This window comes from Anabrus simplex, chromosome 4, assembly GCF_040414725.1.
Source record: "Anabrus simplex isolate iqAnaSimp1 chromosome 4, ASM4041472v1, whole genome shotgun sequence".
Classification (NCBI taxonomy): Eukaryota; Metazoa; Arthropoda; class Insecta; order Orthoptera; family Tettigoniidae; genus Anabrus; species Anabrus simplex.
The window spans coordinates 184,511,823-184,583,911 of NC_090268.1; positions in this window are offsets into that span (position 1 = coordinate 184,511,823).

The window sequence follows — 72,089 nt, forward strand, 5'->3', positions numbered from 1 at the left end:
AGTTTAATACGATGGGTCGTATGTGCTGTGTGCCTGGATGTAAATCCAATTATAAGGGTAGTGAACAAGTTTCAGTGTTCAGATTTCCGAAAGACCCAGTATTAAGGAAAAAATGGGTTAGGTGCATTCACAGGGAAAACTTCGAACCAAATGATAATAGTGTTGTGTGTGTTAATCATTTTGATCCTAAATGTATTGTTAGGGAAGACCTTATACCCATAGAAGGTGGTGATCCAGTTCGAGTGCCACGCAAAGTTCCAAAGTTAACTAATGATGCCTATCCTAGTATTTTCCCCAATCAGCCGACATACCTGACTACAAAAGTAAGCCAGTCCCGGAAAGATCCGGAAATTCGTAAGCAAGAGGTACGATTGAGAGATGAAAACAATTTTCAACAGTGGTGCAAAAATGATGTAATTGATAATTTCCAGTGTTTTACAACTGAGGTGCGTAAGCGAAACCTAACCCCATTTCTTGTAAGTGAAAATAAGGATTATGTTCTCTTTTATAAATTACAAGAGGATGATGTGCCATCAATTCCGGTAAGTTTTAAAGTGACGAGTTCTTTAGATGTTCAAGTGTACCATAGGAACATCACTATACCTAATCAACAGTTCAGATGGATTTTGGAGAGTGAAGGACAGGAAGGCTTGAAATGCAACAGATGGAGCAAGTTTGATTCATTGGTAAGTCACCTTGGACATTTTTCAGATTCTAGTGTTAAAGTTAGTGAAAGACTAATTGCGTTAATAAATTTTGTAAAAGATGCTCTCAGAGTGGACAGTGACACCAACAAACTGAAGGTTAATAAAATAAAATTTGCACTAGAGCAATTGGAATTATGTGAAACAAATCAGGTGCGTTATTCCGCAGAATTGTTAGTATGGGCTGCAACTATTTCATTTTCATTCCCTGGTGCATATCATTTCCTCAGATTTACAAATGTGATGACTTTGCCTCACCCTGTGTACTTGAAATTTTTGACTAAAATAGGTCCAAACTGTCCAGGCATTGGGCCTTCACAGAAAGCATTCTTGCAAGAAAAAGTAAAACTTCTTAAGGAACATGAAAAAGTAGTAACAGTGATGTTGGATGAGATTTATGTAAATTCTAAGTTCTCGTATAAGGCTGGTAGGATTTATGGAGTGGCTGAAAACTGTTCGCAAGTAGACCGAGCAAGTACCATGCAGGTTTTCATGTACTCTTCCTTATCTTCTGATGTAAAGGATGTGATAGGTCTTTTCCCTGTGAAGAACATGAATGCTGACACCCTTTTAAATCTAACTAATGAAGTTAATAAAGTGATGCATGAAGTAGGACTTGATGTTGTTTGCTTAATATGTGACAATCATAGGACCAACAGGAAAATGTTTGAACTTTCATGTGGTGGTTTCCTAAAACCGTATATACCTAACCCGTTCGATTCATCAAAGAGCATATTTCTTTTGTTTGATAATGTACATTTACTGAAGTGTATTAGGAACAATTGGTTAAATAGACCTGATGAGACCTTTAACATCCCTAATGTTCAGGAAATATTTGATGCGATTGCTGGCATGTCGAATATTACTGACGGTGCAGTTAACTGTGAATACACCACTGTTGCAGCCAAGTTTTCCGATTTAAAGGACTTATTTCATTCTGAAAAAAGTATGTTACTGAAGTTGGCACCAAATTTATGCAGGAAAGCCCTATATCCATCTTCCATAGAGAGGCAGAATGTTACACTAGCAGTTAATATTTTCAATCTAAAGAATATCGCTGCACTGGAAATGCTAAAAAATCAAGGGGTGGAGATTTCAATTGGGACTGTACAGTTTTTGAAAGTCATTTGTAAGCGGTGGAATATTTGCAATGTGCAGCACCCAATGAAAGGGACATATACTCGAATTGATGATGCCCATCCTATCAGTGGCCCCGATGATCCGAAGATTTCATTTCTAGAGAGTTTTAAACTTTTTCTTGATATCTGGCACATATCAGTCACCGATGGCAAACTGACCCAGGAAACGTATATTGCCTTGACCCATACGCTTGCAGCAATGGTTGGGTTGTGTAGGTACCTCTTCAGTAAATATGATTTTTCATACGTACTTACTGCCAAATTGCAAAATGATGGATTGGAAGGAAGGTTTAGTGCCTACAGACGGTTAAGTGGATGTACCTACAATGTATCAGTAGAGCAGATTTTAGAATCTGAGAGGAAACTTAAAGTACTGGGTATACTGAAACTTAAGTCTGCACAGCTTGGAGAGTTTTCTTTAAAAGATTTCTCATTGGCCATTAATAAAGGTGCAAAGGTAGAAAACAACATTGAAAACTTAGAAACTTTGGAAACAGCCCTAGGAGATTTGGACAGTATTGTAATTACTCCAGAGACACGCAACATTTTGGTTTGTATTGCAAGCTACACTACTTTTAAAGTTACTGAAAGATTAGGTAGTAAATGTTCTGATTGTTTGCAAGCGTTGCAGTCAGAAGAAGAAATGAGTGAACTTTGTGATGAAGATTTATATTCCTACTTTACTCTGGTAAACCGTGGTGGACTGAAGTGCCCCTCACCCGTTCTTGTATTTCTGTGTACTCAGATGTTCAGACTGTTCCAGGTTCTGATTAGTGAAGTTTATGAACTGGACTTTTTAAAATTAGACAGTCAGCAGTATGGTTTGTTAACCTTAGGCATGCAGCTGAGTGAGTGCATAATTAGTAACTGGGATGATGTCTGCAAATGTGGTACCCCATTAAAATATCTTATTAAGAAGTGCATCAAAATTATCTCTAACATTTTTATAAACAATTATATTCAAGTCTTAGAAGAAAACAGTGCTTCTAAAGACATTGCCAGGAAACTAGCAAGCCAAAAATCGAAAAGGAAAGTTGATGACCCTAATGAACTGAAACTGCAGATACGCAAACAGATGAAACTAAGCAGCAAGTAGTTGCATGCTCCAGTAATAAGGTAAATATTAAGTTATCTCTATTTTTCTGTGTTTATTATTATTATTATTATTGAAATTTTGTATGAGAAATGCATTTTTTTTTACATAATGGGCTGTGAGTACTTGTGATGTTGCATGGTATTTAATGTAAGGTTAATAATGCTATTTGTTGACCTATTTATCTTATTTGAAGTCCGAAGTTTCATATGTGAAAATATTTTGTGATGTGTGTGTTTCAACCTGACGTTTATAAAGTAATTCTCCCACTGAAATTACAATTGGATTTACAATAGAATTACGCGATAACGCTACTTTTGGTGTATAATTATTCATATTTTGAGTTAGTTACTTGCATTTCACGACGTTCGACTTGTGATGTTTCCTTTAGGTAGCTAGGAATGAACACGCCTAACCTACTCCTCAGCCTCTCACGTCGCCCACCGATGTCCGCCATGTTTTTTCTGTGTTACGGTCTGATGTAATTGTAGTTGGTCTTGGCATGATAAATGTCGATAGGGGCTAGGGCCACTTTCTGCCACTGGTGCTCTGCTGTTTATCAGTCGTCATATGTTAATGAAGATGGCTGATGTTATAGTGCGTAGTGATTCTAAAGACTGTGCGGGACCAAAAACAATGAAAAGAAAACCCTAAAGTGTAAGTAAAAGAGTGGTGGAGGAGAAAAGAGGAGTGTCTGGTTTATCTTACAAGACAAGAACAGGAAAAGTAATATCACCCAAGCAAGAGCCAAGCATGCAGTGCGTTAAAATGTAATGCTTCACAGTAATATTGCATAATATTCATTGAATATTATATTCGTTTCCTGGCTTTTTTGTAGTGTTATTAGCGACAATAATATACAAATATAACTTTGTTGCATTATAACTAACACGTTTGCAATATTTTGGTTTTAGGTTACCTGCAAATGCGGGTATGATTGTCACTCCTTGTCAGCAGAACATAAGACGATTTTATTTACTACGTTCTACCAGGAAGATGAGCAGACACAACGCACTTTTATAATGGGGCTCATGGTTGCTATTCCAGTTCAAAGTCGGCGAAACGTAAAATATGCAGATCCACAGCGAAGTCACCACCAGTTTACATTGATTTTTACGGTTCCTGATGGTGTGGGTGGACATAAACAGATACGGAAGAAGACCTTTATAGATGTTTTTGGTATTTCGAAGGAAAAAATACAGTTCATGGCGCAGAAGAAAAGGGCGGTGATACTGTTTTCGAAGACAAAAGAGGAGGAGCATTTAACAGAAAATACACAGATGAAGATTGGCAGATGGTTCGGAACCACATTAAAATGTTGCCTAGAGATGTGAGTCTCTACAGTCGAAAGCGCACAACGAAGGAGTACTTAAGCCCTGATCTTAATATGAACAGGCTATTTACTGCTTTTAAAGTAATATATCCGGATACTAATGTGACATATACATTTTACAGAACAGTTTTCCTTACGGATTTTCCGCACGCATCCTTCCGAAAGCCACGATCAGATACATGCGAACATGTGACCGATTAGTTCTAGAAGCTAAGACAAATCACCAGAATGCTTACAAAGCTAAGCAAGAACTTGAGTTGCACCATCGCAAAGCCGAAAAAGCCGCATCACTGTTAAGAAGTGTTGCAATTTTTGCAACGTTACCAGATAGTGATACGTGCGCTGTATCCATAGATCTCCAACAGGTAATGTTTGTACCATTCTTTACACATTCAGATATGTTCTATCTAAGACAACTCTCATGTTACAATTTCGGAGTACATATGCATGAGACTGGTGACGCAACGATGTGTATGAGGAATGAGAGCGACTACATGGCATTACAATGAAGACAAAGCTGTGTGTATGGAGTGACAACTGCTCCGCACAAAATAATGCTATTCATGTTTCTTGTGGTGTGTGAATGTATTGACCATAAATATCTCATATCTGGACATAGCTTTCTGGCATTCGATCGAGATTTCGCAACGATCGAAAAGAGAAAGAAGACAGTGAAGTATTTTATTCCCGATGATCTGATGAAGTTAGTGACATCGTCACGTCATGCAAAGCCATTCAGAGTTTACACAGCAGCAGATAACTTGCTCACCACCAACAAACTGAATATATCAACTGCATCTTGGATCAGAACAACTGCCCCAGGAGAAGTCAAAATACGAGGAATCCTGAATGAGCTTGAAGAGTGGACGGCATTTAATGTCCTGAAGAAGGAAAAATCTGTTTCAGATTTCCGACTAATTGAAATAAAGCAAGCTGAGAACTCCCAGTGTATTTCAAAGGAGAAGAAGAAAGACCTTTTCAGCATGATTCAATATTTACCTGAAGAACATAGGAAATTTTACCAGGACATTTGTAATTAAAAGTGTGTAAAATATCACAAGAAGGTTGTGCCCATTCACGGCCAACTCGAAATTCCGGCCTGCTACACATGACAGTTCCATAGTGATGACGTCAGATTTTTAGTGCCGCGATGTCGAGGTACGTGTCTTGTTTACATGGTGGTTTCGCAGCACGTTGTTATTTCAACGTTATTAGAGGTGTTCGTTCGTGTTCAAAAGTGATAACTGTATGAAAACGCATCAGTAAAGGATGTATTTTCAGCAGTAGTATGTGTTAAATACTATACCATTCTAATTTGAGCAGCCTGATGTTAGGAAGTATTGCTAGGTTATGTGATAGGTTAGGTGAACCCACTGAGCTATTATGAATTGTCTAAAGTAGGTACGGTACAATAAAGTTTATTATTTTATGATTATTATAATAATGTGTTAGTGTAGTGTATGCTCTTCTCTGCAAAATGGGACGAACGTGTAGTGTGCCTGGATGTACATCCAATTACCGTTCGAATAAAGAGGTGGCTATCTCAACATTTGCGTTTCCTAGCGATAAGGAAAAGCGAGCTAAATGGATTTATGCTATACACCGAGCTAATTTTGAACCCAGTAAATATGCCTGTGTCCGTATTAAACATGTTTCCGACAATCACATCATTCGAGATGATACTGCAAAACGACCAGATAGTTCCGTTTTAAGTGTACCTAGGGTAAAGCCAAAATTAACTGACGATGCTGTGCCAACTATATTTCCTGGGCAGCCTTCATATATGTCTCAACCAACACCTGCCAAACGAAAATCGCCAGAAGAAAGGAGAGAGGATATTTTGAAGAATGACGAAGGAAACTTCAAGACATGGTGTGAAGGAGACAAGATACCAAATTATGAGGACTTGTTGGGTAAGTTAACAACCCTAAATGTAAATGTGTTTTCTACCAAAATTGATGTTGATAAAGTTTTGTTTTACAAGCTTCAAACCAGAGACATTCCGACTGTCGAGGTATCTATTACAATTTTCAAAGACGTAAGTGTGCAAGTTTGCTTAAATGATTGCAGGATTCCTTCTAAAAAATGTAGCTGGATTTTTGGAGATAGTCTGCTGAGTACCACATGTTCAGCACTTGAGTGTTTACTGAGTCATTTGAATGTTTTGGTAACTCTTCTACATCAGGGGATACAGTTAACAAGTTAAATAATATGTGCTTAATTCTAGATGACTGTATTAGTGAGTTATTGAGTTTAGACGGCGATGACACGTTGCCACTTGCTCAAAAACTCCAGTTTTTAAGAGAACAACTTGTATTCAGTGTGTCTAAAGAAAGGAAGTATTCATCAGAGACTTTTTCTGTGGGCATCTTCAATATTTTTTCATTTCCTGGTGCATATATTCAATTGAGAAATTCAGGTGTTTTGACTTTTACCTCATCCTTTTTACTTAAGAAGATTAGGTGCTGATATCAAGAGTGAAGCAGGGTTGAAGGACTCTCAAGTAAATTATCTTAAAGAAAAAGAAAAATGTTTAAAACCACATGAAAAAATTGTTAATGTTCTTTTATGATGAAATTCACATAATGCAGAGAGTGACATACAGGGGGGGGGGGGGGGTCGTTTAGAAGGTTTTTCAAAAAAAACAATGACATTGCTACTAAAATTCAAGCATTCATGTTAACTTCTTTATTTTCTGCAAATGAGGACGTTATTGCATTATATCCTGTAAAAACTTTACAGGCAGAAGAATTAAGGAAATTAACACTACAGGTAGTGAAAGTGTTACATGAATGTGGATTTGTTGTTTTGTCACTGATGTGTTATAATATCAGAATGAACCGTAACACATTTAAGCTGCTTTGTGATGGTACTATTACACTATGTATTGACAATCCTTTTAATCCAACAGAAAAAAATATTTTTGTTATTTGATACAGTGCACCTATTGAAGAGTGTTAGAAATAATTGGCTAAACCAGGGTAAAGAAGAACAGAGCTTCATTTTTCCATACATTGAAGACACAAGGATAGTTCTAAGTGCTAATTTGAAGGATTTGAAAGTTCTTCATTTTTCAGAAGAAAGAACTTTAGTGAAGTTAGCACCAACTTTGTCAAAGAAGGTCTTGTATCCCTCAAATATTGAACGCCAGAATGTCTCACTGGCTGTCCGTATTTTTGATGAGAAGAACATTGTGGCTTTACAGACATTTTTTAAGGATCATTGCATTGTGGGTACAGCAGAATTCATAAAGACTGTCCTCACATGGTGGAAAATTGTCAATGTAGGAACCCCAAAAGCAAGAAAACAACTTAGAGATCCATTACGGGAGCCAATTCGAAGTGGTGAAGATGAAAGTGTGTTATTTCTTAAGTAGTTTGTAGAATTTCTGGAGTTATGGCAAAGTTTCAGTGTACAGACATCTTCTAAGCATACAGGGAAATTAAACCAGGACACATTTTTCGCATTAAGGCATACAACAGAAACTCTCATTAGATTGACTGAATATGTATTTAGAACATTTCAAGACTGCAAATATTTGCTGTTAAGGAAATTTCAGACTGACCCACTTGAAGCCAGATTTGGTCGATACAGGCAAATGTGTGGTTCCTGTTACCATGTCTCTGTTTCTCAAGTGCTTGATTCAGGAAAAAAAAAAACAGAAAAAAAAACTTAACATTATAAGTGTTTTAAAGTTGAAGTCCTCATCATATGGAGAATTCTCATTGAAATACTTTTACTTAAAAGGAGATCTAAATGAATCCGTGAAGGAAGTTTCATACAATGAAGATCTAAATTTGGCTATCACTAAATCAAGGGTCTTAGAAATTGATTTCAATACTGCATCACTATTGTTTTACATAGCAGGGTACATTTCACACTGTTTATTGAGAAATATCAAAGGATGTGCTGATTGTAAAACACTTATTACTTTGGACAAAGAATTGTCAACAGTAGGACTGAATGATGAAACAAATTCATACTTGCTAAACCTGTGCAGAGGGGGGTTGAAACAGCCTACAGATTTTGTTTTTCAGATTGCTGTGGAGGGCTACACTTTATTTCAGACCTTGATATGTGATTTTGAAGATGCCTTTTTGAACACTGGAAATCACAGGGATGTTTTTACAAACCTTTTGAAAATGAAAATTGAAGAAATTGGCAATTACTCTGAAAAGTGTGTGTGTGGTATTGAGTTCATTAGTATTGTGTCCAAGATCCGCCACATTTTGGGAAACATTTCTAGTAACAATTACTCAAAAATAATTAACAACACTGTGCGCACAAACAAGCGTAAAATAATGACATTTTAGAGACAACACTTCGCCTAGTGAACATCAAATGATTTATTATGAAGGTCTACATGTTAATTCAGGCCTTGATATCTGATTCAAAGCTGTATTTTTAAACAGTGGAAATCATAGGGATGTTTCTTTCAATGTTTTGATAATGGAAGTTGTAAAACCTGGTAATTTCTGTGACAAGTGTGGGTGTGTTAATGAGTGTTGTGTCCAAGATCTGTCATATCATGGCAAATACTTTTCCTAACTATCATTCATAAATAATTAATAACACTGTGACCATCATACTACTTTTCAAATTGTGGAAAGCTACACATTAACTCAGATCTTGATATCTCATTCAGTAATAATTGTAGGGATGTTTCCTTCAATGTTTTGATAACGGAGGTTGAAAAACCTTGCAATTTCTGTGACAAGTGTGGGTGTGATGATGATGATGATGATGCTTGTTGTTTAAAGGGGCCTAACATCGAAGGTCATCGGCCCCTAATGGAACGAGATGGACGAAATGGCATATGATAGTTAAAATTTAAAACGGAGCCACTGATTAGAGTTTTAAAAAATGCGATGAAAAATGAGTATGAAATTAAAACAATCAGTGGATCTAATTCGCAATGCCTTATTTGGGAATAAAATAAGAAAAATTACAGGAGATAATGGAATAAGGCATTGCCTGCTAGTACAGATATATATACATACTTTACATTAGACGTGAAAAGAACACATTAAAATACGCAACACAAACTAAAATGAAGTCAATAGGATGAGAGCGTAATTGACACAAAGATACAAGCACAAAGGACATCATTACATACGATAAAACAGACCACTATCCCTCATAAAGCGGATGACGAGGTCTGCTGACTGCACGTCATCACGCAGGATAAGGGAGATGGTATCCGGGAAAAGTGTGGGTGTGAGCTGCAGAATTAATGAGTGTTGTGTCCAAGATCTATCATATCATGGCAAATATTTTTCCTAACTGGCATTCATAAATAATTAATAACACTGTGTGCTAAAGTGTTGATGATGATGCTTGTTGTTTAAAAGGGCCTAACATCGAAGGTCATCGGCCCCTAATGGAACGAGATAAACGACATGAGAGATGATGTTAAAATTTTAAAAACATATCCACTGACTAGAATTAAAAAAAAAATGATGGAGAAAAATGAGGGTGAGATTAAAACAATCAGTGGATCTAATACGCAATGCCTTATTTTCTAATAAAATAAGAGAATATACAGCAAAACAAAAGAATAAGGCATTGCCTGGTAGTACATAATTTACGAGAGACGTGCAAATAACACATTAAAATACGCAACACAAACTAAAATTAAGTCAGTGGGATAAACGCGAAAGTGACACAAAACACACGAGGACAAAGGACAGCATCACACACGATAAAACAGTCCACTATCCCTCATAAAGCGGACGACGAGGTCTGCTGACTGCTCGTCATCACGCAAGATAAGGGAGATAGTACTCGGAAGGTTGAGACTACGGCGCAGATCGACCAGGTCCACACACTCCGTAAGGATGTGCACCACGGTAAGATGGTCGCCGCAGGTACACACCGGAGTGGGTTCTCCTTTCAAAAGATGCGAGTGAGTCAAGATACCGTGGCCGATCCGAAGACGACATAATACCACGGCTTCCCTCCGCGAAGCCCGAAGGGAAGTCCTCCATACCTTCGTTGTTCCTTTTATCGCTCTCAGCTTATTGGGAAGTGGAATGGCCTGCCACTCCATCTCCCAATGGGTCATAACAAGATGTCGCAGCTGGGAGCGAATATCACTTACTGGAACCTTAAAAGGCAACGGGGGCAGTGTAACTGCCTCCTTGGCAGCCTGATCTACTAACTCGTTTCCCTCTATGCCCATGTGGCTTGGGAGCCACAGAAACGTGATTCTGGTGCCAGCATCCCAACACCCGGCCAGCAGGTCCTGGATTAACTGCACCAGAGGGTGCCGAGGGAAACAGGTATCTAAAGACTGGAGCGAACTCAAGGAGTCAGTACACAGAAGAAAGTGTCGGCGCTCATTGTACAGTGCGTACCGAAGAGCCTCACAGATAGCATAGAGCTCTGTCGTGTACACCCTACAGGTTGCCGGAAGAGCAAAAAGGAACCTACCATTGTCAACAACGAACGCACAGCCCACCTTCGTATCTGTCCTTGAACCATCCGTGTAGACGACGACTGAACCTGGATAGCGGCCAACAACGGACAGGAAGAGCCTACGATACATCGAAGGGTCCGTGTTTTCCTTTGGGCCAGTGTGCAGATCCAGGATAATTTCAGGTCGTCGTACGACCCACGGAGGTACCCCACATGGTTGTCTGACAAGGCAAGGAACCGAAGGTACGTCAAACAATTCGGAAATGCTATCCAAGCGTATCCCAACTGGCCGCGTCGCTCGAGGACGAGCAGCGTACAGCAAACGGTTGCTGTTGTTGAACACGCAAGGATAGCTTGGAGGAAGGGGCATCTGTCGCAAATTTGCAGCATATGTAACTAGAAGTTGCTGGCGCCTCAGGTTTAAAGGCGGCAGACCAGACTCAGCGAGCAGGCTAGCGATGGGGCTTGTACGAAAAGCTCCCGTCGCCAACCTAACCCCGCTGTGGTGGATACTGTTCAGCTTCGCAAGAACGCTTGGTCTTGCGGAGCCATATGCTGCACTGCCGTAGTCTAACCGGAATAAAATGTGTGCCCGATAGAATCGCAGGAGCACCGTGCGGTCAGCCCCCCAAGAAGTGCTGCTAAGAAACGTAAGGATATTAAGCTTCCTAGTGCATTGCACTTTTAACTGCCGCACGTGTGGCTCCCACGATAATTTACTGTCAAAAAGGAGCCCAAGAAATCGGTAAGTGTCAACAACTGGAAGAACGACGTTGTCTAAATAAAGCTCAGGATGGGGGTGAAGAGTACGTTGACGACAAAAGTGGACAAGAGAGGTCTTTGCGGCAGAAGACCGAAAGCCATGTTCTAAGGTCCACTGCTCCACCCTCCTAATAGCGTGCTGTAATTGTCGCTCTGCGACTACCATATTACGCGAGCTATAGTGCAGAGCAAAATCGTCCACATATAGCGACGGTATACCTGCTGGACCAGCAGCAGCAACAATACCGTTGATGGCAATCGCGAACAGAGTGACACTAAGGACCGATCCCTGTGGGACTCCATTTTCTTGTACGTGGTATTGCGAATATGTCCTCCCTACTCGGACACGGAATAGACGGAGGGACAAGAAATTCGAAATAAACGCCGGCAACTTACTTCGGAATCTCCATTGTTGCAGGGCTGAAAGGATACCATATCGCCACGTGGTGTCATAAGCCTTCTCTAAGTCAAAGAAAACAGCTACCAAGTGCCGTTTGCGGAGAAACCCATCCTGGATAGAGCTCTCCAGGCGTACCAAGTGGTCAGTAGTGGATCGAGCGGCTCGAAATCCACATTGGTACTCGGACAAGAGTCCTTGTTTCTCCAGACACCACACAAGCCGGCGATTAACCATCCTCTCAAACAGCTTACACAGGCAGTTTGTAAGGCAAATCGGTCGGTAACTTCCTGCATACTTAGGATCTTTGTCAGGCTTGAGGACAGGAATAACTATGCCCTCTCGCCACTGAGACGGAAAATCACCCTCCATCCAGATTCGGTTGAACACACGAAGGAGATAGAGTAGACTATCATCACTAAGGTGTTTCAACATCTGGTTATGGATGTTGTCCGGTCCAGGAGACGTGTCCTTGCAAAGCGCTAGGGCGCTGCGGAGTTCCCACTCCGTAAAGGGCACGTTGTAGTCCTCTGAAGCTTGAGAGGCAAAACTAAGGTGAGAACGTTCCGCCTCCCGCTTCAGAGCGAGGAAATCAGGATGGTAATTCCCGGAGCCAGATACATCCGCGAAATGACTAGCGACGTGGTCAGCAATCAGGAGGGGTTCAGTGACGATATTGCCTGCAATGGAAATTCCCGGTACAGAAGATGATCCTTGGATACCCGAAATACGTCGAAGCTTAGTCCACACCTGAGATGATGGAGTATGTGACGTCATAGACGACACATATCTCTCCCATGAAGCCTTCTTACTTTGGCGAATAAGAACTCGCGCCTTAGCGCGGAGTTTCTTAAATGTTACCAAGTTGGCCGCAGTGGGCTGTCTACGGTAATGTTTGTGAGCGCGACGGCGTTCTTTGATAGCTGCTGCGATGTCTTCGTTCCACCAAGGAACGAGCTTTCGGCGAGGAGTCCCCGAGTAGAACGGAATGGACTCCTCAGCAGCAGCAAGAATAACCTGGGTGATGTAAGTTATTTCCTCGCCTACGGTCCGCCTGATTTTGTCGTTAAAGACAGCTAGTGATGTGTACTTTGGCCAATCAGCATGTTTAAAAATCCATCGAGGGGGAGCCTCGACGGATTTGTGGTTCAGCAAAGTAAGAATTATGGGAAAATGGTCACTGTCACAAAGATCGTCATGTGTGTTCCACCGAAACAGCGGAACCAACGTTCGGCTGCACAGACTTACGTCTATGCGAGAATAAGTGCCGTAACGGATACTGAAGTGTGTTGGTTCCCCTGTGTTCAAAATACATAAATCCAGCTCTGTTACTAATGTTTCCAGCTCTCTTCCCCGGGGGCAAGGTGACTCAGAGCCCCAGATGGGGTGATGGGCGTTGAAATCGCCCAACAAGAGGAAGGGAGGTGGAAGCTGATCTAGAAGATCAGTGACATCATTGATGTTAAGAGCCTCACCTGGTGGAAAATAAACATTACACACTGTAGTTATGACAGGCAGCGGTACGCGAACAGCTACTGCCTCCAGCGGGGTTCGTAGTGGAACCTCCTCGCTGTAGGTATCAGAACGGACAAAAATGCCAACGCCACCGGAAGCCCGGTGAGCATAATGTCGTTCTGTCGAGTATAGTCGAAAATTTCTCAGTACCGTATGATGACCAGGTCGGAAATTTGTTTTCTGGATACAGACTATACTCGCCGAATACTCGCTAATGAGCTGGCGCAACTCGGCAAGATGCCTATCATAACCGTTACAATTCCATTGTAACAGTGCCATAATGTAAGTGTGGACTATTGTGGTTTAGGTTAGGAGCAGCGTAATGCCACCTAACCTAACCTACACTCACCTCCCCATCCGAGGATGGAGATTCATGCTCCACGTGCATCTCCCCGTCACTAGACGAGGTGAAGCATGCCTTCAATTTCTTCGACGTTGTTTTGGGTTGGGGTTTCCTCTTACGAGTGGAGCGCGCAGGTCTTCTAGGAGGAAGACCCGCTGGCGTGGAATCAGGCCCTCCGAGTGGAGGGCGTGAAGCCCCATTCGTAGGAGAAGTGGAAGAACGCCTGCTAAGGTCGCTCTTCTTCCCCACAGTCGATTCTTGTTGAGACGGGCTGGGAGGTGGTTTCCCAGCCCTGGTCGACGATGCCGCCTCCGCCGGCTTGGGCTCGGCTGTCGCCGACCGCGTGAGGGAAGGAGACGTTGTCTTCTTCCCCTGTTGTGCCGGCGTAGGTTTCCTAGCCGGCACAGGTATGTTAATGGTCGAAGGCCGGGACGGACCCACCTTCGAGCTGGTTCTCTTTGGCTTGGGCGCAGCGATCTTCTGGGCAGGTGTTCCAGTTGAAAATGAGGTACCTGGCAGGGACTGTGCTATCAAGCTGAAGTCAAGTGTCTTGGCCGGTGCATTCAGAGAATTAAACTTACGGCGCGCTTCCTGGTAGGAAAGACCATCCAGGGTCTTGATCTCCTGGATCTTCTTCTCGCTCAGATAGGTCGGACAATTCCGATCCCGAGGAGAATGAAGACCAGAGCAGTTAGTGCACTTGAACGGAGGTGTACACTCCTCCGCGCCGTGAGCTACTTTCCCACATGTACCACACACTGACGGATTCGAACAACGAGATACCATGTGTCCGAATCTCTGGCATTGATAGCATCGCATAGGAGGCGGGATGTACGGCCTCACATCGCAACGATAGGTTGTTACCTTGACTTTCTCGGGCAACACTGACAATTTGAAGGAGACTATGAACGCACCCGTGGCAACGTCTTCACCGTTGACTTTGCGTGTGATACGCCGGACGTGGGTCACGCCACGGTGCTTCATGTCTTCCATCAATTCATCGTCAGTGTTCAGGACGAGATCACGGTGGAAAATAACTCCACGAACCAGATTCAATGTTTTGTGCTCTTCCACTTTGACGGGGATGTCGCCAAAATGGTATACACTTAAGCAATTGATCGGCCTGGAGCGCAGTGCTCGTCTTCAGTAGCAAACCACCATTGCGCATTTTCTTCAGGTCCGCAAGTTCGCCATATACACCTTCGATGTATCTATTGAATAGAATGGATTTAACCAGCTTGAAGTCCTGCCCATCGGTTCTGGTAGCAACCAGGAACCTAGGGAAGCTGGATCCCAAATTCAATCGCTGCGCCTGTTCCCAAGGGGTTGCCCCCCTTAGAGAATCCAAAGTTAAAGACTTGGGTAGCGAACTACCCGAGGTTGCTGGCGGAAGTTGTTTCGACGCCATCCCGAAAGTATCCTCCCCGAATGCCACCCACTCCGATCAGGGGTCTCTGTAGCCGAACCAAGCAGCCAAGGCAATACCCACCTGGTCATAGCAGGTATTGCCCGGGGTCCGATGTTGAACGATGCCTAATACGGGATGACTGAGGCAATGAGCACTAGGACTCCCTTCCTCCAGTCACCCGCAATAGCATGTACCCCATAGCGTATACAGAGCACTAAATATAGAAAAAATAAATAAAAATAATTAATAATAATATGTCCTTCTGGCATTCGGCTGTGCGGGGACCTGCGTTGTCAGGCGGATACCACTGCCCGGGTACATGACACTCCCACCCGCCGCGTCCTGGGTGGTTGCTGGCACGGGCATTTGAGCGTAGTCGCACACATAGGAGCTACATCGCCGAGCAGCACGCACATCAAAATTTTGAGTGGTCTACATCTGACCCTCAGAAAAATAATAAAAAATAAAGAGGGGACCACGGCCACATAACCCTTTAAGTCGCCTTCTACGACAGGCAGGGATTACCTATGGATGTATTCAACCTCTCCCATCCACAGGAGGTCCAACACATTATACCAAACCGCAATCCATGTCCGCGCCAAGGTCGCCCCTTTTTGTCGCCTCTTACGACAGGCAGGGGATACCGCGGGTGTATTCTACATGTGCGTCCCCCACCCGGAGGGGGTAAAGGAGAACCATGATATTTCTCAAGCTGCGGTACTAATCAAAGGTAGCGTAAACTCACGGTATTCCAAACATTAAGGTACTACTCACAAGTATTGTACGTCGTAAAGGTGACGCAGACCTATGGTGTTTCTCACACAATGGCGCCACTCATAGCCAACGCAAACCGATGAGGGGGTAGCGTGTTTGGTCCGCGAGAGGTATTTCATTTCCCTCAAGTCCGCCGGCAAGCCGGTTAGGACCCCCCTATCCGCCACCTGGGACGCGCCACGTGGGAGTATCACCTCTCCCCCTGCTACGCCATCGTAGTAGGTTCGTGGGTGCTAAAGTGTAATATAATGGCATTTTAGAGACAACAACAGTTTGCCGAGTGACCATCATACTACTTTTCAAATTGTTGAAAGCTATACGTTAACTCAGACATTGATATCTCATTGCGTAATAATTGTAGGGATGTTTCTTTCAATGTTTTGATAATGGAAGTTGAAAAACCTGTTACAAGTGTGGGTGTGTGCTGCTGAGTTAATGAGAGTTGTGACCGAGATCTGTCATATTTTGGAAAATACGTTTTGCGACTTGTTCATGTGCTCAGATAAGCATAAAAGAATGACATTGTTTTGGGAGAAAACCATTCGCCTAGTCACCATCATCGTACAGTCCAGGTGAGTAGCCTTCCGTCCAACATTTTACAATATGTGATATACTACCTTGAGTGCATATATTTGTGTATTCGTATGTATTCTTTTGATAGTGTTTCTTCGATGTTATGTATTTATAGGCTTATTATTGCATTTCCTTTGTCACATGATGATAAAAAGTATCGTATCAGCAATGTAGGAATTACACGCGACGATGGAGAGTGAGCACTATACGCGTGACGTCACAACTCTTGGTAACAGGCCTCTATATATCAAGATGACTGTGGCCCATTGCATTTTCGGACATATTACAAAATGGCGTCCAGAAAAGGTATAGGCGACACAGGCCCAGATTGTATACAAGAGAATCTTGAGATACGAAAACACATTAGGAGGCCATGACTAACTTCGGTCGTCTACTTTTAAAAGGCGGTGGAAAACAGAGCAATGTCAGGTGAACTGTTTAAAAAAAACAAGATTTTTTTTCTATTATTAATGTTACCGTGTTTTTGCGGTAGTTATGCGTGAAAGAAGGTGCGGGTGTGAACGGGTCTCAAGCTACGAAATTATAGTGCATGTAAAATTAACAAGGTTATATTTTCTTTTCCAAATAACGAAATAACAATCATGGCAGGTACAGAGTAGCAAGGCAATAAAAATACAATTACAATTTGGGCTTCGAGCCCCAGCCTCACACTTCTTGAGCAATTAGCCCAGTTTTACCCCAAAACACAAGTTTCAACAGAGAGGCAGAGAACCCCATTCATGCCTAGGAGCACTTGCTCCAAAGTACACAGAAAGGCCTCCTTGAGGCGCGCAGAAAACAAAATTTTCGGGTTTATAACAACTTGCTCTCAAAATTCAGGCCTGTCAAATGCCACACCTAATTCCACCTTCAAGCTGTCCTCCAAGGACATATACACACGGGTAAAATACCCAACCTACTGAGGTCTATTAAATGAGAAGAAGGTTAATTACATGACCTCTAAAATAACAATTAGAGAGGAGGCGATCTACACTCCTAATGCATTTGTTTTTAAAACCTAATCTGGCTCTAGGCCACTAATACAAGGGCTAATCCCATACTACAGAGGTGACTTAAGAAGGACACAATTTACATTACGTTAAAGAAGAATAGGTAGAGAAAAAAAATAAGTTCACCTCAAAACAATATGAGTGGGAGCTCGAGAGGTTTAAGCACTCTCTATCCCAATATGTAGTTTAAAAGATAGAATAGATACAAGTTTCTTTACATTTTAAGGAAGGTTACATAATGGAAAAACTTCGGACCCGCCCCGAGAGTTAAACTGCTGAGCTAGCAAGAAAAGAAGTAATTAGTCGGCCATTACCTGGTTGTTGGCTGTCGCCGAAGAAAGAGGCGCTTCCCGCCCCCTGCTATGTACTTTACACACTGAAAGATGGAACAGAAGTGGCCCGGAGACCCTAAAATCAGCAGTTTATATCCTCTCGCGGAAAGTTCGAGGCGTTAGGGGAATGAGAACACCCTCCCACAAAAACTTTATTGGGTAGGATACAGCAACATATTCAAGTTGGGGGAAGATACATCGGATTGGTCAGAAATTAATTAAAGAAATTCGGGATTGGCTAAATACAAAACAAGGGGAAAGAGAGGGGTATACAGCCAACTTAAACAATAACAGAAAGAAATTTAACAAGAAACAAACTTTTGAAAAATAAATTTCTCCAAAAAAAAAAAAACAGTTCTTTCACTCCGCACTAGGGTGCACTATTGTTGATCTTCAGTAGTGTCCTCTAGAAGAGAAAGTTCACACTTCTTTCTACAAGCAAAACAAAAATACGTCGAAAATGACACAGTTCAAAAACTCCAAATTTTCCACGTAGTGACATCTTCTGAGAAATTTGAAAATTAATACCGTCAATAAAGTTCAGACTTCCTCCAACAGAGGAGTTTCAATTGGCGCACATTTTAAATTAGCGGCGTGGAGGTGTACCGCCCGGTACAGACCTCCCTCCCAAAAGTTCCTCCAGGGGTGACACATGAAATTTGTTTGAAAACAAGGTCCAAGTTTTGATGTTGATATGGAGATTAATTGCAGAAGTATTTATAAGATTTTCTTAATATGGTTTGATTCGGTTTCAAAATTTTTGTTGTAACTTGGTGAAGTAAAGTTTTTATGTTTTATAGAAGTTGAATTCAGAAGATAAACTTTTAATATTTAAAAGTGAAGAAAATTTTGCAAGGTCCACGAAATATTGCTGTTGAATTCCCAAGTGCAGTAATTGCTGACAGTAAAGTTCCATGTAGGTGATGTTGATGAAGTTGGATGGCCAGACCGGCCGTTGCAGCTTGCGTCCAGAAGAGGCCGCTCGGACCCCTCAAGTACCCTGAGTTACCGCTCGCCCGCACTATGAGGGGAGCAGTGGTTTTGAAGCACGCCGCGCCCGCGATGAACAGATACAGGCTGCGGGCCAGTAGCAGGTCGTGCGCCGCACATCAGCCTTGGCCGGGAGGAGAGCTCCGGCTCGCCGTGCACATGTGGTCCTCGCTGGGGAAGAGGGGGCCCTTCCTCTGACCCAGTCGCAGCACGGCGCCGCGCGGCTGCGGGGGCACTGAAACATTAAAGCTAGGCGGCAGAATTGTTGGACCATCATCATTTTTTTGAGGGCACAGGCTTTGTGGAGTGGTTGAGGGGCCAGCGGCGTGCAAATATCCATGGCATTAATAAAGCCACTGTGTAGACTGGAGCAGGAGACGGGAGCGTGGTAATGGCCGTGGCAAGGATAGGATGGCAGTTTAACCGTGCGGGAGGGGTTTACAAAAAAAACTTACATATGAAACAAAATATTATAGAAGGGGCAGAATGCCTTAAAAGTGAAAACTCAAAAAAAATATAACCTTAATATTCCCTTCACGATTATATGAAGCAAGTTAACCCAGAAATTACACCGGTTTCACCTGTGACAGGTGAACCCCAAATATCCTCTCGGTAGCTGGATTACTTAATAATAACGTAACCGGCGTCAGGAAATCGAGAATGACACACGGCCCATGAAATCTGGGGGCAAGCTTGCCCGCGGGAACAAAATTCTTGACCATCACCTGGTCACCTACCTTCAAATGGGTGGGTCTCCGTCCACGATCATATCTTTCCCTAACCTTTTCATGAGAAACTTTAAGATTGGCTTTAGCCTTCTTCCAAAGATTTTTAATGTTGTCCGGATCTATTGTCTCAGGTAGAATGTCACTCAGAGACCAGAGGTTAGAGAGCGGGGTGTTGGGAACAAACATGAACATCAAAGAAGCTGGAGTAAATTTATGTGATTCATGAACCGCCGAATTCAAAGCAAAAGCTAACCAATGCAGGGACGTGTCCCACCTGGAATGATCTTCATGGTGATAGGCAATAAGCGCGGACCTGAGATTACGGTTAACTCGTTCAGCCAGAGATGGTTGAGGGTAATAAGCAGAAGTTGTCACATGAGAGATGGACAGGTCAAAGCAGAACTTACGAAATAAATTAGATGTAAAAGCCTTAGCATTATCAGATACAATATATTGGCACGGACCAAAAGAAGCAAAAATAGAATTTAGGCAAGTAATGGTGGACTGAGCGGTAGCCAGCTTAGTCGGAAATAACCAGGAAAATCTAGTAAAGCTATCTACGCATACAAAGATGAACTTGTTGGCATTTCCCTTTGACTGGGGGAAGGGTCCTACATAATCAATATAGAGGCGTTCCATGGGGCGCGACGCTTGATGCGAAGACAAAAGGCCTACCTTGGTGGACATGGTGGGTTTACTGAGCAAACAAGATTTACAAGCTTTTACTAGTTCACGGATTTCACCGTCCATACCTCTCCAGATGAACATTTCACGAATCTTCTCACGAGTTTTAAAGATTCCCAGATGCCCTCCTAATGGGGTCTCATGATAGTATTTGAAGATCATAGGCACAAGAACAGCTGGAACGACAACTTTCATCATCTTATCATGCCTCGAAGGGCAACATAGGACACCATTCCTCAGAACATAAGGGACAACATGTTCCCCAGAAGAAAGGGTTTCCATTATCGGAGCCAGCGTCGGATCTTCACGTTGGTATTTCTCGATATCCCTAAAGAGCATGGGAGCATCAGTTAAGATGGCATTAACACCAGATAGTATGGACTCGGGAGGTGATGAACTGTCGGCCGGTTCGTGGGTCTCGACGTCGTTGGAAAACATACGGCTGAGTCCATCAGCGACAACATTTTCGGTACCTCTGATATGCCTGACATCGAATTGGAAGGCAGAAATACGGATGGCCCAACGGGCTATACGACCAGTACGACGCGGCCTACCTAAGACCCAGCTTAAGGCTTGATTATCTGTCTCCAGGTCGAATTTGACATGTTCCAGATAGAGACGGAACTTTTCTAAGGCAAATAAGACTGCCAAACCTTCGAGCTCATAGATGGAATACTTGGCTTCTTGAGCCGACAGAGTCCTAGATGCATAGGCGATGGGTCGCCTCCCTAGTTCAGTCTCTTGAAGAAGGACTGCCGCTACTGCTGATGACGACGCGTCGGTTTGGACGATGAATTTCTTCGAGAAATCAGGCATAGCAAGTACAGGGGCATTACAGAGAGCTAATTTAAGATCTTCAAAAGCGGCTTGTTGAGAAGGTCCCCACTCGAATTTGATGCCTTTCCTACGAAGAAGGTTCAAGGGCGCCGCTCTATTAGCGAAGTTAGGAATACACTTCCTGAAGAAATTGACCATACCAATGAATCTGGCGATACCTTTAATGTCCTTGGGAGGTTTAAAATCACGGATGGCCTGTGTTCTAGAATGATCGACTGCTACACCATCAGGTGACACAATATGCCCTAGGAACGACATAGAGGGCTTAGCAAAGGCAACCTTGGACAAGTTGACAGTTAACCCAGCCTTACGAAGGCGATCGAGAACTTCTCGCAGATGATCTAGATGTTCTTCAAAGGTCTCCGAAAATACGACATCATCTAAGTAGTGATACAAGTACTCAAATTTGATGTCGGAGAAGACACTATCTAGCAGCCTAGTGAGCACAGCTGCTCCCGTGGGGAGCCCGAAAGGCACGCGGTTGTATTCGTATAAGTTCCAGTCCGTGGCAAACGCTGTAAGATGTTTAGACTCTTCGGCAAGGGGAATTTGATTATAGGCCTGATTCAAGTCCAAGATAGTAAAGAACATGGCCTTACGGAACCATGAAAAACAAGAATGAAGGTCGGGAAGGGGCACAGATTGTAACACCACCTTCCGATTGAGAGCCCTATAATCAATGACAGGCCTGAAGCCTCCTTGGGGTTTCGGGACTAGAAAAATAGGTGACGAATACGCCGACTTAGAGGGCCTAATAATACCATCCTTCAACATCTGATCAATGATTTCTTTCAATGCCTTCATTTTAGGTGGAGATAGCCTATATGGTGGAAAACGGACAGGAATCGAATCCGTGACCTCAATTTTGTATTCAATAAGGTCAGTAACACCAAGAGTGTCAGAGAACACCTCTGGAAATGACTGACATAATTTACGAATACTATCAGCCTGCTCCTCAGGTAGATGTCTAAGGTCTAACAACATCTCATCCTGGGTAGGCGAAATAGATGAACATGATACAGAATTGCACTTTAGCAAGGGAATTTTACAATTGGACGCAAATTTGAACGTGCACGACTTACTCTGAAGATCGAGCACAAGACCAGTGCGAGAAATGAAGTCCGCTCCCAGTATGATGGGGCAAGACAAGTGCTTAGCCACCAACAGTTTGGTTTTCCACGTGAATTTAAAAATACGAATTTTGACCTGTACAGAACCTAAAATTTCTAATGGAGATGGACTAGCCGAAACATATTGAACAGTAGATGAGCCATAGTCAGGTAATTTACAAACAGACTTCAATTTTGAATACCATTGGTCCGAAATAATTGAACAAACACTGCCTGAATATAATAGAGATGTTATAGGCTCGTTATTTAACTCAATCTTAAGAAAAGGAACAGGTGCGGGGGTATCCGCCGCAATCCTAAGACATTCTTTGGGGCATTCGAAAGATGGATTTGCAAATTGAACGTTCCCTGAATTCACGACCTTTTTGCCAGGGGCTGAGCCTTGAGAAGCAGATTGAGTCGACTCAGCCGAAGCCGCTAGTCACATTTTATTATTGGCATTGGTGGAATTTGCACCAGAAGTTGAGCAGGAGGGGGTGCTATTTGAGTTTGGGCAATTCTTGGCGATATGTGAGAAAGCCCCACATTTAAAACAGCCTTGTGATGAACCAGCTCCATTATTTGCCCTACTAGACTTGATCAGTGGACACTTATTGCGAAGATGGTCAGGCGACCCGCAAGCATAACATTTACGAGGTGTGACTGATCGGCGAGGTGGAGGCCGAGTATTACTAAAAGAAGGCGGGGGTTCTTTCGCGACACGCAAGGAATCGGCGTATCTCACTCCTTCCGCTGAGACGGCCAACGCTTCAAGTTCGGAGAAAGTTTGCGGGCACGCCGCGAAACACAAATATGACCTATAGGGTGGTGAAATTCCTTCTACAATAGCCTGTACAATTTGATCTTCAGGAAAATGAAGGGCAAACACCCTAGTATAGAATTTAATATCTTGGATAAAGTCTGCCAAGTTTTCATCCAAACGCTGTACACGATAATAGTACTTCTGAATAAGGGAGGACCTGGCCCTAGCCGGGATGAAGTTAGCTAGCAAGTGGGCGTGGAAATCCTCAATAGATGATTGCTCGGCAATGGCTCTTACTATTTTATCAGAGAGAATACCAATTGCATAGGGATAGATAATTTGCAAAATTTGACATGGAGAAAGAGAAAACACAAGGGCATGATCCTGAAATTCAACTAAAAATCTTAAAAAGGAAATTACTTCACTAGTGGTATTAACGGAAAACTTAGAGATACCTCTGAGCAACATTGCCAATGGATGAGGCAAACTGCTGAACCCGGGTGACATAGTAGGTAAAGGTTTCAATGGCAAGGAAGTTAATTCCGAACGTATATTATTCAACGATGCACGGCGTCCAGACTCGTTGTCCAATGGGGCAGAGATAGTTTGAGCAGCAACGGTTATCCTATTAACTTCTCCCTTAGGAGGCTCTTCCTCGGAACCTGCATTCATCGTGGTGGGTTGATCAATTTTGGGAGGAATTTCCCCAGTTAACAATTGAGTGACCTTGCTAGATAACTCAGAAATATTTTCAAGTAGCGTACTAGCTTCCTTCTTCTGAACGTCATTCAACTTCAGAGACAACAGATCGTTAACTCTATTTGAAAAATGAAACAGCCTGGCTTGCACACGCTTAATTTGATTAGGAGAAGGATCATTTTCATCAAAAAAACTAACTACAGAGGCTAGCCCAGTAATATTCTCGACGATCGTGGAAAGAGAGTCGTCAATTTCTTTCTCTCCCAAGGTGGGGATGGAAATGGGCAATTCAAGGGACTCTCTAAGCTTGTTGGTGTCTATCGCAACCGTGCCTCCAGATTGCACATTTCTGATAGTTAACTCATAGTTAAGATGGAGAACATCGCGAGGGCCGGGCATGATGACAGAACAATTTTGAAAAACTCAAAAATTTCCAGCAACTGAGAAAATGGTTGGAGTTCGGTTCAAAATACTGTTTAGCCGTCAAAAGGGGCTAAAATGAGACCCATTCAACCACGCTCTGCTACCACTTGTTTTTGCGGTAGTTATGCGTGAAAGAAGGTGCGGGTGTGAACGGGTCTCAAGCTACGAAATTATAGTGCATGTAAAATTAACAAGGTTATATTTTCTTTTCCAAATAACGAAATAACAATCATGGCAGGTACAGAGTAGCAAGGCAATAAAAATACAATTACAATTTGGGCTTCGAGCCCCAGCCTCACACTTCTTGAGCAATTAGCCCAGTTTTACCCCAAAACACAAGTTTCAACAGAGAGGCAGAAAACCCCATTCATGCCTAGGAGCACTTGCTCCAAAGTACACAGAAAGGCCTCCTTGAGGCGCGCAGAAAACAAAATTTTCGGGTTTATAGCAACTTGCTCTCAAAATTCAGGCCTGTCAAAGGCCACACCTAATTCCACCTTCAAGCTGTCCTCCAAGAACATATACACACGGGTAAAATACCCAACCTACTGAGGTCTATTAAATGAGAAGAAGGTTAATTACATGACCTCTAAAATAACAATTAGAGAGGAGGCGATCTACACTCCTAATGCATTTGTTTTTAAAACCTAATCTGGCTCTAGGCCACTAATACAAGGGCTAATCCCATACTACAGAGGTGACTTAAGAAGGACACAATTTACATTACGTTAAAGAAGAATAGGTAGAGAAAAAAAATAAGTTCACCTCAAAACAATATGAGTGGGAGCTCGAGAGGGTTAAGCACTCTCTATCCCAATATGTAGTTTAAAAGATAGAATAGATACAAGTTTCTTTACATTTTAAGGAAGGTTACATAATGGAAAAACTTCGGACCCGCCCCGAGAGTTAAACTGCTGAGCTAGCAAGAAAAGAAGTAATTAGTCGGCCATTACCTGGTTGTTGGCTGTCGCCGAAGAAAGAGGCGCTTCCCGCCCCCTGCTATGTACTTTACACACTGAAAGATGGAACAGAAGTGGCCCGGAGACCCTAAAATCAGCAGTTTATATCCTCTCGCGGAAAGTTCGAGGCGTTAGGGGAATGAGAACACCCTCCCACAAAAACTTTATTGGGTAGGATACAGCAACATATTCAAGTTGGGGGAAGATACATCGGATTGGTCAGAAATTAATTAAAGAAATTCGGGATTGGCTAAATACAAAACAAGGGGAAAGAGAGGGGTATACAGCCAACTTAAACAATAACAGAAAGAAATTTAACAAGAAACAAACTTTTGAAAAAGAAATTTCTCCAAAAAAAAAAAACAGTTCTTTCACTCCGCACTAGGGTGCACTATTGTTGATCTTCAGTAGTGTCCTCTAGAAGAGAAAGTTCACACTTCTTTCTACAAGCAAAACAAAAATACGTCGAAAATGACACAGTTCAAAAACTCTAAATTTTCCACGTAGTGACATCTTCTGAGAAATTTGAAAATTAATACCGTCAATAAAGTTCAGACTTCCTCCAGCAGAGGAGTTTCAATTGGCGCACATTTTAAATTAGCGGCGTGGAGGTGTACCGCCCGGTACAATTAACATACACACTTGAAAAACTGAACCCGAGACGATAGGAAGCAACTAGCTATTACTGCGTCGGAAGAGAGGAATTTTCAAGACTACAGCGGAATTTCTGAAGAACTACTGTTCCAAAATAAGAAAAGACGGCAAGATACTTGTTATAGCACAGTTAAAAAATATAAGGACGGCGTAATATACGAGTACTAATTTAAATACGTTCGCTGATAGAGCCGAAACGCAACCGGAACTCATTAACTACAAGTGTTGAAGGAAGAGAAAGATACTAAAGAAATATTCCTTCAGAAAAAGAATTAAGGAACAAATTGAATTTTCAGAAGATAAATAATTTGAAAAAGTATATTCCTTTAAGACAAGACCGAAGACTCTATGCAAATATAGATAATTGATTGGCTATAGTGCAAAGAAAAATAAATAGAATATTTAAAAGGGAGAATATTATTCTAAGAAATTATCAAAATGAACGCTTACTTGTCGAACGTGTTTGATAATATCGACAGCTGTACCATGAAGAAAATGTCTTGCTAAACTCGAGATGGACCAACCTGGAGGGAGATATGATTCAGCCAGATGACCATACCTAATGTGAGAGGAGGACTCCAACCGAACTTCAGACCGCGGCCAGTGGTGACCAGCCATGTGACGCAGAAAGAGAGCTACTGGCGGCTTACCCGATGAATGACGAGCTAAGTTTTTACTATAAATATTTTAATTCTTAATTTAGCTAGGCATATGCATATAGTATAAGGCCCCTTTTTGAATAAAGGTTGTCTTCTAAGTCAATAAGTGGAGGCGGATGCCGAATACAGCTGACGATATGAACCCAAGCACATCAGCCAATGTTGCAAACGCAACTTCAGGTCAAATTGACCAACAGCAGCAAGAGCAGCAATCAATACAGATGAGAGGAGGCTACGGAGCTTCGAATCGATCTCGAGGAAGAGGAAGGGGACGCGGCCAATTCCGCGGTGGCTATGGAGCGAGCAAAGATACTCGTTCATTTGTAAATGTAGACGTGCCAAAAGCAAAGAGTCTAGGCGCAGGCCCCCCTGTTCCACAGCATTTGTCGAAAACTTCCACAGAGGAAAGGAATGACCCAATATGGTCAGATGGAATAATAGTAGATTCAAGTGATGAATTACGTCCTCGAGCACAAGAACTTAAAATCTATTCAGGGTGCGAAGGGCTACCAATCCTAGTGAATGAAGTACACACAATGCTGAAGACGCAAAGCGCTGGATACAGCAAGAAAGTGTGTCTCGAAGCTCTTGATTACTAATGCGCTGTTCTTACATATGCTAGACTTCTGAAGATCCATGAAGAAAATGGTTACGAGGTATCTTTTAGCGAGACACAGTTTATTAACGCCGTCGAGAAAGCTAATTTTGAGATTCCCGAACCATTAGCAATTTACTTGGCTGGCTTTGGAAATACAACTCTTCCAAGTGGAAGAGAGTTCATGTTTAAGATGCTCAACAGAGATATAGTATAAGGTATTATAAGTGTGAAATACTTAAAAGTGCAGGTGATACAGTGAAGTGATGTGTGTTACGTATAATTTGTTGATACTATATGAAGTTAGTATATAATGAGATCGATATCTCGTGGGAATTGGCTATGCGTAAAATAAGTCGATTATCATAGTAATTAAAATTACGAGAAGGCAGGGAAACTACCGAACGGCTGGATATAAGGATTTGCGAATGTTAGATATTATTTATGGATCTCGTGAAACCATTCAAGATAATGCCTACGTCATAAATAGAACATATGAGAAGAAGTGTAATATATTGGGACCTTTCCCACCATCCCCCACAGCTCATGGTACCATGTGGCAACAAAGAGGTGATCCTGTCGGGTCATGAACACACGGGACCATGCTCCACGGAAAGCGATGGTCAAGGGGCCTTTTCGGCCTGTGACGATTCCCTCTCATTGGGATTGCATAATTAATCCACTCACATGAGAAGTCAACGTCCATTCGGCACAGCAAGGTCACTGCCACTCTCCCGTTCCTAAGATCTGAACCCCGGCCACTCAGGCTCGCAGATCGTTCGCTGCGATAAAAAAAAAACCTTATAACTATCTTAAAAGCATACAGTGAACGGAAGAGGTTGTGGATGCTATCCTTCGACATTGATAGGCACAATTTTTTTCCAATTTACTAAGGCGCTCGTTGAAATCTATGCAAACAATATGACAACCTTGGTAAACTAATATAAATTTGACAAACTAAATACAATTATTTAGCAATGGTAAAATCCGTGCTACCACCCATCACCTACCTTCATCCACATTCCACAAGAATATCTATGTGGATGACAACAATTCCTGATAATATTTCAGATGAAGGAAAATCTTCCATCCGAACCAATAATCTGATGGATACCTAATTTGACATAATACAAAATACATCCCAGAGGGATGACCATACTCGTAGACATATACATTGCAACCCCTGGCTTTTGTATTCTATCACCCGTTGAACCTTAAAACTGTTGAGTGTTACACACACACAAAAAATACCCTTTACCTATTTACAGTTACGAGCTATTTTCCTCCAAATGCCAGTATCCCCTGGGACCGAATCCCACATCACAAGTTAAATCATATTTACACAAGTACCGTTACATCTCAGAGTGGTCGCCTATCTTACACTCAACCACCACCAAAATATCTATGAAAATTAAGAAAATTATATATGAAACTTATTCAAATACTCCAACAAAAACCCTAAAACCCATCACTTAAAACATGAGATAAAAAGAAACAAGGTTTACGCGTCTCCACGAATTAGAAGAGAGAGAAAAAAAACGAACACAGGCTTGACAACGAACTCGTCACTTACAACAACTATCAGTGAAATTTCACGAAGTCTAAATTCGCGCAGAACAGTACCTAACACAAAACAAGATTACACCCTGAAAAGGAACATATATTACACACAATCACAAAATATCAATGGCTGTATTTCATCTCGTAGAGTCCGCTACTTGTGCGAGCAGCCGTTCCGTCTTTGTGCAATCGAGGTTCGAACTGGAGACTATGTTCGTCTCCATCAAGGATCCTGCAATCAATCCCTAATTTACCCTAATCATGTGAACACTGTCATACAAAAGAAACATCTACAATGCTTCGTGGTTCATGGCTTACGGCATAAGTGGTAATTACAGAACTCGACTGTCTTTATTTCTCAAAGGAAAAGCATACGGTTAGCACGACCAACTTCTTCGCTTGTGCATGGACCTACCCTCACAAGTTTCTCCCCTCCTCGGTTGTAAATCACGGCTGTCATTCTCTCCTCTGTCTGGAAGCTGAAGACACCATCCAACCTGCTTATTCTAGGTCATTGTGTCCTTAAAATTGCATTCATTTGCAACTGGCGCAATCTCATTCATGGCTCAAGCCAGCTCACACACTTTCAATATCTGAGAATTATTTCTTAAATTCAACCGTTAACTCACATCAAATACTCTCATATCTCTAGAGGTCTGGGGTTCAATTCGTATCTTCTCTCCCTCGTACTATTTACCACACGTCCGCCAACCACGGCAATGTTCCGTACTCTCTGCCTACTGAGGCGAGATTGTGTACCTGTCACATTAACTTGTACTTGAAATATAGCGGTATAAAATCACCGATCAAATTACATAACATAAAATAATAATAATAATAATAATAATAGTACCGGGCGGTACACCTCTTCGCGACGCAAGTTCAAATCTTGCGCCAATTGAAACTTCTCTACTGGAGAAACCCGGAACTTTAACCACTGAACTAACTCTACTAGTTATCAGAAGAGGTCACTGAGTGTTTTTGATTTGCTTTTGTTTTTCATTGATCAAGAAGTGTGAACATTCTCTAACAGATGTCTCTACCAAAAAAAAAAAAAAAAAACCTATGGTAATACACTCTGGCGCAATGGAATGAACTCTCTTGAAGACATTTTGTATTCTTAAGTTTTGTCTTCACTAAATTTTGTTCTTTTAATTTTGGGGTTGGCAATATTAATCCTTCTGACCGCCAGTTTTGAACTTATCCAATCCCGAATTTCTTTAATTAATTTTTGACCAATAGTGTCTTTCTTCTTCTTCTTCTTCGATGTTGATGTATAACTTTCAGCGACCCAATAAAATTGAGGGGGTGTGTCTACTCATTCTTGAAAGGTCTCCAATTCTCCACGAGGGTATAAAAACTGCTGATTTTCTTGTCTCGGGGCCACTAGTATAACATCTAACTCAGTGTGTGTGGATATGTAGCAGGGGGCGGGAAGCGCCTCTTTCTTCAAGCAGCAGTTCTTCAACAAGGCAATGGCCGTTTAACACCTTCATGTCTTGCTAGCTCAGCAGTTTAACTCTCGGGGAGGGATCGAAACCTTTAGTATGTAACCTACCTTTTAAAATGTAATTTCCTTTTCTGTCTATGTAAAATCTACAAATCTCTTTTACTGTAAAGCGGGGATAGAGAGTGCCTTACGCTCTCGAACTCCCCTTCATTTTGATATTGAGGTGACTACGTTTTTATAATCGTTTCTTCTCTTCCTTAATATATTAAAGTTTTTTCATACGGGTCACCTCCTTAGCTTAGAATTAGCCCCTGTGTTTCGGCCTCGCGCCACATAGGTTTTAAAACAAAAAAAACTTTAGTGTAGGAGTGCAAGTAATCGCCTCCGTTCAAGTTTGTATTTTGGGCCATTTATTTAACTCGTTTTGTTTTCCTTTCTGAGAAGGCCCAGTAGATTGGGTACGAAGTACCCCTGTACCATTATATGTGTGCCTTGCGGGCAGTTAGGAGTGAAGTTTGTTGTGGCCTTTGATAGGCTTGTAAAATTGAGAGCGGGTCTGCTCTTTCCTGAATTTGATTTCTGTGTGCCTCTTGGAGGCTTAACATTGTAATTTGGAGCAAGTGCTCCTTGGCATGATGGGGTTTTCTGCCCCTTTGTTCGATTTTGTACCTTGGTAAAGTTGGGCTAATAGCTCAAGGATTGTTTGTGGGGCTCGAAGCCCAGACCTTGTAATAATCCCCTAACACTTGTAAATTCTTTGTATCTGATTTTGGCTTGTTGTTGACTTGTTAAGTTTTCAAATTCTATGTCACCATTGTTAAGTTTTGAAAAATATAACCTTCGTTGAAATTTTAATTCATTTTTCGAACCTTGTAGTTGAGACCTATTCGAGCCCGCACCTTCTTTCACCTTTAACTACCACGGATGTCTCCGTAACAACAACATCAACAATAATAATAATAATAATAATAATAATAATAAATGAAAATCAGAACTTATTAAACTAAACTAACAAACATCTATTTCATTAGCCTGACTAATGTGTAGGTGGGCGGATATCTCGAACCTCTGCACATACTTTCGCACATCTTCAGTTACAGCCAAAACTTAAACACTAACATGCAAACTAGCTACAGCGTTCTACATTTTACGAATTTAGTGCTGCCACTATTCCCCATTTATTTCTATACAGGCTCTGAGTGATGAACCTCCACCTGCTATTCACTTATCTTATGCAGTCACGCAGATGAGATATACAACATTAACCTGCACAATTTCTACTCATTTTCCCCCTCAATTCCTTCGCAGCACTCATAAAACTCAAATCTTATGGCATGCACAAACAGGCACTAAAGGGGTACATCTATCCTGGTTCACTCCCTTCCCGTATCTACTTAAATAAATCAAACTAAACAATGGGTCATCCGACCACTCCGAGATAATTAACCTATCAATTACATCATCATTAACCCTATCTTTATATTAACTCAATTTACAAGGGGAAATACTAACATTGGAAGAAAGACAGCTCAATACTCAACAGTTTTGGTGCATCTCGGCCCGCCCGACCTTCCGGGGACCTGCCATCGGTGCTCACTCCATGTCGTTGGTTCGAACAGTCCTGAGTTCTAGAAGTCCCATGGCATTGCTGGAGTAATCCATCTTCCTGGTAAACAGATCACTGAAATTATATTTGCACAATCTTGCATACTGTTGTATGTCCGTCGCGCCCTTCTCGATCCGCCAGCCAGCTACACGCGTGCCAGTGTGTTATTCTTCGAGCCTCGACGCGCAGCCCTCAGTGCGCGTGCCTGGAACGTTGTGTGTGCTATAAAAAGGAGCTCCTAGCCTGTCCAGGCCCACTGACCCCGGTGTCCAGATCCAGAATACACCCTACGTCGAGCACGGAGGCTACTCCTCTTGAAAATGTGCCTCGGCCAGGTGGACTGAATTTCTGGCAGTAAGAGGTCTCACCTCGGGTCACCGCTCCTCTTGCTTGTTCCACTGTCCATGTCCAGTCTTACCATTATATGCCACTATCATTCCCTAGCTAATGCAACCTCCCATTATCAACTTAGTTTCGCTAAGTAGGAACTCTTCAGTCATTGAACTTACGTTAATGAACTCAGACACTTCAGCAAGGCAGGACTCTCTGAGATATTTACGTCAGTGCTTCTGATAGTTTTCGACTATCAAGAACTTTTCATGTCACAAGGACTATCTTTCCGAGATAGTAGTGAATGTGAATACTCCAACGTGTATATAGTGTACAAAAGACAGACTCATTCTCCAAATTCATAGTTCATTTTGCTTCGAGATAACTTTCAGTTTTGTTAGTGTAAATATTGTAATTTTACATGTGAAGCAAATAAAGAAGTTGTGTTTTTGTAAACCCAACCTTGTTTACAACACATACTTGTTGATCACACGACACCATCAAACTTCCCCTCTATCGTTCTATGACCGACGCAAGTTGCGTGATGCTAATTATGATAAAAACCTCAGCTAGTCTGTTTCATTTAAATTAGGTGAGTTGAACATTCACGATCTCCTCATTCCCAAGTCTATCGCCTCCTACTTCCGTGATATAAATCAACCGTCCTTTCCTAATCTTCTGTCTAGATCGTTCAGATCCTGCACTTATCACTCCCCGTTACTTAGTGTGATAATTTGAACCTGAAAATCCTGTTCTCAATTTTACATGGATTTATTTTTATAGTACTTCGTCACACGACTTCTGCTTTTCTTTTGAAACAGAGTTTCCCAAATCCCAGAATTATACTCCTCGAAAAATGATCTCCCTCACTGCTACAGAAATCAACCTCGCGATGAGCGTTCTCCGTCCGGAGTTTGATCCCCACGGCGTACTCAACTTTACACAGTTACAACCTACGTCATAATTCCATGTATTTAGAGTTTACCTCGCGGTCGGATGTCGCACAAATATCTTTGTCGTACAGTTACATTTCCTACCATCACTGCACACTAGAAAAACAGTTTTAGAACTTCACTCCCGCTTTTTGTGTCACTTATTTACTCAAAGAAGAGGTAGTTACCGCTCGCGAACCGACCGTGATTCCACCTCTGAAGCTCGTCCTCGACTACTCCCCAACCCTGGAAGTGCAAGAACTTATAGGCTAACAAGGAGTGGGGGTGTTTTCGCGGAGAGAGTCCCCTCTCTAATTTGACATCTTCTGAACCAACAGGTCTGTGAAAATCATCTATGCGCCAGATTGTGTGACTCAATAGTTACAAAAACATAATGCTATGCGGAACGCAAAACGGTCAGTAGTTTCGTGGCAATTAATTCATATCGCTCGGAGGGGAAATGGGAACCCCCTAACACACTTGGCTCCAAGCTCGGCGTGGGTACGCCGAGCCTGTTACATAAGCTTCTTTAAGCGCATTTACATGGGTAATATTCTTCTACTTTCGTTATTCATTTGACAATTCATCAAATATTCTTCCCATTGCTCTGACGTAAGATTTCTAGTTAAACAATCCTTGTTTGAGCCGAAAATACCTTTAAAATCACCCCCTCGCTTTGGCATCGCTCTGCATTGGCAATTGTTTTAAAGATGGAGTCAGCAAAACTATATTCTTCTTCTGCTTATTCCGTGACGTGCTCGCGGTTCGGGGGTTTTCCTGAGCTCTCTACTGCGTGCTATAGGCGCCTGGATGTCGGGAAGGATTGGGCAATATGGTGCAACTGGCAACATCCACACAAAGGGAACTCTAAGCATACTCCTCACCCAGTTATAAAAATTTCAATAAATGTTCATCGTGACGATATGGTCACAATATATATGAGTTATTCCTTGTCAAATAATGTTACTAGATGCATGATTGAAATATTTAAGGTTAAGCATCGTAATAAGAGAGTATTTATGCAAAGAAGAAAAGTACGTCTTAGTAATTGCATTTATGTTGGAAGAGGTTATGAGTAATGAAATATGGTATTGATAATGATGACATGGAATTGTTTGAAGATTTAATACTTGAGAAAGAAGTTATATGAAGTAATTTCAGAATGGTAATGTGAATTTAGATGATTATAAGACGTGAGTTAAATATGGTCTATAAAAGTTAAGATATTCATGTTTGGATCAAATAAGCGATGCAAGCACAAGGAAGGAAATCCGCCGTGGGAATAACACAAAGTAAGGTATGAATGGTGGACTTATATGTGTAGTTGAGATTAGAGAGTTAACATAATGCCAAATACAGCTGTTGATGTTGAAATATTCTTGTCTTATGACATATTCTCGTAACATGTGTGAAGTGAGAGATATATTAAGTCGGTATAGCCATAATGTACAACGTAATTATATAGTATCGAGATATCATACAGTAAATACTTGCGGAATGACTTGCACAAGCATGATATATTGAATATGAGTCTAGTAAGTGAGTGTATGCTTATTGAGCCTTATAGTAGCAAATTAAGAATTATTTAGTTAGAAGTGCTGTAGGTTATTTTATATTTTGACTGATGATGATGATGATGATGATTGTACCGGGTGGTACACCTCCACACCGCTAATTCAAACTTTGCGCCAGTTGAAACTCCTCTACTGGAGGAAGCCTGAACTTTAACTACTGGGTTAATTCTCAAGTGTATCAGATGATGTCATTACTATAAATTTTGAAGTGTTCTGAACTGTGTCTTTTTCGATTCATATTTGTTTTCTCTGTAGCAAGAAGTGTGAACATTCTCTTCTAGATGGCACCTCTTAAGAACTACAATTGTGCACTCTAGTGCGAAGTGAAGGAACTTTTTTGAAGAAATTTAGTATTTATAAGTTTGTTCTTTATTAAATTTCTTTCTGCCATTGTTTATGTTGACAACGTTAACCCTTTCTTTCCGCCAGTTTTGAAATTGGCCAATCATAAATTTATGTAATTAATTTTCCACCAATCCTGGCTTTCTTCTTCAGTTTCGACATGTAATCTTTTGGTCGTCCAATAAAAAGCTTGTGGGCGGGTGTTCTTATTCTTGAAAGGCCTCGAATGTTCCACGAAGGTATATAAACTGCTGATTTTTGGGTCTCCGGGCCACTTCAGTAACATCTATCATAGTGTAAATTATGTAGCAGGGGGCGGGAAGCGCCTCTTTCGTCGGGCAGCAGTTCTTCTATAAGGTAATGGCCTTTTAATAACTTATTTTCTTGCTAGCTCTGCAGTTTAACTCTCGGGGCAGGTTCGATACCTTTTACCATGTAACTTTCCTCTAAAATGTAAAAGACACTTGGTATAGATTCTATCTCTTTAAACTACATATTGGGATAGAGAGTGCTTAACCCTCTCGAGCTCCCTCTCCTATTGCTTTGAGGTGAACTTATTTTCACAACCGTTTCTTCCCTTCCTAATGTAATATACATTTCTTTTATAAGTCACCTCTGTAGTATGGGATTAGCCCTTGCATAAGCGGCCTAGAGCCGAATATGTTTTAATAAAGTATATTCGGGGTGCCAGTTACGCCTCCACTCAAGTTTGTATTTTGGGGCCTTGTAAATTTTCCTGTTTATTTACTAAATCTGCCTCAGTAGGTTGGGTATTTTTACCCCTGTGTTTATGTCCTTAGAGGACAGCTTGAAGGTGGAATTTGGTATGGCCTTTGATAGGCTGGAATTTTGAGAGCGGGTTGCTCTTCCAAAAAAAATTGTTTCTCTGTGCCTCAAGGAGGCTTTTACTATGTAATTGGGAGCAAGTGCTCTTGAGCATGATTGGGGTCTTCTGCCCCTTGGTTGAATCTTGTATACGGGTAAAGTTGGGCTTATAGCTCAAGAATTGGGTGTCTGGCTCTCGGAGCCCAGCCCCAGGGGCTCTGAACTTTGGAGCGTGGGTTGGCGACCACGGGGCCCTCAGCTGAGTCCTGGCATTGCTTCCACTTACTTGTGCTAGGCTCCTCACTTTCATCTATCCTATCCGACCTCCCTTGGTCAACTCTTGTTCTTTTTCGACCCCGACGCTATTAGGTTTGCGAGGGCTAGGGAGTCTTTCATTTTCATGCCCTTCGTGGCCCTTGTCTTCCTTTGGCCGATATCTTCATTTTTCGAAGTGTTGGTCCCTTCCATTTTTCTCTCTGATTAGTGTTATATAGAGGATGGTTGCCTAGTTGTACTTCCTCTTAAAACAATAATCACCACCACCTCTCGGAGCCCAAATCCTGTAACTACTGTAATTGTACATTCTCGATTTGTTGCTAGGCTACTAAGTACCTGTTATATTTGTTATTTCTTGATCTTGAAAAAAAAATATAACCTTGTTAAATTTTAAATTTAATTTCGTAGATTGAGACCTATTCATCCCAGCAACTTCTTTCACCTCTAACTACCACGGATAACTCCGTAACAATGATGATGATGATGATGATGATGATGCTTGTTGTTTTAAGGGGCCTAACATCGAAGGTCATCGGCCCCTAATGGAACGAAATGAATGACATGAGACATGAAGTTAAAATTTTAAAAAGTATCCACTGACTAGAGTTAAAAAAAGAATGGTGATGAAGAAAAATGAGGGTGAGATTAAAACATTCAGTGGATCTAATACGCAATGCCTTATGTTCTATTAAAATAAGAGAAAATACAGGAAAACGAAGGAATAAGACATTGCCCAGTAGTACAGATATTACCACATAATTTACGTTAGACGTTCAAATAACACATTAAAATGCGCAACACAAACTAAAATGAAGTCAATGAGATAAAAGCGCAACTCACATAAACAACACTAGGACAAAGGACATCATCACACACGATAAAACAGACCGCTATCCCTCATAAAGCGGATGACGAGGTCTGCTGACTGCTCGTCATCTCGCAAGATAAGGGAGATTGTACTCGGAAGGTTAAGACTACGGCGCAGATCGACCAGGTCCACACACTCCGTAAGGATGTGTACCACGGTAAGATGGTCGCCGCAGCTACACACCGGAGGGGGTTCTCCTTTCAGTAGATGGGAGTGCTTCAAGATTCCGTGGCCGATCCGAAGGCGACATAATACCACGGCTTCCCTCCGCGAAGCCCGAAGGGAAGTCCTCCATACCTTCGTTGTTCCTTTTATCGCTCTCAGCTTATTGGGAAGTGGGATGGCCTGCCACTCCATCTCCCAATGAGACATAACCAGATGTCTCAGCTGAGAGCGAATATCACTTGCTAGAACCTTGAAAGGCAACGGGGGCAGTGTAACTGCCTCCTTGGCAGCCTGATCTGCTAACTCGTTTCCCTCTATGCCCATGTGGCTGGGGAGCCACACAAACGTGATTCTGGTGCCGGCATCTGAACACCCGGCCAGCAGGTCCTGGATCCGCTGCACCAGAGGGTGCCGTGGGAAACAGGTACCAATAGACTGGAGCGAGCTCAAGGAGTCAGTACACACGAGAAAGTGTCGGCGTTCATTGTACAGTGCGTACCGCAGAGCTCCACAGATAGCATAAAGCCCTGCTGTGTACACACCACAGGTTTCCGGGAGAGCAAAAAGAAGCCGATCATTTCCGACAACGAACGCACAGCCCACCTTCGTATCTGTCCTTGAACCATCCGTGGAAACGACGACTGAACCGGGATAGCGGCCAACAACGGACAGGTACCAAACCTATGACAGTAATTTGTTTAGCCTCAATCTGACCTTGAATTCATTTTCACTACTGTATACTTCATTAGATCATTAGGCCGACAATGATATAATCGTGGTCGTTCTCGAATGTTGACCATTTCTATAATTACTTCGTCGGAAGCAGATGAGGAAGCCATAGAAAATTTTAACAAACACAATATTAGCTGCTGATACCGAAGTACTGCGCACGCGCCCAGCAAGTTAAGAAATAGATATCTCCTGCTCAGGGGCCTCTAAGTTAGCAAGCGATTTATCGAACCGATAGATGTATCTTACGTTCGTGCTACGCCAAAACACAAGTTAACCATTCGATGCCGTTATAGGTTCGATATGTCACGTTCCAGAAAGCGGTCATCAAAGAGCTCCACCAAGCAAGAGAGGACGACCAGTCATTTCACCGAAGACAACGGCGAACTCAACAAAACGCCGAAAATCTGGATTTTCTGTACGAAAGGATGTCCTTTTTGGCAATCGGGGCATCTACTGGGTAGCATTCGATACCCATCGTGGGCGCTGTGAAGAGTGTAGCAGTAAGAACATTCATCATGCTCTGAATTGTGGTCAGTGGATGATGTTGGACTTTTAAATTGTCATTACATTTCTTCTCATGCCGATGAATTAGATATTAGGCCCCATTAAACAACAATATCATCATCGTCGTCGTCATCATCATTTTTTCAGATCTTCCAGTTTGCTGTAGACACATTCTATGTGCCTACTAGACAAAACAGACTTTACCAGCTTGAAGTCACTCCCATCAGTTCTGGTAGCGACCAGAAACCTAAGGAAGCTGGATCCCATTTCTTCACGCTGCGCATGTTTTCAGGGGGTTGAACCCCTCAGGGAATCAAAAGTTAAAGCCTTCGGTGGGGAACCACCTTGGGCAAGCTGAAGACGTTTCGGAGCCATGCCCGAAGTCATCCTCCCCGATGCCACCCACTCCGATCAGGGACCTCTGTAACCGAACCAAGCAGTCAAGGCAATACCGTGACCACCGATAGAGAAGGCCACAGCATACGAACGTGACGCCATCACAGGTGGTTACACCGACACCATTCTCCCGCTAGCCAACATGAAGTTGTTTTATAGCTATTAATAAAAGGCGTTGCACTTGCACACGTTCTTAATTATGCTATGTTTTCATTTAAAATTCAGCAGCTAAATAAACCTAACAAAATATTTTCGAAACATCGTCTGCAGAGAACATAAATAAAACAATACGATCAACTCCACATGCTCGATTGAACTTCCAGAAAGCTGACTGGGCAAAGTTTTGAAGTGAACTGGATAAGTGCATTCGCTGGATCCCTCCTTTTCATAAGAACTACCATCGGTTCATCGGTGCAGTAACAACAACAGCTAAAAAGTGTGTACCAAGAGGATATCGAAAAGAATATATCCCGGGATGGAGTGATGAAAGTGATGATGATGATGATGATGATTGTTGTTTAAAGGGGCCTAACATCGAGGTCATCGGCCCCTAATGATACGAAATAAGACGAAATGGAATGACATATTAAAAGTCTAAAATTCTCCACTGAGCAGAATTCAAAAGCGTGAGAACGAAGAATGAATGGATGGACATGAATTTAAAACAATCAGTGGATGCGACCCACAATGTCGCACATTCACATAAACTGACGTGACAAAAGAGTATTACTGACCAAGGGAGTACTGCTATAGCATAACACAATCAATTATGTGTGCAGTCAAAAGGGGGTCATAAATCGAAGTTATCGGCCCCTCATAACGGTACCGATCGCTAGCAAAGTAGAACCATGGTATCTGTCCTGTTGCGGTACTAATCAAAAGAAGCAGAGACTTGCGGCATTCCACACATTATTGTACTACTCAGAGATAATGAAATTCGACATATAATACAGACCTATGTTTTTCTCACTTTGCGGCGCCATTTACAGGCAACGCAAACCTATGGTGTTCATCACATGAGAGTACTAACCACAGGGACCTCTCCCTATCCCGTAGTGTTCCTCATATAGTGGGTACTAATCATAGGCAAGGCAGAAACATGGTAGCTATCATCCCACGGTCCTGCTCATATGGTGGTACTAATCACAGGTACTGCAAAAGCCGACCGCACGGTGCTCCTGTGTGCTACTAATCACAAACCAATTTCGTACCTAATGTAGTGGTACTACGCACAAGTAAAAGCGACCCTTGGTGTTCTCCGCGTGGTGGTACGAATCACAAGTAGTTTCATGGTTCTAATACAATCAACCCTTGGTCGCCCCTTTTAGTCGCCTCTGACGACAGACAGGGGATACCGTGGGTGTATTATTCGTCTGCCTCCCCCACCCACAGGGGGTGTGTGTTTGGTCCGCGAGAGGTATTTTTATTGCCGGCAAGCCGGTTAGGACCCCCCTATCCGCCACCTGGGACGCGCCACGTGGGAGTATCACCTCTCCCCCTACTACGCCTGCGTACCAGGTTCGTGGTGATGAAAGTGAAACACTGTACCAAAAATTCCAAGCAGGGAAGCATGGAGCCTTCTGAGGAGATTGGGAGGAAGTGGATCAGTATGCAGAAAACCTTCAGGAGTAACACCTGACCAAATTGCTTCCCACATCATTACCACATCAAGCTGGCCTCCCGAAAGAAACATACTAAAAATATCAGACGACAGCTTCGTGACTTGATAAAGACAACATATCCCTCAGGTGGTGGTGGTGGTGATTATTGTTTTAAGAGGAAGTACAACTAGGCAACCATCCTCTATATAACACTAATCAGAGAGAAAAATGGAAGGGATCCGACACTTCGAAAAATGAAGATATCGGTCAAAGAAAGACAAGGGCCACGAAGGGCGTGAAAATGAAAGACTCCCTAGCCCTCGCAAACCTAATAGCGTCGGGGTCAGAAAAGAACAAGAGTTGACCAAGGGAGGTCGGATAGGATAGGTGAAAGTGAGGAGCCTGGCACAAGTAAGTAGAAGCAATGCCAGGACTCAGCTAAGGGCCCCGTGGTCGCCAACCCACGCTCCAAAGTTCAGAGCCCCTGGGGCAACATATCCCTCATCTGAATATGCACGCCCCTTCACACTTTTATACATTGACACGGGACTGAACGACTTCAAACCTTTTAAGTCACCTGGTTTCGATGGCATCCATCCAGAATTTCTGATTCATTTGGGAGGATATGCTTGTCTTAAGCAGTATTTTCACAAGAAACAAATATATAAATGACAACTAAAAGTAAAACATGTTCTCTTAATTCTCTAATACATTCATAAAAGTTGCTAGACACAGTCAAGGAAGTATTGCATATGAGACAGTTTATTCATGAATCAAACTGTAATCAGTTCATATACTAGCAATTTATGGTTTTAGTTACAAGGTCCATTGTACGTTCAAAAATTCTGAATACATACGGTACAGTATTGCACGGGAATATTCACCCTGTAAGGAATCTACATACTGTACATAGTTTTATTTCAGAAAAAGTCATCAAAAGAGATATTCTGTACCGTTATTATAGCTATAAAATACATTGTGTACTTCGTATAAACCGAATATTTGAGAGTACAGCATTGTAAGCTTGGTATTCCGACAAGTTTCTGCAAGCCCGCTTCTTCAGGATTACTGAATTTGGGGGGGGGGAAGGATCTTAGAGATGGCCATAGGTATAGTGAATAACAATTAGGATATAGTTTGCAATAAATACTGTCACTTTATTACAGGATAATTCTATAATTATGTCAACAAAATTGTTATTTTCTCAAAATACTTTTTACAAAATGTGCATAAAGAATTCAAATTTAGAACTTCAAGTGCATTACAACCACCTGAACTATCTGAAATGAACGTACCATAAGCAAACTAAATATTAGTGTTAGGTTATCCACTCAATAATAATACATTCACACATATTCATGATGAACTTTTAGGCTTCCAGTGTTCAATCTGCAAGCCTCAGTGAACTTACTACATTCTGTAACAATCCTCTATCTGTAACAAGCCCTGTGACCTCGTTTATTCCCATACCTCTGATCTTGAAATCATTAGAAATTGAAGCTAACCATCGTCGGTCTAGGTCTCCCTCTACTTCTCTTACCTCCTATGACCAAGTCCATTATTCTCCTACTCCTCCACTCACCTCACATGACCCCACCACCGAAGCCGGTTTATGCGTACCGTTTCATCAATAGAGTTCATCTCCTCATTCAGAATACCCACCTGCCATTGTTCCACCTGTTTGTAGCGATCATTCTCGCTACTTTCATGCCTGTTACTTCTGAGTTACGAATAAGATATCCTGATCCCATCCAGATTTCACTCCAGTAAAGCAGAGTTATTCTGAAACAGACCGGTGTAAAGACAGTTTTGTCCGGGAACTGACTTCTTTCTTAGAGAATATTGTTCATCGCAGCAGTAAGTTCACTGAATTAGCTGTGCTGCACCTCGCTTACTATACTACCATCCTGGGAGAACACACATCCTAAATACTTGAAATGAATTCAGTTCTCTTATGGCCGGTTGTATAAACATAGCTGATCCGAGATCAGAAAATGATCCTTTCCAAGCCGCTCGTTGTGTTGTATAACATTGATCTCGGATTTCATGATCCGGATCAACTTTGATCCGCCATCGTAGAATTTCGCTTGGCAACGTCGTAAACAGCGTGGGAAATTCGTAATAATCAGGAGTATGTTGGTAGTCAAGTCACGTTATTTCATGTTTTTAATCTCTCTGACGTAGTGTAAATCTTGGTGTCAATCAGATCTCAAACACATCGACTGAAAAATGGACATGAACTTGGATGTCAATGAGCGCCGAATTTTACAGCTTACGAAAAGGAGTTGTTAATTGATTTAGTTGTTACTAAATATAAGAATACAATTGAAAATAAAAAGACTGATGCTGTAAGTACGATAGAGAAGGAAAACGCCTGGAAAGCACTAGCTTCAGACTTCAATTCCCACGCGAATGTGGCGCGACGGGATTGAAAAACCTTGCAGTTATGTTACAAGAATGTAAAACTACGAACGAAGAAGTCGGCTGCAGACAATAAAGTAAGTAAACAAATACATATTTGCGTATTCATCACTAGTTGAGACTTCGGAGTATCGTACTTAACCAACTGTACATTCTTACTAGGTCAGCATTCATAAAACAGGCGGAGGTCCATTCGTACAACCTACGGTGGATGAAGCTGGACGGAAACTCGTAGCAGCAATAAAACCTCAATTCCTTCCACTAGCCTGCGAGTCAGATTACGATGCGAACTTCCACCAAGGAGTTATTTTTGGTAAGTTAACCTTGAAATCCTGATATAATGAACCATTCTGTTCATGGTCAAAGGAAAATGATTTTGATAATAATTATGGAAATTATATGAGACCACCAAGAATGTCGCCTTGGGTGGCATTTTTATTGTGTCAAGAGTAGCTGGGGTGGCACACTTTTCGTGAGAAAGTAGCATCAGACGCGACCTGAAGCTTCTAGAGATGCTCATGGAAATTTATTATCCCAAGCGGGCCTCTTGAAAATAGCGTGGGACGCGTGCATCTACGTGAGATATCCCGCGGAATTTCATAGTGGAGGGAAATGAATTTTTATTAAATATCTCCACACACATAGGGAATTTGCAACTTTACATTGAAAAACTGCAAGTAGAATATTTCGTTGGAAATTTTGATATATTGCATGACAATAATGGCATTATGATTGAAGAATACGTAAGTGCGCGTCAGGCCGTGGGAGAGTTTTCACCTTCGCGGGCAAGCGTGAAAACACCACACGCGTTGAGCTCGGTCGCATGGGTGACTGATTATTTATAAAACCAGCCATGGGGAGCGCGAGCTCCATTCTGCTGAGAGGCTGTTACTCGCACGACGATCCAGTGCGGAGCAGATCACCATTGTCTTCGACCAGTGCAGTCAGAATCTATTGTCTACAGGAACTGTAAGTGTACCGGGCGGTAAACCTCTACGTGACGCAAGTTCATATCTTGCGCTAATCGAAATTTCTCTACTGGAAAAACCCGGAACTTTAACCACCGAACTAACTCTACTAGTTATCAGAAGATGTCACTGAGTGTGTTTGATTTGCTTTTGTTTTTCATTGATCAAGAAGTGTGGACATTCTCTAACAGATGTCTCTACCAAAAACTATGGTAATACACTCTGACGCAATGGAATGAACTCTCTTGAAGAAATTTTGTATTCATAAGTTTTGTTTTTACTAAATTTTGTTCTGTGGTTTGTCGGTTGGCATATTAATCCTTTCTTTCCGCCTGTTTTGAATTTATCCAATCAGTAATTTCTGTAATTAATTTTCCTCCAATCATAGCTTTCTTCAAATTTCAATGCCACGAACCTACTACGATGGCGTAGCAGGGGGAGAGGTGATACTCCCACGTGGCGCGTCCCAGGTGGCGGATAGGGGGGTCCTAACCGGCTTGCCGGCGGACTTGAGGGAACTAAATTCCTCTCGCGGACCAAACACACTACCCCCTGCGGGTGGGGGACACACATGCAGAATACACCCGCGGTATCCCCTGCGTGTCGTAAGAGGCGACAAAAAGGGGCGACATTGGCGCGGACATGGATTGCGGTTTGGTATAATGTGATGGACCTCCTGTGGATGGGATAGGCTGAATACATCCATAGGTAATCCCTGCCTGTCGTAGAAGGCGACTTAAAGGGTCATGTGGCCATGGTCCCCTCTTTATTTTTTTTTTTTTTCGAGGGTCAGATGTAGACCATTCAAAATTTGATGTGCGTGATGCCCGGCGATGGAGCTCCTATGTGTGCGACTACGCTCGAAAGCCCGTGCCAGCAACCACCCAGGACGCGGCGGGTGGGAGTGTCATGTACCCGGGCAGTAGTATCCGCCTGACAACGCAGGTCCCCGCACAGCCGAATGCCAGAAGGACATATTATTATTAATTATTTTTATTTATTTCTCCTATTGTTAGTGCTCTGTACACGCTATGGGGTACATGCTATTGCGGGTGACAGGAGGAAGGGAGTCCTAGTGCTCATTGCCTCTGTCATCCCGTATTAGGCATCGTTCAACATCGGACCCCGGGCAATACCTGCTACGACCAGGTGGGTATTGCCTTGGCTGCTTGGTTCGGCTACAGAGACCCCTGATCGGAGTGGGTGGCATTCGGGGAGGATGATTTCGGGCATGGCGTCGAAACAACTTCCGCCTGCCACCTCGGGTAGTTCGTTACCCAAGTCTTTAACTTTTGATTCCCTAAAAGGGGCAACCCCTTGGGAACAAGCGCAGCGACTTAGTCTGGGTTCCAGCTTCCCTAGGTTCCTGGTTGCTACCAGGACCGATGGGCAAGACTTCAAGCTGGTGAAATCGATTCTGTTTAGTCGCCACATTGAAGGTGTCTACGGTGAACTGGAGGACCTGAAAAAAACGCGCAATGGTGGTTTGCTTTTAAAGACGAGCACTGCGCTCCAAGCAGATCGGTTGCTTAAGTGCGACCACTTTGGCGACATCCCCGTCAAAGTGGAAGAGCACAAAACCTTGAATCTGGTTCGTGGAGTGATTTTCCACCGTGATCTCGTCCTGAACACTGACGATGAATTGATGGAAGACATGAAGCACCGCGGCGTGACCCACGTCCGGCGTATCACACGCAAAGTAAACGGTGAAGACGTTGCCACGGGTGCGTTTATAGTCTCCTTCAAATTGTCAGAGTTGCCCGAGAAAGTCAAGGTAACAACCTATCGTTGCGATGTGAGGCCGTACATACCGCCTCCTATGCGGTGCTATCAATGCCAGAGATTCGGACACATGGTATCTCGTTGTTCGAATCAGTCAGTGTGTCGTACATGTGGGAAAGTAGCTCACGGCGCGGAGGAGTGCACACCTCCGTACAAGTGCACTAACTGCTCTGGTCTTCATTCTCCTCGGGATCGGAACTGTCCGACCTATTTGAGTGAGAAGAAGATCCAGGAGATTAGACCCTGGATGGTCTTTCCTACCAGGAAGCGCGCCGTAAGTTTAATTCCTTGAATGCACCTGTTAAGACACTAGACTTCAGCTTGATAGCTCAGTCCCTGCCGGGTTCCTCATTTTCATCTGCAACACCTGTCGAGAAGATCGCTGCGCCCAAGGCGGCGGTTGCTCCTGCGAGCAACGCCGCAAAGAGAACAAGCTCGAAGGCTGGTCCATCCCGGCCTTCGACCACCAATCTGCCTGTGCCGGCTAAGAAACCTACGCCGGCACAGAAGGGGAAGAAGACAACGTCTCCTTCCCCTACAAAGTCGGCGAAAGCCGCGCCTAAGCCGGCGGAGGCGGCATCGTCGACCAGGGCTGGGAACTCCCCTCCCAGCCCGTCTAAACAAGAATCGACGGCGGGGAAGAAGAGCGCCCTTAATAGGCGCTATTCCAAATCTCCTACAAATGGGGTGTCACGCCCTCCACCTGGAGGGCCTGATTCTGCGTCAGCAGGTCTTCCTTCGGGGAAACCTGCGAGCTCCCCTCGTGGGCAGAAACCCCGCACCCGGACTACGTCGAAGAAGTTGAAGGCCTGCATCACCTCGTCTGATGACGAGGAGCTGCACATGGAGCACGAATCTCCATCTTCGGATGGGGATGTGAGTGTAGGTTAGGTTAGGTAGCTTTCCGTTGCTCCTATCCTAATCCTCAGAAGTCCACACTTACAATATGGCACTGTTACAATGGAATTGTAACGGTTATGATGGGCATCTTGCTGAGTTGCGCCAGCTCATTAGCGAGTATTCGGCGACTATAGTCTGTATTCAGGAAACAAATTTCCGACCAGATCATCATACGGTATTGCGAAATTTTCGACTATACTCGACAGAACGACATTATGCTCACCGGGTTTCCGGTGGCGTTGGCATTTTTGTCCGTTCTGATACCTACAGCGAGGAGGTTCCACTTAGAACCCCGCTGGAGGCTGTAGCTGTTGGCGTTCCGCTGCCTGTCATAACAACAGTGTGTAATGTCTATTTTCCGCCAGGGCTACCTCTTAACATTAATGATGTCACTGATCTTCTAGATCAGCGTCCACCTCCCTTCCTCTTGTTGGACGACTTTAACGCCCATCACCCCATCTGGGGCTCTGAGACGCCTTTCCCCCGGGGAAGAGAGCTGGAAACATTGGTAACAGACCTGGATTTATGTATTTTGAACACAGGGGAACCAACACACTTCAGTGTACGTTACGGCACATATTCTCGCATAGACGTAAGTCTATGCAGCCGAACGTTGGTTCCGCTGTTTCGGTGGAACACACACGACGATCTTTGTGACAGTGACCATTTTCCCATCATTCTTACTTTGATGAACCAAAAATCCGTCGAGGCTCCCCTTCGATGGATTCTTAAACATGCTGATTGGCCAAAGTACACATCACAAGCTGTCTTTAACGATGATATCAGGCGGACCGTCGGCGAGGAAATAACTTATGTCACCCATGTTATTCTTGCTGCTGCTGAGGAGTCCATTCCGTTCTTCTCGGGGACTCCTCGCCGAAAACTCGTTCCTTGGTGGAACGAAGACATAGCAGCAGCTATCAAGGAACGCCGTCGTGCTCATAAACGTTACCGTAGACAGCCTACTGCGGCCGACTTGGTAACATTTAAGAAATTCCGCGCTAAGGCTCGGGTTCCTATTCGCCAAAGTAAGAAGGCTTCATGGGAGAGATATGTGTCGTCTATGACGTCACACACTCCATCATCTCAAGTGTGGACTAAACTTCGGCGTATTTCGGGTATCCATGGATTATCTTCGGTACCGGGAATTTCCATTGCAGGCAATATCGTCACTGAACCACTCTCGATTGCTAACCATCTTGCTCGCTATTTCGCGGACGTGTCTGGCTCCGGGAATTACCATCGTGACTTCCTACCTCTGAAGCGGGAGGCAGAACGTCGTCATCTCAGTTTTGCCACTCAGGCTTCAGAGGACTATAACGTGCCCTTTACGGAGTGGGAACTCCGTAGCGCATTAGCGCTTTGCAAGGACACGTCTCCTGGACCAGGCAATATCCATAACCAGATGTTGAAACACCTTAGTGAGGAGTCTTCTCTATCTCCTTCGTGTGTTCAACCGAATCTGGATGGAGGGTGACTATCCGTCTCAGTGGCGAGAGGGCATCGTCATTCCTGTCCTCAAGCCTGCCAAAGATCCTAAATATGCAGGAAGTTATAGACCTATTTGTCTTACCAGCTGCCTGTGTAAGCTGTTTGAGAGGATGGTAAATCGCCGCCTTGTGTGGTGTCTGGAGAAACAAGGACTCTTGTCCGAGTACCAGTGTGTTTTCCGAGACGCTCGATCCACCACTGACCACTTGGTACGCCTGGAGAGCTCTATCCAGGATGCGTTTCTCCGCAAACAGCATTTGGTAGCTGTTTTCTTTGACTTAGAAAAGGCCTACGACACCACATGGCGATATGATATCCTTTCAGTCCTACATCAATGGAAATTCCGAGGTAACTTGCCGGTTTTCATTGAGAATTTCTTGTCCCTCCGTCTATTCCGTGTCCGAGTAGGGAGGACATGTTCGCAATATCACGGTCAGGGAAATGGAGTCCCACAGGGATCGGTTCTTAGTGTCACTCTGTTCGCGATTGCCATCAACGGTATTGTTGCTGCTGCTGGTCCAGCAGTAATACCGTCGCTATAGGTGGACGATTTTGCTCTGTACTATAGATCGCACAGTATGGCAGTCGCAGAGCGACAATTACAGCAAGCTATCCGGAAGGTGGAGCAGTGGACCTTTGAACATGGTTTTCGGTTTTCTACTGCAAAGACCTCCGTTGTCCACTTTTGCCGTCAACGTACTCTACATCCAGATCCTGAACTTCCTCTAGGAAATGTCGCTCTTCCCGTGGTTGACACTTACCGCTTTCTTGGGCTCCTATTCGACAGTAAATTATCGTGGGAGCCACACGTGCGGGAGCTAAAATTGCAATGAACCAAGAGGCTAAATCTCTTGAAATTTCTTAGCAGCACTAATTGGGGAGCTGACCGTGCGGTGCTCCTACGATTCTACAGGGCACACGTTTTATCTAGGTTAGACTACGGCAGTGCAGCATATGGCTCCGCAAGACCAAGCGTTCTTGCGAAGCTGAACAGCATCCACCACGCCGGGGTTAGGTTGGAGACGGGAGCTTTTCGTACAAGACCCATCGCAAGCCTGCTCGCTGAGTCTGGTGTGCCGCCTTTACACCGGAGGCGCCAGCAAATGCTTCTTTCGTCTGCTGCTCATTTGCGACAGATGCCACTTCATCCCACCTATCCTTGCGTATTCAACAATGGCAACCATTTTCTGTACGCTGCTAGTCCTCGAGCAACGCGGCCGGTTGGAATACGCTTGGAGAGCAGTTACAGGTTGTTTAACGTACCTTCGGTTCCATGCCTTGTCAGACAACCGAGTGGGGCACCTCCGTGTGTAGTTCGACGTCCTGAAATAATCCTGGACCTACACACTGGCCCGAAGGAAAACACGGACCCTTCGATTTATCGGAGGTTCTTCCTGTCCGTTGTTGGCCGCTATCCAGATTCAGTCGTCGTCTGCACGGATGGTTCAAGGACAGATACGAAGGTGGGCTGTGCGTTCGTTGTCGACAATGATCGGTTTCTTTTTGCTCTTCCGGAAACGTGTAGTGTGTACACGGCAGAGCTCTATGCTATCTGCAGAGCTCTGCGGTACGCACTATACAATGAGCGCCGACACTTTCTTGTGTGTACTGACTCCTTGAGTTCGCTTCAGTCTATTGATACCTGTTTCCCTCAACACCCTCTGGTACAGCGGATCCAGGACCTGCTGGCCGGGTGTTGGGATGCCGGCACCAGAATCACGTTTCTGTGGCTCCCAAGCCACATGGGCATAGAGGGAAACGAGTTAGCAGATCCCAAGGAGGCAGTTACACTGCCCCCGTTGCCTTTCAAGGTTCCAGCAAGTGATATTCGCTCTCAGCTAAGACATCTGGTTATGTCCCATTGGGAGATGGATTGGCAGGCCATTCCACCTCCCAATAAGTTGAGAGCGATAAAAGGAACAACGAAGGTATGGAAGACTTCCCTTCGGGCTTCGCGGTGGGAAGCCGTGGTATTATGTCGTCTTCGGATCGGCCATGGTATCGTGACTCACTCGCATCTTTTGAAAGGAGAACCTCCTCCGGTGTGTAGCTGCGGTGACCATCTTACCGTGGTACACATACTTACGGAGTGTACGGACCTGGTTGATCTTCGCCGTAGTCTTAACCTCCCGAATACAATCTCCCTTATGCTGCGTGATGACGTGTAGTCAGCAGACCTCGTCATCCGCTTTATGAGGGATAGTGGTCTGTTTTATCGTATGTAATGATGTCCTTTGTGCTTGTATCTTTGTGTCAATTACGCTCTTATCCTATTGACTTCATTTTAGTTTGTGTTGCGTATTTTAATGTGTTCTTTTAACGTCTAATGTAAAGTATGTATATATATCTGTACTAGCAGGCAATGCCTTATTCCACTGTGTAATGTAATTTTTCTTATTTTATTCCAAAATAAGGCATTGCGAATTAGATCCACTGATTGTTTTAATCTCATACTCATTTTTCATCGCCATTTTTTTTAACTCTAATCAGTGGCTACGTTTTAAAATTTTAACTGTCATATGTTATTTCGCCCATCTCGTTCCATTAGGGGCCGATGACCTTCGATGTTAGGCCCCTTTAAACAAAAGCATCATCATCATCATCATCATCATCAAATTTCCATGTGTAATTCTTTGTCTACCAATAAAAATTGAGGGGTTGTGTCTACTAATTCTTGAAAGGTCTCGAATTTTGCACGAGGGTATAAAAACTGCTGATTTTATTGTCTCCGGGCCACTTAAGTAACATCTAGCTTAGTGTGTGGATATGTAGCAGGGGGCGGGAAGCGGCCCGTTCTTCAGGCAGCACTTCTTCATCAAGGTAATGGCCTTTTAACTCTGTATTTCTTGTTAGCTCAGCAGTTTAACTCTCGGGGAAGGTTCGAAACCTTTAATATGTAACCCTTATCTTTAAAATGTAAATCCCTTCTCACTCTATGTAAAAACTACCATTTCTTCAACTGTAATTCGGGGATAGAGAGTGCCTTACCCTCTCGAACTCCCCTTCATTTTTGGAATTCGAGGTGACTATGTTTTCGTAACCGTTTTTCTCTTCCTTCTTCAAGTGTTAAATTTATTTTGCAGACTGATGATGATGATGCTTGTTGTTTAAAGGGGCCTAACATCGAGGTCATCGGCCCCTAATGGTACGAAATGAAACGACAAAGTAAAAGTTCAAAATTATCCACTGACCAAAATAAAAAATGCCATGAAGAATGAATGAACGAATGAATGAATGAACATGAATTTAAAACAATCAGTGGATCCGACTCAAAAAACTATCATAGCTAATAGTATTACTGACCAAGGGACCACTTCCAAAGCAAATCGAGGATGCTTGGTGTCTAAACGGGTCCAAAATACAAGTCAAAGGCCCCTCAGAATGATACTTATCGCTAGTAATGTAGAACCATGGTATCTGTCCTGTTGCGGTACTAATCAATGGTAGCAGAGACTTGCGGTATTCCACACATTATTGTACTACTCAAAGCTTATGAAATTCGACATTAATACAGACCTATGTTTTTCTCACTCTGCGGCGCCATTCACAGGCAACGCAAACCTATGATGTTCATCACATAAGAGTAATAACCACAGGGACCTCTCCCTATCCCGTAGTGTTCCTCATATAGTGGGTACTAATCACAGGTAAGGCAGGTCCATGGTAGGTATCATCCCATGGTCCCGCTCATATGGTGGTACTAATCACAGGTACTGCAAAAGCCGACCGCGCGGTGCTCCTGTGTGCTACTAATCACAAACCTATTTCGTACCTAATATAGTGGTACTACGCACAAGTAAAAGCGACCCTTGGTGTTCTCCGCGTGGTGGTACTAATCACATGTAGTTGCATGGTTCGAATACAACCATCCCTTGGTCGCCCCTTTTAGTCGGCTCTCACGACAGGCAGGGGATACCGTGGGTGTATTATTCGTCTGCCTCCCCCACCCAGAAGGGGTGTGTGTTTGGTCCGCGAGAGGTATTTTATTTCCCTCAAGTCCGCCGGCAAGCCGGTTAGGACCCCCCTATCCGCCACCTGGGACGCGCCACGTGGGAGTATCACCTCTCCCCCTGCTACACCTGCGTAGCAGGTTCGTGGATTTTGCAGACTAGTCACCTCCATAGATTGGGATTAGTCCCTGTATTATCGGCCTAGCGCCACATAGGTTTTAACAAACTTTAGTGTAGGAGTGCAAGTACTCGCCTCCATTCAATTTTGTATTTTGGGCCATTTGTTTAACCCGTTTTGTTTTCCTTCCTGAGAAGGCCCAGTAGATTGCGTACGAGGTACCCCTGTGCCATTATAAGTGTGCCTTGAGGGCAGTTAGTGTAAAGTCAGTTTATGGCCTCTTAAATAGGCTTGAAAGATAGAGAGCGGGTCTGCTCTTTTTGGTATTCTGAAAGGTGCCTCGGGGAGGCGTGACATTTTGACTGCTGGGAGCTAATGCTCATGTAATTAAGGGTTTTCTGCCCTTTGGTAATTTGTGGTTATGAGCTGAGGGCTCAGGAATTGTAACTTGGGACACGAAGCCCAGAACTTGTAAGAACCCTAAAATCGGGGTTTTCTTGTAAATCTACTCTGGTACTTGATTTTGTTATTTCCCCTAGTCCACGAACCTGCTACGCAGGCGTAGCAGGGGGAGAGGTGATATTCCCTCGTGGCGCGTCCCAGGTGGCGGATAGGGGGGTCCTAACCGGCTTGCCGGCGGACTGATGATGATGATGATTGTTGTTTAAAGGGGCCTAACATCGAGGTCATCGGCCCCTAATGGTACGAAATGAAACGACAAAGTAAAAGTTCAAAATTTTCCACTGACCAAAATAAAATGTCATGAAGAATGAATGAACGAACGAATGAATGAATGAATGAACATGAATTTAAAACAATCAGTGGATCCGACTCAAAAAACTATCATAGTTAATAGTATTACTGACCAAGGGACCACTTCCAAAGCAAATCGAGGGTGCTTGGTGTCTAAAGGAGTCCAAAATACAAGTCAAAGGCCCCTCAGAATGATACTTATCGCTAGTAATGTAGAACCATGGTATCTGTCCTGTTGCGGTACTAATCAATGGTAGCAGAGACTTGCGGTATTCCACACATTATTGTACTACTCAAAGCTTATGAAATTCGACATTAATACAGACCTATGTTTTTCTCACTCTGCGGCGCCATTCACAGGCAACGCAAACCTATGATGTTCATCACATAAGAGTACTAACCACAGGGACCTCTCCCTATCCCGTGGTGTTCCTCATATAGTGGGTACTAATCACAGGGAAGGCAGGTCCATGGTAGCTATCATCCCATGGTCCCGCTCATATGGTGGTACTAATCACAGGTACTGCAAAAGCCGACCGCGCGGTGCTCCTGTGTGCTACTAATCACAAACCTATTTCGTACCTAATATCGTGGTACTACGCACAAGTAAAAGCGACCCTTGGTGTTCTCCGCGTGGTGGTACTAATCACATGTAGTTGCATGGTTCGAATACAACCATCCCTTGGTCGCCCCTTTTAGTCCGCTCTCACGACAGGCAGGGGATACCGCGGGTGTATTCTACATGTGCGTCCCCCACCCGCAGGGGGTAGTGTGTTTGGTCCGCGAGAGGTATTTTATTTCCCTCAAGTCCGCCGGCAAGCCGGTTAGGACCCCCCTATCCGCCACCTGGGACGCGCCACGTGGGAGTATCACCTCTCCCCCTGCTACGCCTGCGTAGCAGGTTCGTGGACCGGCGGAATTGAGGGAAATAAAATACCTCTCGCGGACCAAACACACACCCCCTGTGGGTGGGGGAGGCAGACGAAGAATTCACCCACGGTATCCCCTGCCTGTCGTAAGAGGCGATTGAAAGGGGCGACCAAGGGATGAATGTGAATTAGAACCATGAAACTACTCTTGATTCGTACCATCATGCGGGGAACACCATGGGTTGCATGTACTTGCGAGTAGTATCACTAACTTGGTACGACATAGGTTTGTGATTCGTTGCAGTAAAAAGCCTGGCCTGGTGGATTCCAGTACCCGTGCGTTGTACCCATGTGGGCAACACCGCGGGTCTGGGCGTAGCCTGTGAGTTGTGATGATGATGATGATGCTTGTTGTTTTAAGGGGCCTAACATCGAAGGTCATCGGCCCCTAATGGAACGAAATGAATGACATGAGACATGAAGTTAAAATTTTAAAAAGTATCCACTGACTAGAGTTAAAAAAGAATGGTGATGAAGAAAAATGAGGGTGAGATTAAAACAGTCGGTGGATCTAATACGCAATGCCTTATGTTCTATTAAAATAAGAGAAAGTACAGGAAATCGAAGGAATAAGGCATTGCACAGTAATACAGATATTAACACATAATTTACGTTAGACGTTCAAATAACACATTAAAATGCGCAACACAAACTAAAATGAAGTCAATGAGATAAAAGCGCAACTGACATAAACAACACGAGGACAAAGGACATCATCACACACGATAAAACAGACCGCTATCCCTCATAAAGCGGATGACGAGGTCTGCTGACTGCTCGTCATCGCGCAAGTTAAGGGAGATAGTACTCGGAAGGTTAATACTACGGCGCAGATCGACCAGGTCCACGCACTCCGTAAGGATGTGTACCACGGTAAGATGGTCGCCGCAGGTATACACCGGAGGGGGTTCTCCTTTCAGTAGATGGGAGTGCGTCAAGATACCGTGGCCGATCCGAAGGCGACATAATACCACGGCTTCCCTCCGCGAAGCCCGAAGGGAAGTCCTCCATACCTTCGTTGTTCCTTTTATCGCTCTCAGCTTATTGGGAAGTGGAATGGCCTGCCACTCCATCTCCCAATGAGACATAACCAGATGTCTCAGCTGAGAGCGAATATCACTTGCTGGAACCTTGAAAGGCAACGGGGGCAGTGTAACTGCCTCCTTGGCAGCATCATCTGCTAACTCGTTTCCCTCTATGCCCATGTGGCTGGGGAGCCACACAAACGTAATTCTGGTGCCGGCATCCGAACACCCGGCCAGCAGGTCCTGGATCCGCTGCACCAGAGGGTGTCGAGGGAAACAGGTATCAATAGACTGAAGCGAACTCAAGGAGTCAGTACACACAAGAATGTGTCGGCGCTCATTGTCTAGTGCGCACCGCAGAGCCTCACAGCTAGCATAGAGCTCTGCCGTGTACACACTACAGGTGTCCGGGAGAGCAAAAAGAAACCGATCATTGTCGACAACGAACGCATAGCCCACATTCGTATCTGTCCTTGAACCATCCGTGTAAACGACGACTGAACCTGGACAGCGGCCAAGAACGGACAGGTAGATCCTCCGATAAATCGAAGCGTCCGTGTCTCCTTTCGGGCCAGTGTGCAAATCCAAAATGATTTCAGGTCGTCGAACAACCCACGGAGGTACCCCACTTGGTTGTCTGACAAGGCAAGGAATCGAAGGTACGTCAAACAATTCATAACTGCTATCCAAGCGTATCCCAACCGGCCGCGTCGCACGAGGATGAGCAACGTACAACAAACGGTTGCCATTGTTGAACACGCAGGGATAGCTCGGATGAAGTGGCATCTGTCGCAAATTTGCAGCATACGTAAGTAGTAGTTGCTGACGCCTCAGGTGTAAAGGCGGCACCCCAGGCTCAGCGAGCAGGCTAGCGATGGGGCTAGTACGAAAAGCTCCCGTCGTCAACCTAACCCCGCTGTGGTGGATACTGTTCAGCTTCGCAAAAACGCTTGGTCTTGCGGAGCCATATGCTGCACTGCCGTAGTCTAACCGGGATAAAATGTGTGCCCAATAGAATCGCAGGAGCAACACGCGGTCAGCTCCCCAATTAGTGCTGCTAAGAAACTTCAAGAGGTTAAGCCTCTTGGTGCATTGCACTTTTAGCTCCCGCGCGTGTGGCTCCCACGATAATTTACTGTCAAAAAGGAGCCCAAGAAATCGGTAGGTGTCAACAACTGGAAGAACGACATTTCCTAGATAAAGCTCAGGATGAGGGTGAAGAGTACGTTGACGACAAAAGTGGACAACGGAGGTCTTTGCGGCAGAAAACCGAAAGCCATGTTCTAAGGTCCACTTCTCCACCCTCCTAATAGCTTGCTGTAACTGTCGCTCTGCGACTGCCATACTTCACGAGCTATAGTGCAGAGCAAAATCATCCACATATAGGGACGGTATTACGGCTGGACCAGCAGCAGCGACAATACCGTTTATGGCAATCGCGAACAGAGTGACACTAAGAACCGATCCCTGTGGTACTCCATTTTCTTGAACGTGGTATTGCGAATATGTCCTCCCTACTCGGACACGGAATAGACGGAGGGACAAGAAATTCGCAATAAATACCGGCAAGTTACCTCGGAATCTCCATTGATGCAGGACTGAAAGGATGCCATATCGCCAGTTGGTGTCGTAGGCCTTCTCCAAGTGAAAGAAGACAGCTACCAAGTGCTGTTTGCGGAGAAACGCATCCTGGATAGAGCTCTCCAGGCGTACAAGTGGTCTGTGGTGGATCGAGCGGCTCGAAATCCACATTGGTACTCGGACAAGAGTCCTTGTTTCTCCAGACACCACACGAGTCTGCGATTTACCATCCTCTCAAATAGCTTACACAGGCAGTTTGTAAGACAAATCGGTCTGCATACTTAGGGTCTTTGTCAGGCTTGAGGACAGGGATGACTATGCCCTCTCGCCACTGAGACGGAAAATCACCCTCTGTCCAGATTCGGTTGAACACACGAAGGAGATATAGTAAACTATCATCACTAAGGTGTTTCAACATCTGGTTATGGATGTTGTCCGGTCCAGGAGACGTGTCCTTGCAAAGCGCTAAGGCACTGCGGAGTTCCCACTCCGTAAAGGGCACGTTGTATTCCTCTGAAGCTTGGGTGGCAAAACTAAGGTGATGACGTTCTGCCTCCCGCTTCAGAGGGAGGAAATCAGGATTGTAATTCCCGGAGCCAGAGACATCCGCGAAATGACAAGCGAGATGATTAGCAATCGCGAGGGTATCAGTGGCGACACTGCCTGCAATGGAAATTCCCGGTACAGCAGATGATCCTTGAATACCCGAAATTCGTCGAAGTTTCGTCCACACATGAGATGATGGAGTATGCGACGTCATGGACGACACATATCTCTCCCATGAAGCCTTCTTACTTTGTCGAATAAGAACTCGCGCCTTAGCGCGGAGTTTCTTAAATGTTACCAAGTTGGCCACAGTAGGCTGTCGACGGTAACGTTTATGAGCGCGACGGCGTTCTTTGATGGCTGCTGCTATTTCATCGTTCCACCAAGGAACGAGTTTTCGGCGAGGAGCCCCCGAGAAAAACGGAATGGACTCCTCAGCAGCAGCAAGAATAACTTGGGTGACGTAAGTTATTTCCTCGCCGACGGTCCGCCTGACATCATCGTGAAAGACAGCTAGTGATGTGTACTTTGGCCAATCAGCATGTTTAAGAATCCATCGAGGGGGAGCCTCGACGGGTTTGTGTTTCAACAAAGTAAGAATGATGGGAAAATGGTCACTGTCACAGAGATCATCGTGTGCATTCCACCGAAACAGTGGAACCAACGTCCGGCTGCATAGACTTACGTCTATGCGAGAGTATGTGCCGTAACGTACACTAAAGTGAGTTGGTTCCCCTGTGTTCAAAATACATAAATCCAGATCTGTTAGAAGTGTTTCCAGCTCTCTTCCTCGGGGACAAGGTGTCTCAGAGCCCCATATGGGGTGATGGGCGTTAAAATAACCCTATAAGAGGAAGGGTGGTGGAAGCTGGTCTATAAGATCAGCGACATCATTGATGTTCAGATGCTGGCCTGGTGGAAGATAAACATTACACACTGTTGCTATGACAGGCAGCGAGACGCGAACAGCTACAGCCTCAAGAGGGGTTCTTAATGGAACTTCTTCGCTGTAGCTATCAGAACGTACAAAAATGCCAACGCCTCCGGAAGCCCGGTGAGCATAGTATCGTTCTGTTGAGTATAGTTTGAAATGCCTCAAGACCGTATGATGACCAGGTCTGAAATTGGTCTCCTGAATACAGACTATACTCGCTGCGTACTCACTAATAAGCTGACGTAACTCAGCAAGATGCCTGTCATAACCGTTACAATTCCACTGTAACAGTGCCATAGTGTGGACGATATAAGTAGTGTTAGGTTATGAGCAATAAAATGCTCACAAACCTAAAGACTATCAACATTTACATCCCTAGATGTAGTGGACAGCGCGACATCCATCTCGTCGTCAACAGACGGCGGGGATGCCGCCCAGAACTTCGACGTTTTTCGGGGGCGAAGGGGTCCCCTACGAGGAGAGCGCGCGGGTTTCGGAGCAGGAGTACCAACCGGCGCAGACTCATACCCCCCAGACGGGGGGCATGACTTCTCCTTCGCAGGAGAAGTCCGAGAGCGCTCAGGACGGGCGCTCTTCTTCCCCTTTTTGTTTTCTAGTTTAGACGGGCTGGGAGATGGTTTCCCAGCCCTGGTCGACAAAGCCGCCTCCGCCAGCTGGGGCACGACTTTCGTCGACCTCCTAGGGGGGGGGACTTAGTCTTCCCCCCATGCTGTGCCGGCTGGGGACTGCCAGCCTGCACAGACTTCTGGTTGGTCGAAGGTGGGGTGGTCCCCCCCTTCGAGCATTTACTCTTTGCGACGTCGCTGGGAGCAGCAACAGTCGCCTTGGGCGCAGCGATCAGCACAGGTGACGATGTTGAAAATGATGAACCTGGAAGACTCTGAGCTATCATGTTGTAGTCGAGTGTACGGGCAGGTGTATTCGTGGAATTAAACTTACGGCGCGCTTCCTGGTAGGAAAGACCATCCAGGGTCTTGATCTCCTGGATCTTCTTCTCACTCAGGTATATCGGACAGTTCCGATCCCGAGGAGAATGAAAACCGGAGCAGTTAGTGCACTTGTACGGAGTTGTGCACTCCTCCGCGCCGTGAGCTACTCGTCCACATGTACCACATACAGCCTGATTCGAACAGCGAGATACCATATGTCCGAATCGTTGGCATTGATAGCATCGCATAGGAGGCGGGATGTACGGCCTCACATCGCAACGATAAGTTGTTACCTTGACTTTCTCTGGTAACACTGACAACTTGAAAGAGAAAATGAAGGCACCAGTGGCAACGTCTTCACCGTTGACCTTGCGCGTAATGCGCCGGACGTGTGTCACGCCACGGTTCTTCATGTCTTCCATCAACTCGTCGGCAGTGTTCAAAATAAGGTCGCGGTGAAAGATGACTCCGCGAACCAGGTTCAAGGACTTATGCTCCTCCACTTTTTTCGGGGATTTCGCCAAAGTGGTCGCACTTAAGCACCTGATCAGCTTGCAGTGCTGTGCGAGTCTTCATAAGCAAACTACCGTTGCGCATTTTCTTAAGGTCCTCAAGTTCGCCGTAAACGCCTTCGATGTGTCGACTAAAAAGGATCGACTTCACCAGCTTAAAATCATGCCCATCGGTTCTGGTAGCGACCAGAAACCTAGGGAAGCTGGATCCCATTCCTTCACGCTGCGCATGTTCCCAGGGAGTTGAACCTCTCAGGGAAGCAAAAGTTAAAGACTTAGGTGGAGGACCACCTTGAGAAGGACGACTTCGTTTGGAAGCCATTCCCGATAGCATCGTCCCCGAATGCCACCCACTCCGATCAGGGTCTCTGTAGCCGAACCAAGCAGCCAAGGCAATACCCACCTGGTCGTAGCAGGTACTGCCCGGGTTCCGATGTTGGACGATGCCTAGTACGGGATGACTGAGGCAATGAGCACTAGGGCTCCCTTCCTCCAGTCACCCGCAATAGCATGTACCCCATAGCGTGTACAGAGCACTAAATATAGAGAAAAAAATTAAAAATAATTAATAATAATATGTCCTTCTGGCATTCGGCTGTGCGGGGACCTGTGTTGTCAGGCGGATACCACTGCCAAGGTACATGGCGCTCCCACCACGCAATGGTCCTGGGTGGACAGTTGCGGGCTTTTGGGCGTAATATCACACGTAAGAGGCCCATCTCCGGGCAGCACGCACATCAAAATTTGGAATGGTCTACATCTGACCCTCGGAAAAATAATAAAAAAGTAAAGAGGGGACCATGGCCACATGACCCTTTAAGTCGCCTTCTACGACAGGCAGGGATTACCTGTGAATGTACTCGACCCCTCCCATCCACAGGAGGTCCAACACATTATACCAAACCGCAATCCATGTCCGCGCCTAGGTCGCCCCTTTTAGTCGACTTATACGACAGGCAGGGGGTACCGCGGGTGTATTCTACATGTGCGTCCCCCACCCGCAGGGGGTAGTGTGTTTGGTCCGCGAGAGGTATTTTATTTCCCTCAAGCCCGCCGGCAAGCCGGTTAGGACCCCCCTATCCGCCATCTGGGACGCGCCACATGGGAGTATCACCTCTCCCCCTGCTACGCCTTCGTAGCAGGTTCGTGGCCTGTGAGTTGTACCACTATATGAGCGACACCGTGGGTCTGCGTTGCCTGCGATTAGTACTCACTATGTGCGGAACACCACGGGGCCCTTGGGACCGGCACCCGTGACTAGTACCCTAGGTGAGGAAACTCATCTGTTTGCGTTGGCTCTAGGTGGCGCCATTGTGTGCGAAACACCATAGGTCTGCGTTACCTGAACGAAGTACAATACTTGTGAGTAGTACCATCTTTTGTGGAACACCCTGAGTCTTCGCTACTTCTGATTAATACCCCAACATGACACATACCATGGTTCTATTTTACTCGCGACATGTACCATTCTGTGGGGCCTTAGACTTGGATTTTGCACCCCTTTGAGACACCAAGCATCATTGTGCTTTATAAGTGGTTCCTTGGTCGGTAATAATGTTATTTTCGATCTGTATTGAGTCCGATCCACTGGTTTTTGTTTGTTTGTTTTGTGTTTTGTTGGGTTCCTGTCCATCCATTCAATCTTCATGACATATTTTATATTTATTTTGGTCAGTGGATGCCTTTGAAATTCTTGTTCTTTAATTTCGTACCATTAGGGGCCGATGACCTTCGATGTTAGGCCCCTTAAAACAACAAGCATCATCATCATCATCATCATTTCCCCTAGTGGAAACTGGTTTAAGTTTTTACCTAACCTTGGACTTCTTGATTGTGTACCTGATTTAACTTCTTGTTATTTGTTGTACGCTCAAAAATTCTATGTCACCATTGTTAAGTTTTGAAAATATAACCTTTATTTAAATTTTACATCCATCTTTTGGACTTAGACCCATTCCAGCCCGCACCTTCTTTCACCTCTGACTTCCACGGATAACTCCGTAACAATTTTATCGCAGATGTTCTGAGTGCACTGAAATCTTCCCCATTATTTAACAAAGATAATAATATGATGATTAATTTCTGGAAGAACAGATAGCTCTACTGGGATATAAAAAGCCCACCTATTAATGTGATATGTTTGTGTTTTCAACATCATTTTAAACTTTATCTCCACATGCGTACAGGTTTGTCAGGTCAAGTGGTAATATCAGGTTACCTAATTCAGTGGCTGTGTTTGTCATACAATTTCAGTCCAGGGGAAGAGCAGGGTGAAACAAATTTTCTTAAGTATGGTAGGTATTAAGACAAAAAAAGTTCTTAAAAGACCAGGACAAAATAGTAAACTTGATGTTAGATGAAATACATATCAAACCATTTTGTGATTATAAAGGTGGCGACATAGTTGGAATGGCATTTGATACTTCAAAAATGGCTTCAAGTGCTCATGTATTTATGATAAGTAGTGTAACATCCTCATATAAAGATGTCGTTCACATCTTACCGATGAAGTGTAAAACAATGTAACTTAACATATGATAAATACAAAAGGTAACTTTAGGTCTTGAAGATCTGGATTTCAAAGTTAGTAGAGTTATTAGATAACAATGCCATTAATAGAAAAGCAATGTCTCAATTTTCAACACCATCATGCCAGAATTTGTATCCACATCCTGCTGACAGTACTAGACCATTATTTTATATAATTGACCCTGTGCACTTGCTGAAAAGCATAAGATGATGATGATGCTTGTTGTTTAAAGGGGCCTAACATCGAAGGTCATCGGCCCCTAATGGAACGAGATAAACGACATGAGAGATGATGTTAAAATTTTAAAACATATCCACTGACTAAGGTATAAAAAAATGATGATGGAGAAAAATGAGGGTGAGATTAAAACAATCAGTGGATCTAATACGCAATGCCTAATTTTCTAATAAAATAAGAGAATATACCGGAAAACAAAAGAATAAGGCATTGCCTGGTAGTACATAATTTACGAGAGACGTTAAAATAACACATTAAAATACGCAACACAAACTAAAATGAAGTCAATGGGATAAAAGCGAAAGTGACACAAAACACACTAGGACAAAGGACAGCATCACACAAGATAAAACAGTCCACTATCCCTCATAAAGCGGACGACGAGGTCTGCTGACTGCTCGTCATCACGCAAGATAAGGGAGATAGTACTCGGAAGGTTAAGACTACGGCGCAGATCGACCAGGTCCACACACTCCGTAAGGATGTGCACCACGGTAAGATGGTCGCCGCAGGTACACACCGGAGGGGGTTCTCCTTTCAAAAGATGCGAGTGAGTCAAGATACCGTGGCCGATCCGAAGACGACATAATACCACGGCTTCCCTCCGCGAAGCCCGAAGGGAAGTCCTCCATACCTTCGTTGTTCCTTTTATCGCTCTCAGCTTATTGGGAAGTGGAATGGCCTGCCACTCCATCTCCCAATGGGACATAACAAGATGTCGCAGCTGGGAGCGAATATCACTTGCTGGAACCTTGAAAGGCAACGGGGGCAGTGTAACTGCCTCCTTGGCAGCCCGATCTACTAACTCGTTTCCCTCTATGCCCATGTGGCTTGGGAGCCACAGAAACGTGATTCTGGTGCCGGCATCCGAACACCCGGCCAGCAGGTCCTGGATCCGCTGCACCAGAGGGTGTCGAGGGAAACAGGTATCAATAGACTGAAGCGAACTCAAGGAGTCAGTACACAGAAGGAAGTGGCGGCGCTTATTGTACAGTGCGTACCGCAGAGCCTCACAGATAGCATAGAGCTCTGCTGTGTACACACTACAGGTTGTCGGAAGAGCAAAAAGGAACTTATCATTACCAACAACGAACGCACAGCCCACCTTCGTATCTGTCCTTGAACCATCCGTGTAGACGACGACTGAACCTGGATAGCGGCCAACAACGGACAGGAAGAGCCTCCGATAAATCGAAGGGTCCGTGTTTTCCTTTGGGCCAGTGTGCAGATCCAGGATTATTTCAGGTCGTCGTACGACCCACGGAGGTACCCCACTTGGTTGTCTGACAAGGCAAGGAACCGAAGGTACGTCAAACAATTCGGAAATGCTATCCAAGCGTATCCCAACCGGCCGCGTCGCTCGAGGACGAGCAGCGTACAGCAAACGGTTGCCATTGTTGAACACGCAAGGATAGCTTGGATGAAGTGGCATCTGTCGCAAATTTGCAGCATATGTAAGTAGAAGGTGCTGGCGCCTCAGGTGTAAAGGCGGCACACCAGACTCAGCGAGCAGGCTAGCGATGGGGCTTGTACGAAAAGCTCCCGTCGCCAACCTAACCCCGCTGTGGTGGATACTGTTCAGCTTCGCAAGAACGCTTGGTCTTGCGGAGCCATATGCTGCACTGCCGTAGTCTAACCGGGATAAAATGTGTGCCCGATAGAATCGCAGGAGCACCGTGCGGTCAGCCCCCCAAGAAGTGCTGCTAAGAAACTTAAGGATATTAAGCCTCCTAGTGCATTGCACTTTTAACTGCCGCACGTGTGGCTCCCACGATAATTTACTGTCAAAAAGGAGCCCAAGAAATCGGTAAGTGTCAACAACTGGAAGAACGACGTTGTCTAAATAAAGCTCAGGATGGGGGTGAAGAGTACGTTGACGACAAAAGTGGACAACAGAGGTCTTTGCGGCAGAAAACCGAAAGCCATGTTCTAAGGTCCACTGCTCCACCCTCCTAATAGCGTGTTGTAATTGTCGCTCTGCGACTGCCATATTACGCGAGCTATAGTGCAGAGCAAAATCGTCCACATATAGCGACGGTATAACTGCTGGACCAGCAGCAGCAACAATGCCGTTGATGGCAATCGCGAACAGAGTGACACTAAGGACCGATCCCTGTGGGACTCCATTTTCTTGTACGTGGTATTGCGAATATGTCCTCCCTACTCGGACACGGAATAGACGGAGGGACAAGAAATTCGCAATAAACGCCGGCAAGTTACCTCGGAATTTCCATTGATGCAGGACTGAAAGGATATCATATCGCCATGTGGTGTCGTAGGCCTTTTCTAAGTCAAAGAAAACAGCTACCAAATGCTGTTTGCGGAGAAACGCATCCTGGATAGAACTCTCCAGGCGTACCAAGTGGTCAGTGGTGGATCGAGCGGCTCGGAAACCACACTGGTACGCGGACAAGAGTCCTTGTTTCTCCAGACACCACACAAGGCGGCGATTTACCATCCTCTCAAACAGCTTACACAGGCAGCTGGTAAGACAAATAGGTCTATAACTCCCTGCATATTTAGGATCTTTGTCAGGCTTGAGGACAGGAATGACGATGCCCTCTCGCCACTGAGACGGATAGGCACCCTCCATCCAGATTCGGTTGAACACACGAAGGAGATAGAGAAGACTGTCCTCACTAAGGTGTTTCAACATCTGGTTATGGATATTGTCTGGTCCAGGAGACGTGTCCTTGCAAAGCGCTAATGCGCTACGGAGTTCCCACTCCGTAAAGGGCACGTTATAGTCCTCTGAAGCCTGAGTGGCAAAACTGAGATGACGACGTTCTGCCTCCCGCTTCAGAGGTAGGAAGTCATGATGGTAATTCCCGGAGCCAGACACGTCCGCGAAATGGCGAGCAAGATGGTTAGCAATCGAGAGTGGTTCAGTGACGATATTGCCTGCAATGGAAATTCCCGGTACCGAAGATGATCCATGAATACCCGAAATACGCCGAAGTTTAGTCCACACTTGAGATGATGGAGTGTGTGACGTCATAGACGACACATATCTCTCCCATGAAGCCTTCTTACTTTGGCGAATAAGAACCCGCGCCTTAGCGCGGAATTTCTTAAATGTTACCAAGTTGGCCGCAGTAGGCTGTCTACGGTAACGTTTATGAGCACGACGGCGTTCTTTGATAGCTGCTGCTATTTCCTCGTTCCACCAAGGAACGAGTTTTCGGCGAGGAGTCCCCGAAAAGAACGGAATGGACTCCTCAGCAGCAGCAAGAATAACTTGGGTGACATAAGTTATTTCCTCGCCGACGGTCCGCCTGATATCATCGTTAAAGACAGCTAGTGATGTGTACTTTGGCCAATCAGCATGTTTAAGAATCCATCGAGGGGGAGCCTCGACGGATTTTTGGTTCATCAAAGTAAGAATGATGGGAAAATGGTCACTGTCACAAAGATCGTCGTGTGTGTTCCACCGAAACAGCGGAACCAACGTTCGGCTGCATAGACTTACGTCTATGCGAGAATATGTGCCGTAACGTACACTGAAGTGTGTTGGTTCCCCTGTGTTCAAAATACATAAATCCAGGTCTGTTACCAATGTTTCCAGCTCTCTTCCCCGGGGGCAAGGCGTCTCAGAGCCCCATATGGGGTGATGGGCGTTGAAATCGCCCAACAAGAGGAAGGGAGGTGGAAGCTGATCTAGAAGATCAGTGACATCATTAATGTTAAGAGGTAGCCCTGGCGGAAAATAGACATCACACACTGTTGTTATGACAGGCAGCGGAACGCGAACAGCTACAGCCTCCAGCGGGGTTCTTAGCGGAACCTCCTCGCTGTAGGTATCAGAACGGACAAAAATGCCAACGCCACCGGAAGCCCGGTGAGCATAATGTCGTTCTGTCGAGTATAGTCGAAAATTTCGCAATACCGTATGATGATCTGGTCGGAAGTTTGTTTCCTGAATACAGACTATACTCGCCGAATACTCGCTAATGAGCTGGCGCAACTCAGCAAGATGCCTATCATAACCGTTACAATTCCATTGTAACAGTGCCATATTGTAAGTGTGGACTTCTGACGATTAGGATAGGAGCAACGGAATGCTACCTAACCTAACCTACACTCACATCCCCATCCGAAGATGGAGATTCGTGCTCCATGTGCAGCTCCTCGTCATCAGACGAGGTGATGCAGGCCTTCAACTTCTTTGACGTAGTCCGGGTGCGGGGTTTCTGCCCACGAGGGGAGCGCGCAGGTTTCCCCGAAGGAAGACCTGCTGACGCAGACTCAGGCCCTCCAGGTGGAGGGCGTGACACCCCATTTGTAGGAGATTTGGAAGAGCGCCTATTAAGGGCGTTCTTCTTCCCCGCCGTCGATTCTTGTTTAGACGGGCTGGGAGGGGAGTTCCCAGCCCTGGTCGACGATGCCGCCTCCGCCGGCTTAGGCGCGGCTTTCGCCGACCGTGTAGGGGAAGGAGACGTTGTCTTCTTCCCCTTCTGTGCCGGCGTAGGTTTCTTAGCCGGCACAGGCAGATTGGTGGTCGAAGGCCGGGATGGACCAGCCTTCGAGCTTGTTCTCTTTGCGGCGTTGCTGGCAAGAGCAACCGCCGCCTTGGGCGCAGCGATCTTCTGGACAGGTGTTGCAGGTGAAAATGAGGAACCTGGCAGGGACTGAGCTATCAAGCTGAAGTCAAGTGTCTTGGCCGGTGCATTCAGGGAATTAAACTTACGGCGCGCTTCCTGGTAGGAAAGACCATCCAGGGTCTTGATCTCCTGGATCTTCTTCTCACTCAGATAGGTCGGACAGTTCCGATCCCGAGGAGAATGAAGACCAGAGCAGTTAGTGCACTTGTACGGAGGCGTGCATTCCTCCGCGCCGTGAGCTACTTTCCCACATGTACCACACACTGACTGATTCGAACAACGAGATACCATGTGTCCGAATCTCTGGCATTGATAGCACCGCATAGGAGGCGGGATGTAGGGCCTCACATCGCAACGATAGGTTGTCACCTTGACTTTCTCTGGCAACACTGACAATTTGAAGGAGACTATAAACGCACCCGTGGCAACGTCTTCACCGTTGACTTTGCGTGTGATACGCCGGACGTGGGTCACGCCGCGGTGCTTCATGTCTTCCATCAATTCATCGTCAGTGTTCAGGACGAGATCGCGGTGGAAAATCACTCCACGAACCAGATTCAAGGTTTTGTGCTCTTCCACTTTGACGGGGATGTCGCCAAAGTGGTCGCACTTAAGCAACCGATCTGCTTGGAGCGCAGTGCTCGCCTTTAAAAGCAAACCACCATTGCGCATTTTCTTCAGGTCCTCCAGTTCACCGTAGACACCTTCAATGTGGCGACTAAAGAGAATCGATTTCACCAGCTTGAAGTCTTGCCCATCGGTCCTGGTAGCAACCAGGAACCTAGGGAAGCTGGAACCCAGACTAAGTCGCTGCGCTTGTTCCCAAGGGGTTGCCCCCCTTAGGGAATCAAAAGTTAAAGACTTGGGTAGCGAACTACCCGAGAAAAGCATAAGAAATAACTGGCTAAACCAAAAATATGATGAAAAATCCATGTATTGCCTGAATTTCCTGACAAATGTGAGAGAAGATTAAATACATTTCAAATAACTTCTCTGTCAGCATTGAGAAAACTTGTTCATTTTGAAGGCAGTAGTCGTCCGAAGTTCAGCTGTTCGGTAACGCTCAAATCATTTTCCCCCTCAAATTTAGAAAGACACAATATTAATCTAGTTTCAGAAGTATTTAATAAGTTTGTTATTGAAGCTCTTTTGGAACTTGGTCCTAAATATAACATACAAAACTTCACAGGAACTGCTGCCTTCATCAAGATCATTTGTACATGGTCGAGTATTATGAATGTTAAGTTTAAGTACAAGGGTGCTCGTCTGAATGATGATTACAAATTTCCTCTCACTAATTCTGAAGACGATGTCAATTTTTTTTTGAACAAGTTTCTTGACTGGCTGGATACATGGGAGAAAATGAACTGTGATACTGGTAGGTTTTCGAAAGAAACACACACTGCTTTGAAGCAAACAACATATGCTACTAAGGAAATTGTATCCTACTGTCAAAATGAACTTGGCCTCAGTTATATTCTACCAAAAAAAATTCAAACAGATCAATTGGAAATTAGATTTAGCTTATATGGGCAGTTACCCGGTAGACAGTATCATGTTTCACTTCAACAAATTTATGAGACTAAAGAAAAATTGAGAATGCAGTCAACTGTTAGTTTCTTCTTGGAAACAAAGACTGGACCTTTAAACATGACGGATACTTATTTCACCTTAATAAAAGAAAATTTCAAATCATATAATGATTTCCTAATCATCACTGATGATGCTGATATTCAGCAAACCAAAGATAAAATACCTGTAATTGTGTATGTTGGAGGTTACACAGTTCATTCTGTTTTGAAAAAAACTGAATTGTGTTCGATGTAGATCTGTATTGCAAATTGACAAAAATTGCAATGAAGCAGACGATCATGCCGTACGATTTACAATGAACCTTGATAGAGGTGAACTTTTGATTCCTTCCCCTGTGTTATGTATGCTTTCATTGCTGTTTCTAAGCTGTGTTTGTAGATTCTGGGATAAAGTTTTGGAAGGCTAAAGGTTACAAAAATATTGCAGCTTCTGTAATTATTAATTCATTAGAGAGTGAAGAGATAAGTTTAGATGTCTGTTGCACAAGTGGTCATGAATCTAAAACAATTCTGAAAATAATAGTGTGTTCGGCTGTAAATACTTCGCTAAATAATTACTGCAAAGAGAGGGTCAGTTCTGAAAGTGTAGCTTCAGGAAAGAAACGCAACTTACAGACTTTTGGAAAGCTTCCAACATACTCTTAACAGCTTTTGCATGAACACACATGTACCCTCTATACAAGAATCATTACTGCAAATTCCTGAGGATATTTTAATACTGCCCTATCTGTGATTAATTCATGCTCTTTACCACACACCAGTTTCTTATCCACTACTAAGTTTCCAGAAGAGTTTTGACACTTTAGTAAAACAGAATTATAATTGTAACCACCATCATAACATAGCACTGCCGAATCTCAATGAGATGTTTTCAAATGACGTTTAGATAAATTAATGTAGTTGAAGTATTTCCAGGCAATCAAAATAATTATTGAATTCAAGAAGACTTGGGGAGATTTTGGTAATAACCTGGAAAGGCTCGGTTAAGTTGCAGGGAACCTTTCTGGACAGGAATGAAGAATCGTAGAAAGGGAGCGAAGAAGAAAATGAATCGTGTTTTGGGTAAATCAGGTAACTCATAAAAGATCACATGAAATCACTGGTCAGGTGGAAGGAATATTTTAATAATCTTCTCATCGTAAAGGGAAATATTTCTGGTAACATCACAAACAACCAGGCTCATGTGGAGGCGAACAATGATGTTCGTGAAATTACACTTGAAGAATTGGAGAGAATGGTAAATAAGCTCCATTGTCATAAAGCGGAAGGAATATATGAAATTAGACCTGAAATGCTTAAATATAGTGGGAAGGAAGGGATAAAAAGGCTTCATATAGTAATAAGATTAACATGGAATATTGGATGAAAGCACCACGAACCTGCTACGCAGGCGTAGCAGGGGGAGAGGTGATACTCCCACGTGGCGCGTCCCAGGTGGCGGATAGGGGGGTCCTAACCGGCTTGCCGGCGGACTTGAGGGAAATAAAATACCTCACGCGGACCAAACACACACCCCCTGTGGGTGGGGGAGGCAGACGAAGAATTCACCCACGGTACCCCCTGCTTGTCGTAGAAGGCGACTGAAAGGGGCGACCAAGGGGTGAATGAATTAGAACCATGAAACTACTCTTGATTCGTACCATCATGCGGGGAACACCATGGGTTGCATGTACTTGCGAGTAGTATCACTAACTTGGTACGAAATAGGTTTGTGATTCGTTGCAGTAAAAAGCCTGGCCGGGTGGATTGCAGTACCCGTGCGTTGTACCCATGTGGGCAACAACGCGGATCTGGGCGTAGCCTGTGAGTTGTACCACTATATGAGCGACACCGTGGGTCTGCGTTGCCTGTGATTAGTACTCACTATGTAAGGAACACCACGGGGCCCTTGGACCAGCACCCGTGACTAGTACACCTAGGTGAGGAAACTCATCGGTTTGCGTTGGCTGTAGGTTGCGCCATTGTGTGCGAAACACCATAGGTCTGCGTTACCTGTACGAAGTACAATACTTGTGAGTAGTACCATCTTTTGTGGAACACCGTGAGTCTTCGCTACTTCTGATTAATACCCCCAACATGACACATGCCATGGTTCTATTTTACTCGCGACATGTACCATTCTGTGGGGCCTTAGACTTGGATTTTGCACCCCCTTTAGACACCAAGCATCACTGTGCTTTATAAGTGGTTCCTTGGTCGGTAATAATGTTGTTTTCGATCTCTATTGAGTCCGATCCACTGTTTTTTGTTTGTTTGTTTTGTGTTTTGTTGGGTTCCTGTCCATCCATTCATTCTTCATGACATATTTTATTTTTATTTTGGTCAGTGGATTCCTTTGAAATTTTTGTTCTTTCATTTCGTACCATTAGGGGCCGATGACCTTCGATGTTAGTCCCCTTAAAACAACAAGCATCATCATCATCATCATGGATGAAAGCAAATTATTTCACGATCGGTATAACAGAGAAGTTGTTCACTGGCGTTTTGGAGTGGAGGGTGCGATCAGTGGTTGAGAGTAAGTTGGATGAAAACTAGTGTGGTTTCAGACCACAGAGGGCCTGTCAGGATTAGAATTTCAGTATGTGACAGGTAATTGGAGAATGCTACGAGAGAGTATACAGTTATGTTTGTTTCGTAAACCTGGAGAAGGCATATGACTGAGTACCGAGGGAAGCGATGTTAAGAATACTGGGGGATTATGCGACTAAGGCTGGATTATTAAAGGCAATCAAAGGCATTTATTTTGAGAATTGGGCTGCGGTGAGAATTAATGTTCTTGTTTCAAGGTACTTACAGGGGTTAAACAAGTCTGTAAACTTTCATCTTTGTTGTTGATAGTTTACATGGATCATCTGTTGATAGGTATAAAATGACAGGGAGGGATTCAATTAGGCCTATGCCAATGACTTGGTCTTGCTCACAGATTGTGCTGAAAGCACTTGGAACTTGAAAATAGGTGCAATGAGTGTGATATGAAAATGAGCCCTTCCAAGACTAACTGGATGCCAGTAGGTAAGAAGCCTAAGGCCCGATTGTATGAAGCAGTTGATCCTAGATCAAGGCGTAAAACTGATTCTAGATCACGTTGATCCTCAAATTTGTGTTGTATAAACGTTGATCCGAGTTCATTTTTCCTTAATCACGGATCAAAATTGATCCAACGATTTCCTTGGATCAAGCCTTGTGATCCGGATCAAGTAGTGTTCTTGTACCAGTATTGTAGGCCGCATTCATCAACGTGAAAAGAAGGGGGCTTTTGTAGTGCAAAATAGTGCCGTAACAATAATCATGGTAAGAAAAAAAGATGTTCTGCATTGTTACCGGTATTTAATCTGACGAAGAGATTTTTATCGCGATTCTGTCTTTGAATTACAGATCTCCGAGCTCGATAGCTGCACTCGCTTAAGTACGGCCAGTATCCAGTAATCGGGAGATAGTGGGTTCGAGCCTCACTGTCGGCAGCCCTGAAGATGGTTTTCCGTGGTTTCCCATTTTCACACCAGGCAAATGCCGTTGCTGTACCTTAATTAAGGCCAGGGCCGCTTCCCTCCATTTCTTAGGCCTTTCCTATCCCATCGTCGCCGTAAGACATATCTGTGTCGGTGCGACGTAAAGCAAATAGCAAAAAAAAAAAAATTACAGATGTCTGACTTCTCCGATTTTTCTTCATATGACGATAATGAAGAATTTCGGCGGTCTCTCCGATTATTCCAGGAAAGAGGAAAACCAAACTTAGCGACAAAGCTTTTAAAGTGAGATTCCGTCTAACCAAACACACTGTCGAGGTTATTGAAGATAGACTTCGTGACTCTCTATAATGAGACGAACGAATAGAAACCAGCCACTTACTCCAATGTTCCAGATTCTATTGACTCTGCGATTTTACGCGACATGGAGTTTTCAAATCGTAGTTAATGATTTATTCAAAATTGATAAGGCCACGGTTTGTCCGGTCATTCCTAAAGTAACGCGAGAAATTGCTGCATTGAGATCTCAGTTTATCAATATGCCGACTGACCAGAGAGAAGCAAAGAGAATCATGCGTCATTTCTATGACATAGCTCATTTTCCAGGAATTCTTGGTGCTATAGGCACCGTGCAGATAGATCGAAATGCTACTACTAGCGCTACATAGTGACCCGTTCTGAAACAAGAGGTGAGGTGTAGTGCGAGAGTCTCCGTATAACATGTGTGACATTCGAACAAGT